General features: G+C 42.7%; 1 protein-coding gene across 2 annotated transcripts; it reads left to right on the forward strand.

Moving 5' to 3' along the window:
• Positions 1 to 5,662: 5,662 nt before the first annotated feature.
• LOC137657582 (alpha-aspartyl dipeptidase-like) lies at positions 5,663 to 59,054 on the forward strand. Of its 2 annotated transcripts, none has more exons than XM_068391928.1 (7): positions 5,663 to 5,801; positions 28,696 to 28,794; positions 30,497 to 30,588; positions 41,710 to 41,864; positions 45,613 to 45,786; positions 56,862 to 57,004; positions 57,225 to 59,053. In XM_068391928.1, the coding sequence occupies exons 2-7, from the start codon at positions 28,697 to 28,699 to the stop codon at positions 57,277 to 57,279; spliced, it is 717 nt and encodes a 238-aa protein (XP_068248029.1). In that variant the 5' UTR covers positions 5,663 to 5,801; position 28,696; the 3' UTR covers positions 57,280 to 59,053. The 2 variants fall into 2 exon arrangements, with proteins under 2 accessions (XP_068248029.1, XP_068248030.1); XM_068391929.1 differs by having other exon boundaries at positions 5,759 to 5,801; positions 28,676 to 28,794; positions 57,225 to 59,054.
• The last annotated feature ends 13,035 nt before the right edge of the window (positions 59,055 to 72,089 follow it).

Below are 72,089 nucleotides of genomic sequence, written 5' to 3' on the forward strand. Positions count from 1 at the left end.
CTTATAATTTGTTTTAATGTCATGTCTTATAAAAGAGATACATTCTAGTTAACTAATAATAATTTTCTATAAAAAATAATGCGTCTTTATGACGTCACAAGGAGTAGGATGAGCTTTAAAGCTTGTCCAAAGGACTGATAAATTATGTTTGCTGTTTTGAGTAAGGTACCATATTGAGTAACACGTGTAGCGCTAGTATGTTATCTTTAAATAGATACTATCATTTTTTCGAGCTTACACTGGACTACAGTATATGACTGTAATTTTTATTTTGTTATATTTCAAGGATAATGTAAATCATTTGAAGGAATAATTGACTATTTTGGTCACGATGTTAGATGTCTGTATGTGTATGTAGGCTACAGGATGACCCCAGATTTTGAAAATTGAAATAAAGGACACCCAAATCAGTGGGTAGGAACATTTATCTATGGGGGAAAGGGGGGGGGGGGATTGCTAAGATTTGAAATGGCACTGACGGCAATTTCCTTGCATTTCACAGCAGACTGTAGCAGAAAACAATTTGGACGATTTTATGTGACCAGTTATAATTTGTACATAGTGAAACATAAGATACCGATAGGCCAACTTGGTTGATTTACCAAAAACATAGTGACGATGTTGATCTCTGCTATAAACTCATCTGCACTATCAATCAAGTCAAGTCAAGACCATCGGTTTTTTAAGCCTAGGCCTATTACCTTTTTACTTACGATTTAGTATATCTATAATTTGCTCTTCAGTTCCAGTTTCATCTTTATATTTTAACGGCTTTTATATTTTCAATTTCGTTTAATTTATAGTTTCCAGAAGACGATTATCTAATGTTTTAATTGATACTTGGTAATACCGAATTGGTTACTTACTTTTACTTACTTTTACTTTTAGGGGTTTATTTCTCGCCCTCCACCAAACACTAAAGGTCTGTTCAGGCGGGCCTTGGTGTGTGAAAAAATAATTTCTTTCCAGTTAATATTTTGCTCTGTATCGTTATCAGTTATTTCGCTAGCATTTGTATTCAGGCTTAATAGTTTTCAGGTCACTATTATAACACTTTCTAAAAAGATAAGTCTTCAGGTTTTTCTTGAAAGCTGCCACATTATTGCTATTCTTGACATCGAGTGGAAGGTCGTTAAAGAGTCTCGGTGCAGCATAACTGAACGTTCTTCCTCCTATTGCATGATTCACACTAATTTCGAATAGTCTATGTGGGTCATCAGCATTTCTAACTCTTACAGCGGCGCTGGTAGCTTCAGGGTAGGGGACCAAGCAATCACGAAGATATTTAGGCTTATCACTTGTAAGTGCTTTGTGAGTCAACAAGCAAATTTTAAATTCAATTCTAGCCTTAACAGGTAACCAATGTAGATCGATCAATGCAGGAGTTATTCTCTCCCTTAGTTTAATCCCTTTTATCAGTCTAGCCGCCCGGTTTTGCACATTTTGAAGCTTTCTTAGTAGTGTATTGGGCAATTTGTAGTACAGAGAATTGCAATAATCAAGCCTTGATATTACATGACTCATCACTAAAATGTTTGTACTGCCCTCTGTTAAATATTTTCTAATAAATGCTATGTTCCTTAGGTGATAGTTACACACTTTCACTGTGTTCACAATTTGGTCCCTCATTGACAAATTACAGTCTATCAGTACACCCAAATTTTTCACAACAGGCACAATCCCAACATCAGCATCACCAATTTTTATACTTTGAATTAACTTCAAAGCCACCTTTGTGCCAAAGAACATACATTCTGTTTTATCATCATTTAATTTGAGCTTTTTCCTCTGCATCCATGTTTTTATTTCAGTCATTATCTCATCAATTTTCTTCTCTGTATCTTGTGTTGTTGAAATTGAGAGGTAAAACTGAGTATCATCTGCATATAGTTTAAAACCCACTTTTTGTTTTTTCAAGATGTGTGATAGCTCGATAGTATATATGTTAAACAAGATAGGGCCCAGAACACTACCCTGTGGTACACCCTTCACAAGAATTCTCTCATTGGATCGGTTTCCAGAAACTTCTACAATAGTCTTCCTGTTCACTAAGTAACTTCGCAAAAATTTTAGTGCTTCCTCAGTCAATCCAATAGACTTTAAGTCGTCAAGTAAGTACTCGTGCACAACAGTGTCAAAAGCAGCACTAAGATCTAACATAATCAAAATTCCACACTTTCTCCCATCAAGAAGACCTATCATATCATTCATTATTGAGCACAAAGTAGTTTCTGTAGAATGATTACTGTAGCTCTGTAGGCCGATTGATTTTCCGGGAATACCTCTAACTCGTCAATATGCGCCCATAATTGCTCACTTATGACTTTTTCAATAAGCTTTGACATGTAGGATAAATTTGAAATGGGCCTATATGAAATTAGCTCGTTTACATCACCTTTCCCTTTGTAAATTGGCTTGATCAACGCAGTTTTTTCACAGCTAGGAAAACAGGATTGTGATATACTTAGGTTAATTATGTTCAGGTAAATATTATATACAACTTGCTTGTTTGGAGCTTCACTTATTGAACTGTTTGGGAAAGGGTCGTTTCCACAATATGTATTCTTCATCTCTCTCATAACCTTTAACAAGTCGCACATATTTATTTCCTTAAATTTTATTAACTTCTTTCCCTCCTTCACTGGCATAGCTGACTGTCCTTCCAAGTGATTTTGGGGGAAACCTCTATAGATTTTATCAATTTATTCATTAAAGAATATAGCAAAGCTCTCTGCACAAATATTGTCAGGCAAGACATATTTTTTCTTTAATCCCATCAAATCATCAAGATTTTTGTGAAAGTCCTTCATGTTATTGGTTTTTCTTTTTGTTTTTTCTAACAGGATGTTATAGTCATTTCTGGCTTTATTATATAGATTTCTGGCTTGTAAGGATTTGGCTCTTTTGCATCTACCTTCCATCTTACGTCTGTGTCTTTTTGCCTTTAATAGCTCACTATTATACCATCTAACATTTTCGCGTACCACTATTTGTTTGTTCTTTATGGGACACATGGTATCGTACATTTTTCCAAAATTGTCGTTGTATTTCTTGGTATAGCACCCAACACATTCTATGTCTACCATATGTTCACATTGTGTGTTCACACAAGACGTTTGCGCTACACTAGCTTCAATAAAATTCTCAGCATCAAAATTTTCCCGTTCCCTATATGTGATCCGTTTTTTCAATACTCTGGTGCAATTTATATTAACATTAAAGGTGATGAGTTTATGTGTTTTTGAGATCTCAAAGTCTGGTTCCACTTCAAGGTTTTTTATTAGGTCTGAGTCTTTTCCACATATGACCAAGTCGAGTGTATGACCACCTACTGACGTTGATACCGAAACACTGTTTATTAAATTAAACATCTCAAATACTTCCTTGAGTTCTTTAGCCTTATTATCATTTTCATCATCTACCCAACAGTTGAAGTCTACACCAATTAATGTATTTTTAATATCGTCCACCACACCCACAAGAATACTAAATTCTTCAATGAATTTCGTCATATTACTCGCTGGTGGTCTATATAATGATATTATATTCAATACCTTATTGTTTCTTTTCAGTTTTAAAAAGATATATTCAAAAGTTTCAAATACTATTTCATTCATGATAGAAACCCTAGAGAAGGTTTTCGACACAAAGACACCCACTCCTCCAGTTTTGCCCTTTCTTGGTACATGGTAGAAATCGTGAGTACACGGCGTCATCTCCTGAATCTTTGAGTTATCACTAATATTTCCCTGCAACCAAGTTTCCGTTAATAAGCATAAATCTAATTCCATTTCGTTAATAAGATTTCTAATCTTTATGGTTTTGTTCCCCACCGATTGAATATTTTTCAGACCGCACTTAACCAATGGGCTAGACTCCACGATCGGTTCTATTTTTTATCCTGGTAAGCTCCTCCTTGTATACTTTACAGTTATCGTCATATGTCTTATGATTCGTATCATTGTAATTCCTCACTGTGCAGTTATGACACTTTAACGTATTTACAGTACAATCCGTGGTTCGATGATCCTGGCTACACTTGGCACATACCTGAGTCTTGCTACAATTTTCGCCAGTATGACCAAATTCCTGGCATTTATAACACTGAAATACATTGTAGGAATCATGTATTTTACAGCATCCTCCAAGCGTGGTATATACTCTATCATCCCTTTTACGGAAGACTTTCCTGATAGTTGGACTATACTTTATAATCACGTGTAATTTACCGATTTGTCTTGATTTAAACTTCCTGATCAATTTAAAGTCTTCTTCATTTTCACATATATCAGTCAACCATTCATTCTTCTCCATTATACTGGCAATTATATCATCTTCATTTTCATCAATATTGCAGACCTTGATCTTCGGTTTAAGTAGATCCTTTTTATCTACTTCTACCTTAATGTCATTCTTGACCTCTTCTAAGTCATTTTTAGCCTTTTCTAACCCAGTTTTATCCGCAAAATTAACTACCAAGTGGCCTTGTTTAGAGGTTTTGACCTGTTCGACATTCGTGGTTATCTTCTTCATGATAGTTTTCTTGATATCTGAAGCCTTCTTATTTTCCTCCGTAGATTTTATAACCAAAGTGTTTCTTGATTTCAAATTACTTGCATATGTAGTCTTGGTCACATTCTCTTGTTCGTATTCCATAAGTTTCTCTTTCAGCTCAACAATTTCTTGACGCATATCAGTGTATTGAGCAGTTATCATATCCATAAAACCAGACATCTGTTGTTGTACATTTACCTTCATCTCTTCTATGTTGATGCTTAGTCTCATCATGTCATCCCTTGATTGCCTGGCTCATGAACCATTGGGATTTGCAGTCTCGACACATCTTGGACATTTATAAATGATGTTCCTGCTTTTTAAAAGAGTACTTGTACCATCCCTTAAATTAGAGCAAGCTTCTTCATCATGGTACCATCTTCGGCATTCATCGCATTGTATCCCATCAGCGACATAGGACTCGCAGTGCCCACACATGCCATGATTGCCTAAGTCATCACATTCTTCATAAGCTGCTGCCATTATATTTTCCTCTTTTCCTTGGAGTACCGTGTTGATTTCAGTCACAAATAGATCGAAATCATTCACGGGATTAAGTTTTACTTTTCGTTTTCTAGAGAAGGGCATATTAAGTCGTTTTTCAATGACTTTTCAAGTAGCCCCGCCCCAACACAAGAATACTGGGTCAGGCCTTTCGCTACAGACCTCACATACAAGGAAACCACTGGTTTTTAGCACTATATTTCACTAATATCAATACTAGCAAACACCCACAAAGGGATTTTTCATAGTATAAACAACGAGATACACAATGATTCCGTTTAAAGCCAGATTCGATACAGAGCATTGAAACACACGTTTGGCTTTATACCAAGAAGGTTTCTAATTTTCTGTCGATTATTAAAACGAATATATATATATATATATATATATATATATATATATATATATATATATATATATATATATATATATATTTAAATGTGTGTGTGTGTGGTTAGCATGTATTCATCAATAACGTGGAACAATTGAATAAATTAGGTTATAATGTATTTATATGGAATTATCCTTTATCATAATCGTTATCATCGTGAGATAAGGTGTTAGGTTAACTAATAAATAACCACATATCAGGAAGATTGGCATTGATAGTGTATCTATGCGGACCCTGACTTCAGATTTGTCTGAACCACCTGATGATCCTTGGTCCGGCTCACCCTCTCTGACGAGTGACGGAAGACAGCTGGTAAGAGACAGGTTGAACTGTGACAGCTGAGCTAAGAAAGGTACATTTTCAAGGTTTAAGGTTGTTTGATTTTCATATTTTGATACATTGTATTGAAACGTAATAACTTGGTTATAGTTTGTGACATTTGCATCAGATAAAGCATTACTCTTGGTAGGCCTAAAGTAAGTGATGGTGGAGGCGGAGCATGGTTACCGTATCTCAGCCGCTCAACCCTGAACCATAAGTTATGGTTTGTCTACATTAGTTCAGTTACCGTGACATCTTATGAAATTTTGATTCAAGCTCATTAGGATATGTTAGGAAAGGTGGTCTTAGGCTGCAACAGTTTTGGTTATGATTTATAGTGGCAAACAAGAAATTGGTATGTGATCGCGAAAACCCACCTCGCCACCTTGTTGAAGGACCTATATAATTTCATCAAGGCTGGGAGGGCATGTAGAATGTTAATTCAGCTTTTCGACCTAAAATTTAGGCTAATCATCATAATTTTTTAGGGGATTAAGTACCTAGTCTTCATGAGGTTAGGTCGACGCAATTGATACCCAGACGAGAAAGGATGGCCATTGATGGGATTTGGTAAATTTTAAAACTATGTCTGTAACTACTTTAACAACAGGAATAATGTGTAAATATAGATAGATTTCTGAAACTATTCATTTGCGACGGGAAAGAGTGTCATTTTCGAAGAGAGCGTAATTTTTCTATAAGAAAAAGAAGTTTTTTTACTAGGTTACATTGCCCTGTAATACACTCCAATAATACCAATTAATGGGGAAAATTACCCATTCATGAGTTATTGGACCCCCTTATATAAAGACAATTATTGGGGACCCCAGTGGGAAACCTGGGATTTTTTGGGTGGGGAAATGTCCCAAATGAGTGATATGCAGCAATAATGATGGTCAGAAATGCAAAATAACCAGTTGGGAAAATATATGGTTCATGTAAGGTTGAAAACAGGGCAAAACATGATTATTAATCACTTTTGAGATTTGTAAAAAGGTACAGAACCTAACAAATTCACCTAACCTAACCTAGTAGTTCCCAGATCTCAACTCCTAGCCAGGACCAAGCCCCCGGATCCCCCTTCCCAGGTCACAACCCCTAGGTGAGGGGGAAGCCCCCTGGACTCCCCTTCCCAGGTCACAACCGCTAGCCATATCTCCCTTTCCAGGTCACAACCACTAGTTGTACCCCCTTCCCAGGTCACAACCGCTAGCCGGACCACCCTTCCCAGGTCACAACCGCTAGCCAGACCCCCCTTCCCAGGTCACAAACTAAAAGTAAATCACTATCAAATCTATACATTATGATAAAGTAAATTACAAATAAATCCCAACATTATGAAAAAGTAAATCACAAATAATAGTAAATATATGATACTGTACTTTAACTACTAGCTAAACTGGAATTCGCAAAAGGAAATGGGAGAGTTCTGGCTAGTTTGGTATTTTTCTCCATGTTTGATAGGGGCTAGGGCATAATAACTTACTTATCAGTCTATTTAAATGTGAAGTATGTTTTTCACTCTGTCCGTTGTTTACATCTGAGACACTGAAGGGGACTTAATGCGCATGCGCTGTTTCTCATCGGTTTGGGGAGCTTTCCATGTCTTTACAATGATGTATTTGTCAGGTGTTTTTTTAAAACAATTAACAGCTTACAAGTTCTTCCTCATAAGTTCCCGGATGTTCTACAACAGCCATTTTTTTTTCTACTTTCCCCCTCAGTTTCAACTTAACTATCACATAAAGACTTCTCCAAGAGGAAACTTAAGGGAAGTACATCAATCTATTTCAAAATTCAGTGTAATTTCATTCATGTCTGTAGTTTATTATGATGGTCTGCACTCCTACCCCTGATGAACATCCTTCGGAGGGGGGGGGGGGGAGAGCAAAGTCTGAGGCTCGTCTCTCCAATGAGTGTTTCCCTTTCCAGTAAACGGTCTCACATAGAGACTCCTCTTCGGAGGCATCCAGTCGATCAGCCTGCTGATCCCATGCTCGTTCATCATTGTGTCGGCGGCAAGAAACCCCGGCGTGTCTGTCCTCCGTTTCGTCTTCAGGGTGCTCCTGCTCCCTCGGCCAAGACACATCTCCTCACATCTTCACCTCCTCAGTCTTCTTCGGAAGAAACTGTCCTTCCTATCTCATCTGGTTACTGACCTTCGCCTCCATATATGACCTTGTCTCAATATTCTGTCACTCTAGGCTCTTATCGCCTGACCATCATCAATGAGCAACTTCTCATGTACCATCTAAGCATATGGTTAGACGTGAATCGCCTGACCATCGTCGACGATCGACGACTCGTGTACCACCTAAGTGGTCGGTTACACGTGAATCGCTTACTCGTTTGACTACTCGTCAAGCCTCTGCTATGCGAGAATACAAGAATCGCCTGCTCTTCCACCACCTGTCAAATCGCCTGCCCGTCGTTGATCATCGCCTGCCCGTCAGTGATCATTGCCGGCCCGTTAGCGATCGCCCGCCCGTCAGCGATTGCCTCGGCAACCTCACGCGTTGCCAGGAATCACTCATCCATCACTCGGTGAACCAGCATTCGTCTGTATCTGTGTTCCCAAACCATTACGTCGCTCTTCTTTGGGACGCGTTCGCTCACCTGTTCATAATTCATTTCAACGTGAATCATCTCTCATTGGGCAGCTTTGACGCCCAGCGACACGGTAACGATCGATCCTGCGTTACTGCGGTATCACTCGTCAACGCGGAGGCACTCTCCCTCTTATTGATTGAGTCATCGATTTTCACATTGGCAATTTCCATCTCGTCTTGAGCAGGAGATATCTCGACGCTTTCCAATGTGTCAGCAGCCGTCACATCCTCGTGCATGAGAGGATCACCAACTGTAACCATCAAAGGCGGTGGTTGTGGCCGCCAAGAAAAGTAGGGGATTAAAGATCGTTCACTGTTGCTCTATTCCCCTCCTCGCAAACGTGTAACGTCGCAACAGCCGGGGAAGGAGGAAGGGGGTAAGTTTCAGGATTTTAGGATTCCGAAACTTTCAATGCAAAGAAGGGAATCTACATCTACAGCTCCTAAGCCTTCAGCGTCGGGAATGGCAACCTTGCGACAGGACCATTCATCCTATTTTGCTTCAGGGCATCTTTCAGAGAGTGCTTCGATGAGTAAGCAGCCGTGGTTCAGCGCCATGGTTAGGGCTGTAACACAGGCCTTCGCCCCGATGCTTCCTTCGCGATCAACAGAAGCCACCGGGACCAACTTGGTTTTTTCCTCGGTTTTGACCGATCCAGGACTACGGACCACAACTGCTTCTTCCCCTCCTGAAGAGGAAGAAGTGATCTCCTGATTAGACCCCTTCATCAAGGTCAAACTGTCTTTAGTCAGGACTCAAAGGGTAGAGACCTCCCCTAAGGTTCCATCGTCGCCTCGGCCCTCCAATGCCTCGTCTATTGTATCGAGAGGCTATCAGAGGGAAGAGTCAGTTTCGGACTCCCCTCCCGTCACCGACGGAAATATCCCAGGCAAAGAATGCCGTCTTGCTTCCAGCTTCTCGTTCTCTTCCTTCTGAGAAGGTTACTACTTCTAGATCTTCTGCCTTGGAACCTCTGTTTCCTCCTAGAAGGTACCTAAAGACTCCAAGACGATCCCAAAGTCCTCCTCCAGGATTCAGAAATCCCGTTGGGGGTCTAGGAGCTGAATCAGCCTTCCCGTGGATGACCACGACCCACCCCGGGGTATGACCTTGACAGTGGCTGAGGATCGTCTCGCTGCCAGCCCGGATTGAGACGAAGACCAGAGAGAGTCGGAGCATGCTTTTTGGCAGGTTCCCACCATCATAATGGCCATTAACAGGTTACCGGATTCAGAAACGTCCCCACAAGAAGGCAAAGACACAATCCTAGACAGTGTCTTAGGCATCCAAAAGCCTCCGTAGACCAGTGCAGCCTTGTCCTGGTCCCTAGGAATAAAAGGTATTTGGCATAAGATCACCTCCCAGCTTTCTACCCTCTCTCCACTAAAGTCATCCCACCTTTGGGTGTCAACCAGAGGAGGTATTATGACATCATGGACGAAACTTTCTGGATGGTGTGTCTCCATCACTCCCCTGAAGAACTGACCAACGGAGTCTCTCTAGAGAGGCTCTTTGTATTAGGTCTCGTTCTCGGCGTTGAAGATCTTGAACCAAGAGAAGGTCGCAAAGCACGCCATGCAGGCCACTTCATGGCTGGATCATTGGTTGGGATCTGTGGGAATCCTAGTGCGAAGCGAGGATTTCTTTAAGGATCGTACCTGGAAGGCTTTGGAGACCTTCCGTCTCTCTGGCACCTGCACCATTGAGTTTCTGGCCCACCAGGTAGTGACCTTGTGGGCTAACACCATTCTGAAACTAAGAGATGCGGTGGCCAAGAGATTTCACCAGTAGGTCCCTAACGCTGAGATCACTAGGCTCGGAAACTCCTCCATGGACGGGTTCTTCCCCTTCGAGCCAAGGGATGTTGATCAGGCTGTGAAGAGGTGGAGGAAGTCCAACATGGACTCCCTCTTTCATAGGGCCATAACAGCTCAGCCCTACAGACCTCCACCCATCCAAAGACCAGCCATACAAAACCATCACTTGATAAAACAGCAGCGGTTTAAAAAACGAAGGTGTCTAAGAAGCCCTTTCCTGTCAAGGACAGGAAAGGCAACAAGTCCAATCATGGAGGAAAACATCAGAGAGGTGGCGGTAAAAACAGCAAACGCTAGGATAGGTCATCCCCCTACTTGTCCACCAGTAGGGGGATGCCTACAAAGCTGCTGGACCAGGTGGATGCAGCTCGGGGCCGAACCTTGGATAATCTCCGTGATTTGTTCAGGGTATTGCATACATATGGTTCATTTCGTCTCTCCCTCCACTGACCAAGAACCCAGTACTTTTGAGCTCCTTTTCAGTGGGATCAGCAAAGGGGCCGGCCGGGCAGGCGCCGAAGTCCAGACCTTGTTGGAGAAGGGCGCTCTCCAGGAGAGCCTCGACAGTTCCCCAGGTTTCTTCAGTTGCCTTTTTTTGTGAAAAAGGTGTCTGGAGGCTGGAGACCAGTCATCGATCTCTCGGCTCTGAACAAGTTTGTCGAACAGACCTCGTTCAGCATGGAGACGGCAGACACGGTCAGACTAGCGATAAGACCACAGGACTTCATGTGTATACTGGATCTAAAGGACTCAAACTTCCAGATCCCAATACATCCTTCTTCAAGGAAGTATCTGAGGTTCAACATCGACAACAAGACATACTAGTTCAAGGTGCCGTGTTTCGGCCTTTCCACAGCACCTTGGGTATTCACAAGAGTGTTTGCCCTGGTGTCATCCTGGGCTCACAGATTTGGCATCCATCTCCTTCGTTACCTGGACGACTGGCTGATCCTGGCAGACTCTGTGGCAACCCTTCTTCAGCACAGAGACAAACTTCTTAGGCTTTGCCAAGATCTGGTGATCATGGTAAACCTTGAAGTCTTCCCTGCTTTCCACTCAAAGACTGGTATACCTGGGCATGGTATTAGATACCAAACAACATAAAGCCTTACCATCAGTCGACAGGATAGCAAAGCTGAGGAAAGTCGCAAGGCTTTTCCTCAGACAGGAAGAACTCCCAGCCCAGAAGTGGCTATGACTCCTCGGACACCTATAATCCTTGGCCCGTCTAGTTCCCAACGGTCGCCTCAGGATTCAATCTCTCCAGTGGCGTCTGAAGTCAAATTGGAATCAGGCGTCCGATTCTCCAGAGACTGATCCCCATGGAATCAGAGAAAAAGACAGACCTCGGATGGTGTTGGCAGACAAGAATCTGCTGAAGGGTGTCAATCTTCTCGTCCCCCCTCCCGATTTGATGCTGTTCTTGCACGTATTAAAAGAAGGCTGGGGGCCCCATATGCTGCACCACACAGCCCCAGGCCTTTGGTCAGAGTCAGAAAAGTACCTTCACTTAAATCTCTTGGAGATGAAGGCTGTTTTTCTGTCCCTTCAAGAGTTCCACCAGTTCCTGGCCAGTCACTCAATGTGGGTGATGAGCGACAACACCACTGTAGTGGTACATCAAGAAGCAAGAAGGTACTTTTTCGGAACCCCTATTCCTATCTAGCAGTAGAGATACTAAGATGGACAGAAGTTCACTCAGTCTCGCTATCAGCTCGCTTTATTCTAGGCAAGAGGAATGTGCTTGCCTCTTGCTTGCCGACAATCTGAGTAGAGCATCACAGATAGTGGGTTCCGAATGATCTTTTGATGATCTAGTAGCCAACAAAGTCCTGACTTTGTGGGGTTCTCTGACTGTGGACCTGTTCGCAACGGCCATAAACTTCAGGCTCCTGCTGTACTGCTCCCCAATCCCCATATCCCCACCATTTTGTTTGATGAGAAGAGTACTTGACAAGACCGGAACATCGGTCAATCTCTCAATGATGCTCAGAGCTCCGATATGGCATCACGCAGAATGATTCCCGGACCTTCTGCTGTTCCTGATGCAGCCCCTAAGAGAACTTCTTTCACGACACAATCTACTTGGACAACCCCATGTCAACATCTACCACAAGGCAGTAGCTTCGCTATGTCTTCACACCTGGAAATTATCCACCATCTCCTCACTCAGGGAGGATTTTCGCAAATAAGGATGTCTGGATACCTGCGTAAATCATCAGCCTCAGTTTACCAGGCGAAGGGGAACGTCTACTGTGGTTGGTGTCGTGGAAGGGATCTCGATCCATTCGATGCCACTATTTCAACAATAGCGGAGTTTCTCGTGTATTTGTGGGAAGATGTGCGACTTTCAGTTTCAGCGGTCAAAGGCTATCACTCAGCCTTGAGTCTCGCCTTTAAAACTGAAAGGAATGTACATGTCCTCATCGCTGGAACTTTACCTTCTCATACGAAGTTACGAACTTACCTTCCTCAGTCGTAAGTGAGACCTCCTCCATGGAACGTGGTTCAAGTTCTTTGGTCCCTAAAAAGACCTCCATGCAAACCATTACGTCAGGCAACAGATCGCCACCTGACTTGGAAGACTGTGTTCCTATTTGCCTTGGCCTCAACCAAACGAGTTGGTGAACTTCATGGTCTCCCTTATGACGTTGCCATTCAAGGGGATGGGGAGAGGTAAGCTTCAGCTTCGTCCCCGAGTTTGTTACAAAGACTCAGAATCCAGGGATTTCAACCCTAGATTCGAATCTTTCCGGATAGCTAGTCTCCACTCCGTGACTGACGACCCAGATCATCTGTTATTATGCCCAGTAAGAGGTTTGAGGCGCTACCTCAAGAGAACAGCAGCAGCTTGGCCCAGAGTACCCTCACTCTTTGTCAGTACAGGCAGAATCAAGAGGAGGGTCACGGAGAACGCAATTTCTGCATGGATTCGCAAGGTCATTGACTTTGCCCTGAATCCTGACCCTCCTTCAACATGTCATCGCAGAGCTCATGATGTCAGCTGTGTTGCTACATCCCTGGCCTTCATAAAGAACTACAGTTCTCGGTGATGCAGGTATTGCAAGCGGATGTGTGGAGACGCCAAACTACGTTCACCTCCCACTACCTGCAAGACGCAACCCACAGGAACCTCCATACATTTTCTATCGGTCCAGTGGTGGCTACTCAACAGCTGTTTAGTACCTCAAGCTCCTTATTGGACAAATAGCGGAAGGTTGGGGGCATTGGTTACCCGGGTTTTAGTCTTTGAGTGAATGAAAAGGAATGTCTGGCTCTTTTCCTTTCTTTATTCTCTCCTCTCTAGGGGAAATCAGCATCCTGGAACCTCTGCACAAGCTGGCTTCAAACCTCTGCAGATAAACTATTGCTCCCTTGTGTAACCTTATATTGTCCCAATACTGTTGTGTCCCCATATCCTGGCGAGATGGTATTGGGAATGTCTCTCTCTTCAGTTATTGCCTACAAGACTCGGAATAACTTCTACCTGGACAGTCATATTGCTAGTATATTGCCATACACAGCTTGTGTAGGCCATAGACCATGCTCAGCAGGTTTAGCGAGGTGTTAGGGTCTCCTTATTGTCGCACAAAACTCTGCACAATAGGGAGTACCCCGGGTAAGCCATAAAGCCAAACTGGCAAGTATGTCTAACCTCCTAATGGGTAAGTCACTCCTATAAATAGCATTGTTTTTATTCCAGCTATGGAACAAATGACAAATTTGGAGGTAATTTGTATTTTTCCTAATGATACAAACCTTGGCTATTTATACATACTTGCCCGCCAACCCTGTCCCCTTGAAGCCCTAACTCCAAGAAAAATGAGCTCAATCACAGGTGTGCGAGTGGGAGTGGTAGCAAGCTATCCCCCTACTTACCGCTAACTAGCGGGACGGGTAGTTAACCCTCGCTGAATTTTAATGGCTCGTCTTTTCAGCTTCGCCGAAAGTACTACCTTTATAAATAGCTAAGGTTTGTATAGTTAGGAAAAATACAATTGTTCCGTAACCGAAATACAAACCACGCTATTTACAAAGGGTTATTACTTTTAGCGTAGCTGAAATGGCGAGCCATTAGAATTTAACGAGGGTGTATTACCCCCCGCGCTAGTTAGCGGGGGGGTAGGGGAGTGGTAGCTAGCTACCCCTCCTCCCCCTCACACACACGTGAATACTCACTTTCACTTTTGGCTCGGACTGTGACAGACGTCTCTGTCTTGGTCCTCGCTTGGCAGCCATTGTCTGTTTTGTCTTTACTTAATCGCTTACTTTTCTTTTACTCAATATATATGTAAACATGTTTTCACGTTTGTATATATATTTGAGTATAGAAATAAGTAAGTTTCCTTTTCAGATGTGTGTGTGTAGTGTACGATATCTACGTGGAGGCCTCGGCAGTTAGGCCACCACGGCGTATTTTATGGGTGGCGATCGAGTTTGACTTATGTCTTTCTCTCTCTCTCTCTCTCTTGAGGTCGTTCACCCTTTTACTACGTGTTACTACCCCCTTGTAGCCTAGCTTCCTTTCCGTGTGGGGGGTTGCTACGCGTACGTTTGTATCAATTAGTTATGAATCTAATTGTAGTTGTTTTTTTTCAGCTTGTAGAACGATTCCTTTCGGGGTTTTCGTTCTTTCTTTAGTGTTCATTCATTTTTTAATTACATAATTACATAGTTACATAATTATAATTGTTATAATTCTGTTTTGGTTACAGCTCTCCTTCCGCGAGTGTAAGTGGTTGTGAGGGCACGTGCCTGTTGTGTAATTCTTGTTCCTTTCCCTCGGGATTCCTCTTCGGAGCCTTCCCGGGGGAATGAATGTGTACTAATATTATTTGTTTTATTTTTTTACAGTTACCGATCTAGTTCGTTTCTGTAATATAGCAACGGTGTGAGCTGTCTGGTTGAGTCCTGGGGATTCGGCTGTTGCTGCCTCCCCACTTGTATTTTCGTCAGGGGCGTGTCTCCTTCTACTGGTAGTACTCCCGTGTCGACGGACAGCTCTCCAGTTCATTTTAGAACAGTCAGGAGGCTTGCCTCCTTGGGCGGATAACTTTCCTTCCGAGGGAAGTTTTTCCTGTCCAGGCTTGAGTTTTTCTCCTTTTGGGGGGTTCTTCTCTTGCCTTTTTTTCGTGCGACTATGCTCTTGGTGCTGAGCGGTCGCACCTGCAGTTTCGCTCAAGGGGCTGGGCAACTGCAGGAGCTCCTCTTCAGAGGATTGCTCCTTTTAGGTCACTGGCTGACCAGTCTCTTCCTCGAAGTGTTTCTCTTTCGTTCGCGAGAGAGTACACTCATAGAGACTCCTCTTCGGAGGTTTCTTCTGTTGCTGTTGCTGTTGGCCTCCCTCGCCGTAAGGCCCTCCTTCCGCCTCGTCGTAAGGGCCTCTCATCTCCCTATAAGGGTGCTTGAGGCGCCCTTTTGGATCTCCGTTTGCAGCCTACACTCCTTTTTTTCTCGATCTTCCGCCTTGGTGCAGATGGACAGCAGTCTGATCTCGTCTTCCGACGGGCAACGGTCTTCCCGACGGACAACGGTCTGCCCGACGGACAGCGGTCTTCCGACGGACATCAGTCTCCCGGCGGACAACGATTCCTTCGGGGCAAAGGGTTGCCCCCACGGGGGTTCTTCCCTTGCGTGTCAGGGTTTCCCTGCGCGCCCTTCTGCTCATCAGCGCTCTCCTGTTCGTCAGCGCTTTCAAGATGATCTTCCCTGCGGTTCCTGTTACGTGCCCTGTGCGCCCACGTTCGCCCTCGCGATCTAGAACTTCGGTTCAGGTCGGGGTCAAGGACTTCTTTGCGCAGGCTTCCACGCGTAGCCTTCTGCTCGTCAGCGATCATCAGCTCGCCAGCGATCATCAGCTCGCCAGCGATCATCAGCTCGCCAGCGATCATCAGCTCGTCAGCGATCATCAGCTCGCCAGCGATCTCCGGATCGCCCACGTGTGTTACAGCTGGCACGCCAACGTTCTCCAACACTTCTGAAGGAACATGGTTCGCCAGCTACTAGCTCACCTGCGCATGCTGATCGCCATCGCGCGACCCTCAACTGCGGATGCTGATCGCCATCGCGCGACCCTCAACTGCGGATGCTGATCGCCATCGCGCGACCCTCAACTGCGGATGCTGATCGCCATCGCGCGACCCTCAACTGCGGATGCTGATCGCCATCGCGCGACCCTCAACTGCGGATGCTGATCGCCATCGCGCGACCCTCAACTGCGGATGCTGATCGCCATCGCGCGACCCTCAACTGCGGATGCTGATCGCCATCGCGCGACCCTCAACTGCGGATGCTGATCGCCATCGCGCGACCCTCAACTGCGGATGCTGATCGCCATCGCGCGACCCTCAACTGCGGATGCTGATCGCCATCGCGCGACCCTCAACTGCGGATGCTGATCGCCATCGCGCGACCCTCAACTGCGGATGCTGATCGCCATCGCGCGACCCTCAACTGCGGATGCTGATCGCCATCGCGCGACCCTCAACTGCGGATGCTGATCGCCATCGCGCGACCCTCAACTGCGGATGCTGATCGCCATCGCGCGACCCTCAACTGCGGATGCTGATCGCCATCGCGCGACCCTCAACTGCGGATGCTGATCGCCATCGCGCGACCCTCAACTGCGGATGCTGATCGCCATCGCGCGACCCTCAACTGCGGATGCTGATCGCCATCGCGCGACCCTCAACTGCGGATGCTGATCGCCATCGCGCGACCCTCAACTGCGGATGCTGATCGCCATCGCGCGACCCTCAACTGCGGATGCTGATCGCCATCGCGCGACCCTCAACTGCGGATGCTGATCGCCATCGCGCGACCCTCAACTGCGGATGCTGATCGCCATCGCGCGACCCTCAACTGCGGATGCTGATCGCCATCGCGCGACCCTCAACTGCGGATGCTGATCGCCATCGCGCGACCCTCAACTGCGGATGCTGATCGCCATCGCGCGACCCTCAACTGCGGATGCTGATCGCCATCGCGCGACCCTCAACTGCGGATGCTGATCGCCATCGCGCGACCCTCAACTGCGGATGCTGATCGCCATCGCGCGACCCTCAACTGCGGATGCTGATCGCCATCGCGCGACCCTCAACTGCGGATGCTGATCGCCATCGCGCGACCCTCAACTGCGGATGCTGATCGCCATCGCGCGACCCTCAACTGCGGATGCTGATCGCCATCGCGCGACCCTCAACTGCGGATGCTGATCGCCATCGCGCGACCCTCAACTGCGGATGCTGATCGCCATCGCGCGACCCTCAACTGCGGATGCTGATCGCCATCGCGCGACCCTCAACTGCGGATGCTGATCGCCATCGCGCGACCCTCAACTGCGGATGCTGATCGCCATCGCGCGACCCTCAACTGCGGATGCTGATCGCCATCGCGCGACCCTCAACTGCGGATGCTGATTACGCATGCTGCTCCTCATCGCACAACCCTGAACGATCGCCCTCCTGCGGATGCTGATCACCATCGCACCCTTTCACGCGATCATTCACCTGCGCATGCTGCTCGCCATCGCACAACCCTGCACGATTGCCCGCTTACGCATGCTGCTCCTCATCGCACAACCCTGAACGATCGCCCTCCTGCGGATGCTGATCACCATCGCACCCTTTCACGCGATCATTCACCTGCGCATGCTGCTCGCCATCGCACAACCCTGCACGATCGCCCGCTTACGCATGCTGCTCCTCATCGCACAACCCTGAACGATCGCCCTCCTGCGGATGCTGATCACCATCGCACCCTTTCACGCGATCATTCATCTACACATGCTGCTCGCCATCGCTTACCATCACGCGGTCATTATCGCCAGCGATCTTCTTCACCTACGCGGCAGCACGATCCCTCGCCGTCACGCCATCGCTTGCGTTCGTCGCCTCGGACACGTATTCATTTACCTGCCCACTCGCCTGCGCGCCCGCGCGATCGCTCGCCTGCGCGCCCGCGCGATCTCTCGCCTGCGCGCCCGCGCGATCTCTCGCCTGCGCGCCCGCGCGATCTCTCGCCTGCGCGCCCGCGCGATCGCTCGCCCGCTCGCCTGCGCGCCCGCGCGACCGCTCGCCTGCGCGCCCGCGCGACCATTCGCCTTTGCGCAACCGTTCGCCCTCGCGCGACCATAGTTCGCGGCGAATTCCACAGCCGGTGGTAGCAGCAGGGACGCGTGCTCCTAGACGGCACTCGGGATCACCTCCATCCAAGCACAGGTTGGTAGTGCAGGACGAAGACAGGTCAGTACAGCATTCTTCCCCACCTTCTTTCCAGGCAGGTACCGTCGGGTCCACTCCAAAGGATCGCCCGATCCCTTTCACCTTAGCGAGGATTTCGGACTCTGTGTCCTTGGAGCAGCAGACATGGTTTGGTCCGCTGGCACGGGCGTTAATGAGGGTTATGAAACCAGTACTCGCCGGCCAGGGTAACAAACCAGCGGCTGTCTCTCCTACGCTGAAGAGAAAGAGAGGAGTGGACTTCGTGGTGACTTCCCCCAGGGCGAAGTTGGTTCCCAAGAGGTCGGTCTCGAGGGTCCCCTCTCCTGTACGAGTACTCTCTCCTTCTCCTGCCCTGGAAGGATTTTTGGCGGGGGGGCTTTCCGTTCAAGATTTCTCCATCGGACAAGGGGTGACTGCTTACCTCTTCCTCTGGGAGCTTACCAGGTTCTTTCCCTCCTCGGTTACGGCCCGAGGTTTGGTTCAAGGAAGCTACAGGAAGATCAAGGGTACTTTCCTCCTCTCGAGCTCAGACACCTTGGCCTTTCGTCGTTAAGTATCTACTTGCGGACAAGCTCGATGTTGTACCATCTGGACGCGCTGACTGAAGGCTTCCTTCGGGTGTCTCATCTGTGGAGGTCGACGACCTCAGACACCCTTCCATCCTTGAGAAGAGTTTTGTCTGTGCCCAAGGACAGAGACTTAGACAGCTGCTGTGCGGAGTAAATCGACTTCCGGTTTCACTCCTCCAAGGCGCTTTCTTCCAGACTCTGCAGGGCTCCAGCGCCCTTTTCTTTCAACCACGTCGGCCTAAGTTATCGGCTACGACAACTGGGACAAGGTGTCCAATTGCAGTTTCCTCCTGTCAGGAACAGATGGCACGGGAGATTCCCCCGGGGGGGCATAGGCCTAAAAGGAGTTCACGAACTCTAGGATTGCAGGTTTTTTCGCTGGGAGGATGCTTAAGGTTACTCATCCGAATGACAGCTTCCCGATGCCCATTCCCGCACAATCTCTGAGTAGCCAAGGATATCGCGCCTGCTGTCTCTGTCAGCGAATTCAGTGTCTCTGAACCTCTATGCCATAGCGTCAGCAGAGTTGCCCGGTTGGGCAGAATGATCCATACCTTAGGCGAAGGTCTTCCTTAGGATCATCGACGGCTTCACCCCCGGTCCCCTCAGTCGATCCTTTCTTGTAAGGAAGGATCTGAGAGGGGATGTCCATAGTCGACCTCTCAGTCCTGATCAAGTTTGTCGAACAAACTTCGGCCAGCGTACACCAGCAGAATCGATCAGACTGGTAACGAGGCGACAGGACTCCTTTAACCCTGGATCGGAAGGACGGGTACTTTCAGTTTCCATTCCATCCATCTTCCAGGGTGCTCGTCGAATTCAGCCTAGACTGCAAGTATTCCTGCTTATGATGCAGTGTGGCTATCCCGCCGTGGCATAGCAGGTTTGTTTCCCCAGAGAACTCTCCCTGCCTTCCTCTTGGCCGCTCAGGTGCAGGCTTCCGCCTCCTCTGCTGTTTGGAGGGCTGGTCAACTCCGGTAGGCTCGGGTTTCGACCTTCTTCAGCGCCGGGACTAGCTTCCGGAATGTGACCATGAGTGTGGGCTCATGGTATTTTGCTTGGAGCCTTCTCTTCCTCTGCCTCAACATCTGGAGTATCTGGCCATGATTTTGAGTCAACCGCCTTACCACATTGGAAACCCCGCTTCTCGTCCGTCCAGCGAGGTTAAGCAACGTCGGTACTTGGATGGGTGACCACCTGGGGACGCCAGATTCTGTTACCGCATCCTCCGAGCCTTCCTTTCGGTTGACTGTGGCAAGACTGAGGAGAGTCGCAGTACCTGTTCTCAGTCAAGCAGAGCTTTCAGCCCTACCTTGGAACGTTTCCTAGTTCTTCTTTCCTCATTGACCCGTCTATAGTCCGAACGGTCGCCTCAGGATAAGTTCCATGTGGGGCGATCCAAGTCCCGGTGGCTTCAGGCAATGTTTAACCGGACTCCCTGGCCCTATGGGACCAGCGGAACTATTAAACCTGCAATGGGTGTTGACCTATGGAGCCTCTTGATGGTAGTGGATATTCACGTCCTTTCCCCACATTCTTGATGCGGTTCTCGGACTCGTCAAAGGAAAGGGGGGGGGGGGCATGTTCCGGTCCAGGCCTATGGTCAAGACCTGAAGAATACCTCTCCATCATTCAGGCAGGCTTAAGGGTTAGTCTGGCCCCTCTTCAGATCCTACAGCTCCTGCCAAGTCGCCCCGTTGCGCGTCGACTTCATTCTAACCAGCAGGGGACGCATTTTCACACCTTCACATCTTGTAGTAGAGATACCGGGATGATTGAGATTCTCTCAATTCAACCATCGGCTCTCTCATTCCAGGCAGGGGAATGTCTCTCTCAGACTATCCGAGCAGAGCCTCATAGAGAGAGTGTACCTAGGGGTCTTTGACCTTGGGTAACCAGCAAGTGCTGGTCTGGGGGACCTGATCGCAACACCTTGGAACCTCAAGCTTCCACTAGTCTTACCCCCAGTCTCAGACCCCGAGACTCTGGCAAGATGCATTCCGGTGATGGTGGGACAAATTCGACGCCTGCGTCTTCCCTCCTTTTTGTCTGCGGACAATGGGTCTCAACAAAACCAGGTTGTCTGTCAACCTTTCAATGGGAGAGCTCCACTGGGACTATGCGCAGAACGGTTTCTGGACCCTCTGCTTCCCCTGACGGAACTCCCGGGAGAGCTTCTCCCACGGCGCAGACTACTCAAGCAACCACACTGCGACATCTCTCCCGAACCGGGGCATCGCTTCGGCTTCATGCCTGGAGACACTACGCTTCCTCCTCTAGAAGAGACAACCCGCTACAGTCGCGGTACGGAGGTCGCGTCATCTGCGATAGTCATCCACAGGGGTCTCCCAGGCAAAGTGAAGAGTCTAAGATGGTGGGTGCCGTGGGAGATATACCTCTTCCCGTGAGGCCTCTTCTCCAGCAATAACGGTCTTATTGCCTTTCGGCGGGAGGAAGCTCCTTTCCGCTCTCAGCAATGAAGCCTATCGCTCAGCCTTTCCCTGACCTTCAGGCTTAAAGGAATAACTTTTTCCTGCCCGCTAGATCTATCCTCGCTCATGCGAAGCTACGATCGTCCCTGCCCTAGTCGGAGGAAGACCTCCAACTTGGAGCATGGCTCGGACTTTTAGTCCTTTAAGAGATCTTCTCAAGACCCTTTTACGACAGGCCTCGGATTGTATTCCGCCTTGGGTCTTCTGCTCACTCTGGCCACGGCCAGTGTGTAAGCAATCTTCTTGGTCTCTTACTACTCCCCCCTTTCTAAGGAAGAGGGGAAGGCAACATTCAGGCTCGCTCCTGAGTTGTTGGCTAGACTCAGAATCTGAGGGTCCCGACCCTTCGGTCCGATTCATTCAAGATTTCGAGTCTCCATTCTGTGTGTTATGTCCCAAGACCTTCTCTTTCTTGCCAGTAAGGAATCGAGAGGTTAGCGCTGGGAACAGCTGCAGTTTGGCCTCAGTTGCAGCCGATTTGGGAACACATGGAGGACATGGGGGGAGAGTCACCAGTATACCTCTTCAGCCCGGACTCGAGTACATTCATCTCGACCTGTCTTCAAACCCTCCCCCGTCACGTCGCCCTACAGCACGATGTTGGATACATCGCAACGTCCTCGCCTTCGAGTAATACTACTCTGTGACGCAGGTGCTACAAGCTGGAGTCTGGAAGCGTCTGATGACCTTCGCAGCCCGCTTCCTGCAGGGCGTGACCCACAGGAGTCTCGATACGTTTTCTATCGCTCTGTGGTGGCTACACAACAGCTGGTCTAACCTCAGGCTCCTTTTTGGACAGGTAGCAGAAGGTTGAGGGCATTGTTATCAGGTTTTAGTCTGCATGAACGAAAGAAGTATGTCTGGCCCTTACTTCTTTCTTCATCATCCCCTCTACGGGGAAGCAGCATCCTGGTCTCTGCATAGCTGACCTCGAACCTCTGCAGGTAAACCATGCTTCCTTGTGTTCTGAGTATTGAGTCAATACTGTCGCGTCCCCCATACCCTGACGAGGTGGTATTGGGAACGTCCTAACCTAGAGTTCCTTCTGGAACTCCAGGTCAACTGCCTAAGACGGGTCACACTTCTTCCTTCACACACAAGCTTACGTAGGCCACATGGTTCCTTGCGGAGCAAGGAACTTGTGAGGTGCAGGGACTCCTTTTCTCGAGTGCGACTCACTCGGATTCTGAGTCCCCGGGTAAAGCCAAAGCCAGTATGGCTGGGGACTTTCCACCCTTCCTAAGGGATAAGTCACCCTTTGTAAATAGCGTGGTTTGTATTTCGGTTACGGAACAAATGACAAATTCGAAGATAATTTGTATTTTTCCTAACCATACAAACCTTAGCTATTTACACATATTTGCCCGCCAGCCCTGTCCCCCAAGACAAGTCCTACCTCTAAGTGAAAGTGAGTATTCACGTGTGTGTGAGGGGGAGGAGGGGTAGCTAGCTACCACTCCCCTACCCCCCCGCTAACTAGCGCGGGGGGTAATACACCCTCGTTAAATTCTAATGGCTCGCCATTTCAGCTACGCTAAAAGTAATAACCCTTTGTAAATAGCTAAGGTTTGTATGGTTAGGAAAAATACAAATTATCTTCGAATTTGTCATATTACCTCCGAATTTGACATTTTTATGAGAAATATTCAGCAGACTGACTTGTCACTTCCATGCACCAATGCACATGGAAAAAACATTATTTAGCATAATTGCTAAAAGTTTGTCTTCATTTTCGTTTGACGAAGATGGACGAGCAATGATTGGTTAATAATGAGGCATTTTAGTTGAGGGATCAGGGCGTGTGGTATTAAAGGTATTGGTTTTGTTAGAACTTATTGTTACATGTCTTTTTGTTGTTGTAATTGCAGGGAGGAACATTGTAAATTTTACTTGGGATATACTATACTGTAGCTTGTTTTAGCTCGTTAAACATTTTGTGATTTTTTTGTCAAGATTTGCAGTAGGTGTGACCTAGAGACTAAAACTTAAAGATGGAGTGCCTTAGGAGGAGCCGGAATTAAACAAGGTATCAGGAAGAGGATGTAATCACTTGGCTAGAAACTAGATAGACATCTCAAAGGAGGAGATGATTTCAAACTTGTAATGAGAGTGAGAATTGGAGGAAAAAGTCAGTCAGAGAAATGATAAATATGAAAATGGTAGATCATCACCTTGTGGAAAACCCCTCAAGATAATAGTGAAAGGATATAGACAAAGACTTTTATCAAATGAAAATTTGGGCTAAGAATGGAGAGAACTCACATGATGCCTAATCCTTAAAAGAGATGATATAATGTAAAATTTTAAAGAAGGTCAATGATAAAGAATGTGATAATTAAATGAATGAATTAGATCAGTTAAAACTTGAGAAATGCTGAAAGTACTGTATTCTCCCAATAATTATTATTAATACTGTAAACACACAACACAATAAGTTATCTTTCAAATCTGTGGACATTTACTGCTCAGTGTATAATTGGGATATACAGTATACTGTACTGTACATACAGAACTGTTTTATACTGGTGTATAACTGCTTTTACTTGAGGGTTGTCATTTATTTATTATAAATTTGATTAACCAGACCACCCACTACAAATCTTAATCTTTTGATTATGGCCACTTTGATCTACTACATAGAACTACTTTATACTATTTAAGGTTTTTGAGACTTTCATTTGTTGAGGTATGAATCTGACTTCATAATCCTATTGTCAAAGATGTTAATCTTAAAGTGCTGCATGTACAGTAATGTAAATGGTAAAGTGTTTTTAAGAAATTGTGCAAGTACATTTAAGAAATTGTGCAAGTACAATACATAATTATGATCTTCATAAATTTTAGTCCTCAATTTCATTCTTGTTAGTAGTTTAATCAACTTGCTGAATTATACACTCAACTGATTTGAAAAAATTACCTATGGGCTAAATAAGTTTGTATTGAAACACAATGTTTTTTGGTACCCATCAAGGTCACATGTGCCCCCATTGATTAAGTATATCAAATGAGATACAGTACTGTAATTTGCAATGTATCATTATCATGAGACCTTGAAATACATTGTTATAACTTGTCAGAAATATATATGAAACACTTAGTTTATGTTTTACACAATTGTTATGTGGTGGACAAAGCTGTGTCAGTTATTCATCAAGAACTTTTTGGTTATTCATGCCCATCATCATTTATCATCTTTAGGTTAATTGGTAGCAAACAGACCATCTTCAAAGTTAGGTTATATATGTATATGGTTGATTATGCATTTAGAAATTGTGGTAAGTTATTGTATACTTCTTATATTGTACCCATTATATACTGTGCCCTCACACTTGCAATCAGTTACACCTCCAGTGGACTACGATTACCCAAGTATCTATGAATTGCAATTCGTCTGTAGTATGCTCTACCTATTTTTAACTTATACCAGCAGTATTGATATACTGTATATATATACAGTGAACCTTCGCTACTTCGCGGTTCGACCATCGCGGATTCACCACTTCGCGGATTTTCTCCATAACCCATATATATACAGTATATATATATATATATATATATATATATATATATATATATATATATATATATATATATATATATATATATATATATGTATGCATGTATTTATGTATATTTGTATGTATGTATATATGTACAGTAGGTATGTATATATGTAGGTATATATATATATATATATATATATATATATATATATATATATATATATATATATATATATATATATACACACACACATACACATATATATATATATATATATATATATATATATATATATATATATATATATATACACACACACATACACATATATATATATATATATATATATATATATATATATATATATATACATATATATATATATATATATATATATATATATATACATATATATATACAGTATATATATATATATATACACAGTATATATATATATATATATATATATATATATATATATATATATATATATATATATATATATATATATACAGTGATACCTCGGTACTCGACCATAATCCGTTCGAGATCCGTGTTCGACCTCCGATTTGTTCGAGTACCGAATTTTTTTTCCCCATAAGAAATAATGGTATATATTCTATTCCGTTCCCAAGCACTCGAACAGGCCCAAAATATTAATAAAACGTGTACCTAAACAACAATAATTATCTAAATGTGTATGAAATTGGTCAGAAAATCCTATAAAACAATTTTAAACCATTTACTGTACTAAAATAAAACAATTTTAAACCATTTTCTGTACTGTAGTGAACATACCTTTGAGCAGCGGTTCGATGGCATACAGGGATGGATGTGGAGAGGATGGAAGGGGGAGGTTACTGCTTGGAAGGAGAGTCCCCTTCCATGATGTGGCGGGGTAGTTCTCCTTCAGGAGTTGTTTCTCTCTCCAATGAAAGGGTGGGCAGATCTATTTCAGGGGTTTCTTCTCTTCTTTGTCTCTTCTTTGGAGGAGAAACAGGCTTTGATGTAGCAGCTTTCTTTTCTTTTGTGAAAAACTGGTCTATTGTTAATTGTTTCTTCCTCCTCTGCAGTATTCTTCGAAAATGATACATGACACTATCATTAAACATATGCACTGCCCGGTTTGCTACTGCAATTTCTGGGTGGTATTTTTCAGCAAAAGCCTGCACATCTGCCCACTTGGAACAAATTTCATTGATGAGAGAACTTGGAACATCCTCCCTTACCTCATCCTCTTCTGAAGATTCCTGCTCCACAATCAGATCCTGCTGCTGTTGTTGTTGCAGGTGCAACAATTCCTCCACAGTCAACTCGGTAGAATGGCTTTCTACAAGCTCATCAATATCATCCTTGTCGACCTCAAGCCCCAAACTCCTGCCCATGACAACAATTTCCTCAACGACATCAGTGTCATCAGAAATTACAGGGGTAGCAGTGCTTGGACCCGCCTCTGGTTGGAAACCTTCAAACTCCCTCTCTGTGACACATGATGGCCACAGCTTACGCCAGGCAGAGTTCAATGTCCTATAGGTCACACCTCGCCAAGCTTGGTCAATCATGTTAACAGAGTTGAGGATGCTGAAGTGTTCCTTCCAGAATTCCTTTAGGGTCAACTTCGTGTCACTGGTCACTTCAAAACACTTTCTGAAAAGGGCCTTGGTATAGAGTTTTTTGAAGTTTGAAATGACCTGTTGGTCCATGGGCTGGAGTATGGGAGTAGTATTGGGGGGCAAGAATTTGATTTTGATAAAGCTGTATTCTTCTTTCAAGTCATCCTCGAGACCTGGAGGATGTGCAGGAGCATTGTCCATAACCAGAAGACATTTCATTGGCAAGCTCTTTTCAATGAGGTAAGCCTTAACCTGGGGGGCAAACACTTCGTTTATCCACTCAGTAAAGAATTGTCTTGTGACCCAAGATTTAGTGTTCGAGCGCCACATAACTGGTAGTGCACTTTTACAAATATTATTTCGTTTGAACACCCGGGGGTTGTCCGAGTGGTACACTAACAAGGGTTTGATCTTGCAATCGCCACTTGCATTTGCACACAGCAACAATGTTAGCCTATCTTTCATTGGCTTGTGACCTGGCATCTTCGTCTCGTCCTTGGTAATGTACGTATTGGCTGGCATTTTCTTCCAAAATAACCCAGTCTCATCACAATTAAAGACTTGTTGTGCGATCAAATTTTGTTCATTTATGTACCGATCGAATTCCCCCACGTATTTATCGGCTGCAATTTGATCCGAACTAGCTGCCTCCCCATGCCTAGTAACACGATGAATACCTGTTCTATTACGAAACTTTTCAAACCAACCCCTGCTCGCTTTAAATGTAAATGAATCACTTTCACTGGTACTCGGACTTTTCTTCACTAATTCTTCATAGATATGCAACGCTTTTTCACAAATGAACGCTTCACTAACACTTTCCCCGGCCAACTGTTTTTCTTTAATAAATATTAAAAGCAACTTTTCCATCTCCTCAATCACTTGTGGCCTTTGCTTAGTTACCGCCGTAACTCCCGTTGCAACATTCGCCTTCTTAATCATTTCTTTATGCTTTAAAAACGTAGAAATGGTCGACTTCGCCATTCCGTATTCTACCGCTAAATCGGACACTCGTACACCATTCTCATATTTCGCTATAATTTCCTTCTTCAACTCGATCGTTGTTCGCACTGTTTTCCTCTTCTCCTTCCCCTTAACACTCATTACTTTCTTGGGACTCATTATGAAAGCTAAAAAAGCAATTAAAAGCACTGAAAATCACTAAATCACAACGAATGCTGATCGCGCGTTGTCTGAGTGACGCTCTCGAGAGAACTGATGCTTCCCGAACAAGCGAGAGTGGCCGAGATGGCGCGATCATCACAAAGCCCATGCGGTCGTCACGTGTTCGGCTGGTCGAGTACCGAATTTTTGGTCGAGCACCGCAGCAAAAATTTCTCGAAAATTTTGGTCGAACTCCGAATTGTTCGAGTATAGAGTCGTTCGACTACCGAGGTATCACTGTATATATATATATATATCTAAAGTAGGAAGATGTGATGTAGTTCTAAGGGAAAAGTATGGGAAATATGTCTGGGTAATAAGCAAAGCTCTACCTCCAGTTTGTTTCTTCATTATGATCAGAGATAAATGTAAACAAAACATTGGTTGCCATTTTTTATCGTGCTTTTTAGCGTGTTTAGGAAACGCATGATATAAAATCACCTTTAATATTTGTGCCTGTTTTAGTTTAGGGTACTGAAGTATATGCATTAAGTGTTCTGTACATTAATGGGTAGTTTGTTAACAGTACTATGTACAAGGGAAGATGTTAAAAGTCTGAATATACATGTTGAATAAATAGGTAAATATTGTGTCACTACTTCGCGGATTTTCACCTATCGCGGCCGCGTCTGGAACCTATCTACCGCAATAAACGAGGGTTCACTGTACTATTAAATTATGACTCTTAAACACCTGTGGTATATTTAGTATTGTATTTAAAGGAGAGATATTAATATTGTAATGCTCTGGCTATAAAAACCACAAACCATCAAAATTAATTAAAAAAAATATTGTACAGTACTGTACAATTTTTTATTTTGCGTCTGATGTGGTGTTCATTAGCTTTCCATGGTACTTTTGTTAATGTATTTTTTCTAACCTGTCTAACTTATTAGTTTGTTTTATCCATACAGATCTGGTTCATTTGTTTCAGGATGGCATCTAGAAATCTGCTTCTCTTGTCAAATTCAACTATCCATGGAACAGGGTATTTAGAATGGGCGGCCAAGGAAATCAAAGACTTCTTGAATAGGTAAACTTAACTTGTTAAAGGAATTCTATATGAGAATAAGATTTTTTTCATATATGATTATTATACAGTTTATAAGAATAGAAAAATCTTCAATGCAATATTTTGGGGGACTGATTTTGACATATAGTAGTACTGTTACCTTGTTGGTCTAAATGGAACAAGTGGTAAAGGTGGAAAAGAAGTGATGCTGATAGAACTTGAGGAGCTTCAACTTTCTATAAATCTGTTTGAAAAAGAAAGATTTAGTAAAAACTAGAACAAAAAATATTGAAAAATTTCTTAAGCTTGTTAGGTATGGACCTTTGTAAATCCTCAGTGTAGTTTCTTTTAAGTGAGATTTATGTACAGTATTGCAATATGCATTAACACATTTATGACAAGGAGATAAGCTTTTGCTGTGTAAAAGCAATTTCAAATAACACTATAAACTGCTGAGTGAAGGGTTACAAGGCCAGAATATTTCTCTCCCGTTAGCGGTGGAATTATCTTATAAGTATAAACGGTTTAATCAATGAATGAAATTATTAATCAAATTGCACTGCTCCGATGATTAATTAAGTAGCACAAATATATCCTAGATCCTATTCTGTTATGATTGCATACCATTAAATACTCAATGATGATGAATAGAATGGTAACTGAAAAGATTGAGAGCAATTATCTGCTGAATAGACAGTCTGAAAACATTTATTAATGGTATACAAACTATGCAGTTCACTTGTAGTAACTGCTATCCAAATTTCATTAGCAGTTTATTCAAGCTTCTGGTCTGTGACCAAAATTCTTGAACAGAATAAAGATTTCAAAGTTCAGATCAAAGTCTTTGTATTATGAAAAGTCTCACCAACTTTAGTGTATTAAGGAAGAGGTAAAACTTGAGTTTTGTTTCTTAAGCAATAGGATAGCCATATTTTTGTTTCATAAATCACTTGCTCATTATTGATGCTTTTAAAATGTTGAGGATTTTTTCCAAGTTCCTTTGCATTTTTGTGATAAGCTGTGATTCTTTCAAAGGCAATCACAACCCTTATGTTGCTATACAGGGGATAACTTTATTCTCATATGTTGCCACAGTATATTGACTGACATTGCTTTGGCTCTTAGTTCTCTCCTCTTCTTGTTTGTCTACATCTTTTCCCACTTCTATGTGGGGTCGATGTTTCTGGTCAGCTTTCTCCATCTGCTCTTAGTTCTCTGCATACTTTGAATTCCATTGACATCCTGTACCTTTTTGGTACTTGAAACCTATGCTTACTTACACATAATCTTTAACGGTACCTAGTACTATAGAGTACTGTAAAACAAAATGGATATCTGTAGTGAACCTTTCATGTTTAAGAATTCCTTTCTTGAGCCCTTAGCTTACTATTACTGCTGTGCTAGATTGCTTCTTGAACTGTCACTCCACTTTAAATGTTATGGAAATAATTTGTATTAGTATGAAGGTCATATGTAACAGTGGTTTGTATTGAATGGACTGAAAGAATTTTAGATCTTGGATTACTTCCCTCTTGACATGTTCTTTGAATGATGTTTAGATGTATGAAAAGAATAACTTTAGGCCATTTCAGGTTATTGTTTGGAATTTCAATGTACAGTAATCTAAAAATAATGATTAATATGTTTTAAATTTTTTTAATTCAGTAATTAAATGGTATGTATTAATATCCTTGATACTAATTACCTGTAATTTTCATTTCAGTAAAAATGTGAAAAAAGTTTTATTTGTACCATATGCCTTGCGAACAATGGATAAATATACAGAAACTGCCAAGAAGAAATTTACCTCCTGGGGTAAGATTACTTTTTGCATGTCTTGAGTCTTTTGCCTCAGGGTATGTGTTTACCCATTTATGATAGTAGGTACAATTAAATACATAAGAAGGGAAAAAATGAGTATGAGAACTGACAAAGTACAAAAGAAAAAAGTTATGAGAATACTGCATGGGAAGATATCTACACATAGGAACCAAGTAATCCAATAACAAAGAATATTATTTCAGGTAGTAAATGATTATATAGAACCATACTTTTAATATTGTAGTTTCAAGTATATGGGAATAGTATAAGAAGTTTTTAAAAGGCAGGATTAGACAATGGAAAGGCTAACCTTAGAACCATCTCTTTACTCTAGTGAAAAGAAAGAAAGAAAAAAAAACCAGAAGCAGCGACAAAAAGTGCTTTACGTTGCTTTCAGGTAAAGGATGATCATTGAATTTCAAGGTATAGATGTCATGCTACTACAGTAGTGTTTAATGTTTATCACAGTTCTGTATCCAGCTATTTTGATTGTCTTTACACCTAAGATAGTCTTTAGAGATAGCATTGACTCTTGTCAAGAGGAGAGTGTGAACTTTACAGTCTATTACTGCTGATACTGTATATGGAAGCTCAATTAATTAATATTGTCAAGCTTTAACTTAATATCAAAGTAAACTGTTGCAAGAGTGTGAGTATTCTTTGTAAATGCTAGAGTCAGTGTACCTGTAGTAGAAACTATCTTCTTGTGTCATTTATGATAGTCTGTAAAAGAAAGACTTTTTTTCATATTTAGTTGCTCCCTCTTTTTAATTGATTTTTTTAAAGTTGGTGAAAGTGGTAATTTGATAAGCATGTCTCTTACATATCTTATACTAACATTACCGTAGAGTAAACAAATTGTTTGTCGAAATTTGAATTGTATGTAAAATATATGGCAGTGTATGCTACAAAAAACAGATTTTGAGCGAGGAGAAAAATCTATTTTTGGGTTAGATAGCCATGTCGTCCTGATGGAAGGTTCCTATAGGTAGCTTTCTAAGGGATATTTGGCTACAGTGATATTCCCAAAGAATTAACCTTTAGGTCTCCAGAATTCTAACTCCTGGCGCGAATATCCTTAAATTTTCTCTTAAGGATATCGCATAAATCAGGGGACGTATACTGTATCTTGATACGAGACATAGCAATCTTCACCCCGAATAGCGTTTTTGTTTCGAGGGGGAAGAGTGGCAAAAATAGAAGGGGAGCCGTTATCAAGATTACCCTTCCTCCCGTACTACTATCGAGTATCTAGATGGCACTGTATCCAAGATGGTGTTCATTCCTTGTAGCATTGAGCATGGTGCTACAGTTATAGTAATTTCGGGAGGGATCCTGCCAAGGCCTTTTCTATAGAAAAGGAGGGCGGGTCCATCAGGACGACATGGCTATCTCACCCAAAAATAGATTTTTCGCTTCGCTCAAAATCCGTTTTTTGGGCTCAAGTCATGTCGTCCTGATGGAAGTTTACCAGAGAATTACTAGAAAGTACTGTATCTGGGGATTTTCATAGGTGCCTTAACCTTGGGACAATTTTTCTATGGTCATCCGGACCATTAAGACAAATGACGTTACCGTTATCCGTCATTACCAATAATCATGGACAATGTTAGTGCTTCCTTCCCCCTGCAGGAAAGAGTCATACTAGACAGTAGAAAAGGGGTCTCAAGGTTTGCATATATTGTATGAACAAACATAAGTATCCACTAGATATACAAAAGGTCTCACTGTTTGTATATGTTGTTGGAACAACTAAGTGTCAACTGTACCCATTGTTTGTAATTTACAATAATATGAGGTTTACTTGAATAAATAAGTAAGAGAACTCTGGCATATTTATTGTGCTAATTGCAGGGCGAAATCAGACGCAATTACACTCTGTGGCGGGATGTTAACAAAAACAAACCCCTACACCCTTGATCACTCTGACTTACAAATTATCCCACAACACAAACTTTCCCCTTACTTTACGTCAAACTGGACTATTGCATGAAGGAAACAAAAAACAAAACGTAACCTTATAACTATATTAAACGCAACCAAAAAAAATCACATCATCAAACAGACTTAACACTAAAACAGACAAAAAATAATAGACATTAATTTCGAATAAATGACCAAATGGAATAACGAGTGTAACGTGTTAGGGAATTATACGAACAACGTACTGTATACAGAAAATATTTTTCTCCCTGAAAGGGAAGAAATGATGAGTGCCACTAAATTTGAATATTTTTGGTAGATTTTCCTAATATAATTTCTGTAAAATGTTGTATACTATCAACACTGTGTATTATGTACACATGGCACAAGTGTTATCTGTATAATTCCACACCTCAGATTTTGAACAGTTTTAGTGTCACCATGGTGACACTCGCTTAAAAGGTATCGCACTGGAAGTGTCAACACCTTTTCACCCTAATTGATAGTCCCAATCAATTAACTGTTCATCGCAGCACTAGAAGACAGGTTTTAATACACTATCTGCCGCCACCACATAATGCTTCGGCTCGTGGACTTGCTTCGCGTAGTGTTTGTAGAACACTCTGGATGACTTCCATCGAGTATATGAGCGAAGACGCTCATAGTCCATATACTGAAAAAAGTTAAGTGATGAAGCAACTTTTCTCGGATCATGACCTGCGGGTGTACTGTCAGGATCCGCTCTGCGAATGAAGTAGGTGAGCTTCGCCCTCAGTTGTTTTAGGGATAAGTTTGATCCTGAAGTTTCTCCTTTGAAGAGCTCTCCTCCCCTGAAATCTGAAGTTCTACGAAGATAGACCTTTAGACACTCTACTGGACACAGAGAGACATCTTCCTTCAGAGGGCAGATTCTCCAGGGACCCCATCTCTTAGTGGGTAGCTCGTTCTTGGCGAGAAGGGCTGGATCAGGAAAGAGATTCAGTTCTCCCACTTCTGTGATCTGAATGTGGCCCTTATTTCTTGATAGGGCTACTATTTCACTAACTCTAGCCCCTGAGGCTATAGCGAACAGGAAAATAACCTTCTGGGTTGGATCCTTGAGGGAACAATCTTTATTGTTCACAGATGAAGCATAATGTAAGACCTTGTCCAAAGACCATGAAATGGGCTTCAGAGGAGCTGCAGGCCTAAGTCTAGCACATGCCTTCCGGATCTTGTTAAAGATTTCGTTCGTCAGGTCCACTTGAAAGGCGAATAGAAGAGGTCTAGTCAGGGCTGACTTGCACGTAGTTATCGTGTTGGCTGCCAGACCTTGTTCATGAAGGTGGATAAAGGAGGACAGACAGAAGTCTATTGAAATTTCTTTCGGTCCTTTTGCTTTAACAAAGGCAACCCACTTTTTCTAAGACGATTCATATTGTCTTCTAGTTGACTTAGACTTGTATTCTTCTATGAAGTCTATACTGCCTTTTGAGATCCAAAATCTTTTCTTAACCGCTAAGGCGAGAAAATCATGAAATGAAGGTTTTGGGTTCTCTGTGATGAAGCGAAGACAGTCGACTTCTGAACCCGTTGAGATAGTGCTGGGTTCGGTACAAGGACCAGCCTCAGCCTCAGTACCATCACTAGAGGGAACCAGTTGCTCTTGGGCCACTTGGCGGCCACTAGAGCTGCCGTTCCCTGGAAGGATCTCAGCTTGTTGAGGACCTTCAGCAGGAGATTGAATGGAAGGAACAGGAAACTCCGGGTCCATTCATTCCAAACTAGGGACATGGCGTCCGTTATCTCTTCTAGAGGGTCCTCGTATGGGGCTACATATCAAGGTAGTTTCTTGATGTTACTCGTCGTGAAGAGGTCGATCTACAGTTCCGGGACTTGTTTCAAGATGGAGGAGAATGAGTCTGCGTCTTGGGACCATTCTGGCTCTATCGGCTTCAGCCTGAGTAGAGCATCTGCTGTCACATTGCGGAACCTTTATAAGTGAAATGCTGATAGGTGCCATCTCTCTAGACAAAGAATGGCTAATATCACATGGTTGATATGGGATGATCTCGAGGCTTGTCGGTTCAGAGATCTCCGTATCACTTCGCTGTCCACGATCAGCCTGATGTGGACTGATCTGCGAGAAGAGAATTTTCCCAACGTCAAGAGGACTGCCATGGCTTCCAAAATGGTGATGAGAAAGGCCTCGAACAGAGATGACCAAGTCCCTTAGACTTCCCTTTGATGGGAGTGAACTCCCCATTCCTCCGTCGAGGCATCCCTTTGGATGGTCATCGACGGCAGAGGTGGTTGCAAGGGCACGGTCCTCATTAGGCTCTTGGCCTTCGACCATGGGTTGAAAATTGATCGTAGTAAGGCCGGTATCAGTCATTTTAGATCTCTTCGAGCATTTGATGCGTATCTTCTCCAGACTCCTAACGCATCTTTCAGCTGTGCTCTTAGCACTGGGTCTGGTACTGCTGCGAACTGGAGAGAGCCCAGTACTCTTTCCTGTTGGCATCTTGAAATCGTGTCGGATTACAGTAGTCTCTTGACAGACCCTGCGATCTCCCTCCTCTTCCCTGAGGGAATGGAGAGACGATGTGACCTCAGGTTCCAATGGCTTTCCAGCCATTGAAACCCTTGAGGTGGAGAGAGTCGAGACTTCTTGAAGTTGATCTTGCCTCCCGGATGTTCCAGGAACTGGATCACTTCTTTGGATGCTTGCAGACAAGCCGTTTCGGATGCTGCCTGCACCAGCCCGTCGTCCAGGTACGCTGCTACCTGAACACCTTCTAGGTGTAGTAGTTGCGCGACTGGGTCTGCAAGTTTTATGAAGATGCTTGGGACTATGTTTAGTCCGAAGGGCATGGCTCCTAGAACATACTTTATCTTCTGTTACTTGAATCCTAGGTAGGAGGAGAGGGGCGACTGACTAGAAGGTGCCAATAGGCATCTGTCAGGTCCATAGAGACTGTGAACGCCCCTTTTTGTAACAGGGCCTTATGTGTTGAAGGATTAACATCCTGAACTTGCTGTTTTTTATGAACTTCTTGAGTGGCGTCAAGTCCAGAATGACTCTTGAGTTTTCCTGAGTCCTTCTTGGGAACACAAAACAGCCTGTATGCTCAAGAGCTATAGGGTATATTCTTCTAATGCAGGGGTGAAGTGTTGGAAGAATTGAGGAAATGATGGTAGAGACTTGTTCCGTTTCCATCCTAGTCCAATCTTGATTAGGCCGTGGGCCCAAGGATCGAAGGTCCAACGATCCTGAAATTGTTGGAGCCTCCCTCCTACCGGAAGCATCTCCTTGCTTCGATTGATCGGAGGGTTTACCTCCTCGACCGCATCCTCCCCTACCTCTTGAGGGATGTCTAGAGGAGCCCCGTCTGGATCCTTTACCTTTCAACTGAAAGGTAGTGGTCTGCCTCTCAAACCTGGGGCTGAATGCTTGTGACTGGGCAACCAGCTGTGGAAGGTGGTCTGTGTTTGGGCCACCACTTGGGGCACCGCAGTCATAGTAACTGTGGGATGCTGTTGAACAAGCCGAGGGGGAAGTCTAGACTTCTTTGTCTTCCTTCTAGGTTGGGGACCCGCATCCGAGGAAGACTTTCTCTTTGAAGAGATGCCCCACTTCTGGAGAAGGTTCCTATTCTTCGTGATGACTTTCTCAACTACCTCTTTGACTACATTGTTCGGGAAGAGGTCTTTACCCCAGATGTTGTGAAAAAAATTAATAATAGTTGGGGAAAATACAAACCATTTCCACATATAACAAGCTTGGGTTATATATGTTTTAAAGTAACTCTCATTATCAATTCCTTTTTATCCTAATGTCTGATATTCTGCCCCAGTACTGTACTATAATGATTTTCCTTATATTCACTGTAAAGATTTCAATTTTTCTTAAATAGGTTTACATATTTTGCCAGCAACAAATTCATTTATTTTTATAACAGAAAGTCATGAATAGAAGCATTATTTATATTTTTAAGGGGTATTGTAATATTTTTTGGTCCTACCAGTTGTCTAACCACATTTGTTTTTGCAGCATGCCCTACTCTCTGTAGGGTTTTTTAGAGAGGCAACTGAACTCAATTTTCAATGCTCAGCTAGAAGATGTTGTCATTAAAGGAGTTTTGACATCAGGCACGGCCCTTCTTCAGTATTCTCAGTTCAGTTGAAAAAGAGCTTCGACAGTTGAAAACCTTGCGAATCCAAGATTTCATCAACAAGGATCAAGATATTGCTACTCCACATCACCAGATCACAAAAGGTGATTCCATACTGGATCTTAGTGGTGGACAGTTTTTTTAAATGTTTGCCCCAGAACCAAGTGAACGTAAGGGAGCCTAAAACCGTCTTTTTGTGGAGACAGTCAAACGTTTAGGTGTCATAAACATTAATAGTTAACTGGAACTATTGAGATGGCATACTGGTACTTGCCCAAATAGATACACGGTTAGAAGTGCCCCTGGTTATACTTGAACTATATAGGAACACTTATGAGTGCCCCACCTGTGGAAATCTTGTTTGATTAATTTGTTTATCTTATTACCCGGATGCTGAAGTTTGACGTAAAGGAATGCTAATTTTGCCTTTAATTTTCTATTTTGATTGATGGGTCCATGCTAACATAACCTTAACAGTTGTTTCAAAAATAAATATTATTTTCTTGTGTTTTATGTATACAGCATTTCATTTCAGAAACCTCCCACCACGGCTTCTTTTCCCCAGCCACTGTTTTTTACGATCTCTTAAGTACAGTAATTTATCATAATTCTTTCCTCCCACAGTGTGTTCATTTATTAATTATAATATTCCATTTCACCTAATGTTCTTATACCTTTACTTATAATCAGCAAGCCAAAGGCAAGAGAAGGAAAGGTATGATAAATAACAAGGTTCAAGCTGGGTCCCCTTGCCCAGTATAAATCAAGGGGTGGTGCCCAGAGCTCCGTTCTCTTGACCTGTTACTTAGGTTTTTTGGGTATTCCTCCATTGTATATTTGTTGTGTAGTGAACGTCGGGTTGTGGTCGGCATTCGGACACTAGGCAGTTCCGGTGCTACCTCTGGCCACAGTCCGCAAACCACTAAAATGTTAGAAGATATCAGCTTCCTGGGTTCATGTTTCACTGTTGCAACAGCGAACACGAACTCTTTACAGGCTCTCTTAGCTTTCATAAAAGCATACAGGTCCTTTACTAGGGTGGCCATATGCATTTTGGCCAGTACCATGAGCATGTCTGGGGTACTTCGTTGGCCTACACACATCTCTATGCAGTTTTGTAGGGATAACGATGCCGCAAGTCTCTCCTTCGTCTCGTTCCTTGCACAAGAGAAAGTCACAAAGTTTAGGGAGGTTCTCGCTAAACTGTCGTCTAGCGATGTCTGCGTCTAGTTTCCCTACTGAGAAGGTTAGGTGGACTTCCTTCCATTCCTTCTCTTGGATGGGCCAGGCTAATGATAGAGGCCTGCACTCTTCTAGTGCAGGGCATGGTTTGCCTGCCTCCACTGCCTTGGCAACAGATTTAAATACCTTCAACGTAAAGGGGAAGGCCATTGAAGCAGGAGCAAGAAAGGTAGGGTGTTTCCTGCTCAAGGCGGACACTTTCGAAACCGAATAACCCGGCTTTCTCAGGGTACTTGACAAGAGAGCCTGTGCTTTATTGTGGTAAAAAATTATGACCTCCTTCAGTTCCGTCTCCTCTTTTGGCATTGGTTCATGCTTCAGTCAAATGAAGCAATCAGGGTAAGCGTTAAAGCTTGGCCAAAACTGGATGTCGTCTAAGGGGACAGCTCCCATCTTCTCTGAGATGTAGAGTTTGCTGTTCGTAATCGGCATAAACTCTGCATACCTCCAGGGATTGGTTTTGGAGCAGGTCGGGAGGTCTTGGACTTTGGGTCGCTTGTATGACCCTCAGGAGGCGATAAGTGGAGTTTTATAGAGCTCTCTCTCGAATTTCGTTTCCCTTGCTTCGCCTCGTTTGCGAATGTTCTCCATTAAATCCGTAAGATGGGCCAGTGCCTGGCTCAAGTTGTCCAATGGAGGGGTAGAAGCTGAAGATGTCGAGGGTAATGGCTCCGGTGCCGGAACAGAAGGAAGGAACTCTGACTCAACATCATCATCATCTTCCGGAGGTAGAGTAGACTCCTCCTTGGAAATCTGGACGCAGGGAGGTCCGAGTCGTGCTTGGGGCACAACCATTTCACTACCCGCTTTCGGGAACAGCAAGCTACGCATCCTAACGTTAGGTAGGTATGGTCCCAGAGAGTTCTTCTGGAACCCTCTTAGCCACTTGCGTAGCTTTTCACGTGCCGCATCCCTCGACTCCGTTGACTTGGAGTCGTCGAAACCTTTGGTCACCAAGGTCCGGCAGATATTGCAGACTTGGGGGTCCCAATATTGCAGGGATTCGGTAATGATGGTGCAGGGGCCATGAGACCTGCATATTTTGTGACCGCAGAAATGCGATGCGATCTTCTACAACCTTTTGTAGAAGATCGCATCGCATTTCATCTGGGGTTCCTCCTGTAAAGAAAGGAAAATAAAATGAGTATGCGATTGTTTATCTCTCATGATTAACAGATATGCAAATATTTTAATCATTATAGCTTAGGATAGTAAGCTAGAAAGAAATTGGGAAAGACATACTTGTGTTTCCCTTCCAGCCAATTGGTGTGACCTCCCCCCAATATTAAAGATATAAGATTTCCTTTATTAGGGCAACTCAAAAGAGAAGGGTTCTAACCTCAAGGGATAGAAAAAGTGTACACTGCCACTGACCCTTCTTAATATTTAATATTGTGGGGTAAGTATTAACTGGTTTCCAATCAGAGTATTGAAGGAATTCTATTCTTTCATTATAGGATTGGTCTCGGCAAAAGTCTGTGCAAGGATACACAAAATATGTTGGAAAATAACTACTGTATAATATATACAATAGTTTTCTATCTGCAGTATGTACTCTACTGCAAATATACTGACTACTGTATAATATACTGTAGTTCAGCCGGCATGTTGCCAGCAGGGCTAGCACCTGACAGCACAGTCCGGCCGGCGACATCCGGCTGGGTAGTACCTGACGGTGCTGGTCTAGCCGACATGCTGTTGGCTGGGTTAGTACCTACCGGCACTAGCTGACAGAGAGAGAAAAGCATGGAGTGAAGGGCTGCCTTATTAAAATGTATGTTTACAATAAATAAGGGTGTAAGTATATAACCTTACTGCCTTCCTCTAGAATGAGGGTTCAAATGGAAGGGGAGAATGCATCATTCAGGCTTCCATCCAGCCCCAAGATCTGTTCCTAGCATTGCCGGTTTCAGGAATGCGGATGGCAGTCCAAGGGAGGACTGAAGAACCTTCAGCAGCAGAAGGGTCTCCCACTGGCAGCCGTCATAGCCGGCACAACCTTCTTGGAGCCGTGTCCATAAGGGAAAGACTGAGTGACTAAACAGCTGCTTATGTAGGAGCCTGGCCGGCACCGCAACCCACCCGGCAAGCGGTGAGATTGCAGGACAACGGCCACAGAATTACGATGGCTAAGTCATCGCTAAAGGACAGAGAGAGGAAGGGAAAAGGGTCCTCTATCAAGTGTAGAAGGCGGCGGCAGGACCCACTTCCACACAAGAGTGAAACAATGTTTCAGTATCGGCGCCATCCTAGGCGGCAGAAGGATAACTATTCTTCAGCCTAGGGTCTGCCGAATCTATCGAGTGTAGAAGAAGGTGGCAAAATTGCCACCGCCTCCACACAAGAAAGAAACGTTGTCTCGGTATCGGTGACATCCTAGGCGGCAGAAGAATACTATTCTTCAGCCTAGGGTCTGCCGACACAGGACTAGTCTTCTAGACCGCAGGGAAGAAGGTGGCGGCAACATACTACCACTTCAGGTGCGGCCTAGGGAGGCTTAGCTGTAAGCTGGCAGGGGAGTGACTACTCGCCCTGCTGCTCTGCCGCCGGCAGAAAGACTGAATACTCTGAAGTTCTGTCGAAAACCAAAGCCGGGATCTCGCCGGCAAAAGTGGGAGACAGAAAACCCTAGCCTAGTCAAGCCGGAGTGGACTACTCTATGGCAAGACCAGATATGGTTGACGCCTACGGCGGCACTCGGAGGGAAGGAGGGATTACCCTTAAATCTCCGCAGGAGACAAGTATCGAGTTATATAATTTTAGGAGATGTACTATCTCCCGTTGAATCAATAAAACGATACAGAAGGGTAACCGGGGATAATGTCTGAAAGTATACCACAGTGCCTAGGCCAGGAAGCCTAGCACGAGACGACTCGGTTACCTAAATCACCGAAACTCTAATGTATACGATCGACAAAAGGAAGAGGAAATTATGCATAAAATATATATCTTTACTAGTATAATTGTGCCTAAATAGCTTTCATAATTTATTAATGCTATTACAACCGGGAAAGTCGTTCTGCTAACTAAATAATACGTGCATAACGAACGACAGAGCCCATGGCGCCTCCGGTAACAGGCCTAGCTCCTTAACACAAAGATTTACTCTAATTTCACTGTGAAGCAGTAGCTAAAAATTATACACTGCAAAAAATAGATACTCAACTTTCCAGAGGAAAAAGAAGCTGGAGATTGCATAATAAATCCTCACAAAAGTGATCAAAACCTTAAATCAACAGGGAACACCACCGTGCGAAATCACTACCAAAATAGGAATGAGTGCCATCTTGGATACAGCGCCATCTAAATACTCAATAGTAGTACGGGAGGAAGGGTAACCTTGATAACGGCTCCCCTTTTATTTTTGCCACTCTTCCCCCTCGAAACGAAAACGCTATTCGGGGTGAAGATTGCTATGTGTCGTATCAAGATATTCGTCCCCTGATTTATGCACTATCCTTAAGAGAAAATTTAAGGATATTCGCGCTAGGAGTTAGAATTCTGGAGACCTAAAGGTTAATTCTTTGGGAATATCACTGTAGCCAAATATCCCTTTGAAAGCTACGTATAGGAACCTTCCATCAGGACGACATGGCTTGAGCCCAAAAAAACTAAATCTTTATAGTGTTAGAAATATTTAGTCTAATAAGATAATCTTGGGTTAAAGTCAATGTTGAAGAAGACAACTTATGTGCTTTGGGAATGTAATGATACATTTTCCTGGATCTTCATAATATAATTGTCTTAAAATTTCATTATTACAAGATTTGGTGCACATTTTTATTATTATTTACAGGATACAAGCTTGAAGGGATTCATACTGCAGAAGACAAAGTAGCAGCTGTAAATGCAGCAGAGGCAATATTCATTGGAGGAGGAAATTCCTTTCAGTTGTTAAAAAGTTTATATGACAACAATTTAATTGAACCTATTCGCAAGAGAGTTCTTGAGGTAAAGTATTGTAAATTTGAATGATCAATATTAATGTAACTTAACTTTAATTTGACAGCTTTTTTTGAGATTTTAATGTTACTTTCCTTGAGTATTTTATCTTAATTGTTCATTTCTTCTTTTGTAGTTTGTTTATTTCCCCATTTCCTTTCCTCACTGGGCTATTTTTCCATGTTGGAGCCCTTGGTCTGATAGCGTCCTCTTTTCCACCTAGGGTTGTAGCTTAGCTAATAATAATAATAATAATAATAATAATAGATACATACATACATAATACATATACCAAGGCACTTCCCCCAATTTTGGGGGGTAGCCGACATCAAACAAATGAAACAAAAAAAGGGGACCTCTCCTCTCTACGTTCCTCCCAGCCTGACAAGGGACTCAACCGAGTTTGGCTGGTACTGCTAGGGTGCCACAGCCCACCCTTCCCCGTTATCCACCACATATGAAGCATCATAACGCCGAATCCCCTACTGCTGCTACTTCGCGGTCATCTAAGGCACCGGAGGAAGCAGCAGGGCCTACCGGAACTGCGTCACAATCGCTCGCCATTCATTCCTATTTCTAGCACGCTCTCTTGCCTCTCTCACATCTATCCTCCTATCACCCAGAACTTTCTTCACTCCATCCATCCACCCAAACCTTGGCCTTCCTCTTGTACTTCTCTCATCAACTCTTGCATTCATCACCTTCTTTGGCAGACAGCCTTTTCCATTCTCTCAACATGGCCAAACCACCTCAACATTCATATTCACTCTAGCTGCTAACTCATTTCTTACACCAGGTCTCACCCTCACCACTTCGTTCCTAACCCTATCTACTCGATATACACCAGCCATACTCCTTAGACACTCCATCTCAAACACATTCAATTTCTGTCTCTGTCGCTCTCATTCCCCACAACTCCGATCCATACATCACAGTTGGTACAATCACTTTCTCATAAAGAACTCTCTTTACATTCATGTCCAACCCTCTATTTTTTACTACTCCCTTAACTGCCCCCAACACTTTGCACCCTTCATTCACTCTCTGACGTACATCTGCTTCCACTCCACTATTTGCTGCAACAACAGACCCCAAGTACTTAAAGTGATCCACCTCCTCAAGTAACTCTCCATTCAACATGACATTCAACCTTGCACCGTCTCGTACATCTCATAACCTTACTCTTACCCACATTAACTCAAAACTTCCTTCTCTCGCACACCCTTCCAAATTCTGTCACTAATCGGCCAAGCTTCTCTTCCGTGTCTGCAACCAGTACAGTATCATCCGGAAACAACCACTGATTTATCACTCATTCATGGTCATTCTCGTCTACCAGTTTTAATCCTCGTCCAAGCACTCGAGCATTCACCTCTCTCTTCACTCCATCAACATACAAGTTGAACAACCACGGCGACATCACACATCCCTGTCTCAGCCCCACTGTCACCGGAAACCAATCGCGCACTTAATTTCCTATCCTAACACATGCTTTATTACCTTTGTAGAAACTTTTCACTGCTTGCAACAACCTTCCACCAACTCCATATAACCTCATCACATTCCACATTGCTCCCCTATCAACTCTATCATACGCTTTCTCCAGATCCATAAACGCAACATACACCTCCTTACCTTTTGCTAAATATTTCTCGCATATCTGCCTAAATGTAAAAATCTGATTCATACAACCCCTACCTTTTCTAAAACCACCCTGTACTTCTAAGATTGCATTCTCTGTTTTATCCTTAATCCTATTAATCAGTACTCTACCATACACTTCTCCAACTACACTCATCAAACTAATACCTCTTGAATTACAACACTCGTGCACATCTCCCTTACTCTTATATAGTGGTACAATACATGCACAAACCCAATCTACTGGTACCATTGACAACACAAAACACATATTAAACAATCTCACCAACCCAGCCATTCAAGTACAGTCACACCCCCTTCCTTTAACATCTCAGCTCTCACACCATCCATACCAGATGCTTTTCCTACCCTCGTTTCATCTAGTGCTCTCCTCACTTCCTCTATTGTAATCTCTCTCTCATTCTCATCTCCCATCACCGGCACCTCAATAGATGATAATGATAATTATAATTATAATAATAATGATGATAATAATAATAATATGAAATTTTTTCAAATATAATTACAGTATCTCAAGTTACTTTGGTACACCAGGTTAAACAGGAAATTAATCGTTCCTCACCACATCACTCACAGCTGTAAACTTTTTTTTCATTCTGAGCGTGCAATGAATAGTTAACAAATTACAAGGGACTGCGAAATATGGAGGGACATACAGTATTTTCTGTTCCTACGTTTAAAGATATTTCTTTTATAAAATTAATTTTTTCCAGTAAGAAATAAGAGATACAGAATTTTTTTTTTTTTTATGAAACAAAAATAATAACAACTTTGTACTGTATCTGCTTTAAGGCTAGGTGCCATCGTTATATTACACAGAGAATTTTACTTCTACATATAATTTATACACTCTAGAATGTAGATTTCATTCTATTTATATATTTAAACTAAAATAATTGTATTAATTTATGATGTAGGAAGGAATCAAATACTGTATTATTAAAAGGAAATAATCTGAAAATAGATAAAAATGGTGAAAGGGGGGAAATTAATGAGAGAGTAGTTGTTGTTGTAGTGCATCATATTTTAATGCTAGAGCTTTGTAAATATTAGTGACATTTTACAGTAAATTTTTTGTTATCTTATATTTTTCCCATGCATTTATTGAAAAAGAATTACTAATAGTGTATTTACACGTATGCTGTACTGGATACAAAACCTTAAAACACGACGTTCATTGTCGTCAGTTCAGACAGACTAGTTTAAGCAGAAAATATTGGATTCTAAAAAATCATGACTTTTACAAAGATAATTGTGCTTCATTAAAGCATTTTTTACTTTTGTTTTTAACTTCAGGTGCATTTCAACTATCAAATACTAGTGATGTTACTGCTCTACAGTATCAGTGAATGTTGTTAGATACGAACAAGTATTTTGTTGTTACTTATACATAGCGTGGTGTGTTGATGACTTCCGTCTAACTTTGTACTGAAGCTGTGTTAATAATGTACAATTACCTCTGAAAAATAGTATGAACTGAGATACCATCAAAAAAAGGGCATGAAAAGAGTGCAATACAGTACAGTGTGTTACCTATGGTATTAGTCAACTGCAGGTAGGCAATAAGTTCATAGGTTACGAGTTGACCCACCCTAGTACGGTAAGCATTCGCAGATTCTTGTTCTTCACGCCTATCTCTACTACCTAACTTCCGCGAATGAGGATGGCTGACTGCACTATTATATGCGATGATTATTTGATAAAGATTTTCTTGAATATGAGGATAGAACGAAGAAAGATGTTTGCTCAGCATATGAAAAAGATTAGTGCCAGCAAAAAACACTCTCTCTCTCTCTCTCTCTCTCTCTCTCTCTCTCTCTCTCTCTCTCTCTCTCTCTCTCTCTCTCTCTCTCTCTCTCTCTCTCTCTCTCTCTCTCTTTTTTATTGGGTGATGTCCTAATTACTGCCTAACCATTGCATTGCTTATTTTTGAATTGGGATTTTGGTATAACTTTTTTTGTCAAAATTGGACCACAATAAATAAAGTCTTTTATAAAGTAATGTGTTTGTATCCATGAAATTTAAAATTTTGAGTACAATTTTCTTTATATTATTAAGATGAATTAGCATCAATAATAATGGTATCTGATTACAGGATGGTGTTCCTTACATTGGAAGCAGTGCTGGGACTAATGTTTCGACAGTCAGCATAAATACGACGAATGATATGCCAATAGTGTACCCTCCAAGTTTTAATGCTTTGGGTTTAGTGCCTTTCAACATCAACCCCCATTACATTGATGCAGATCCTGCAAGTAAGCACATGGGGGTAAGTAGCAAAATATATGTGAGGTGGGGTAGGGTGTACTTATATGTCCACGCAGGAGACAAGCCTTTTATTGTACATGTGACTTAATGATAGGTAGACTTTACTTGGAAATAATTCCACCTGATGGGTTAATACATTTCATTTCAATAACCATTGTCATTTACTGTTCTAATTGTATAGTGAGCAGTCATGGCTAGCTTTTATTTAATATATTTTTCCCTGCTTTAAAGCCAGTGTATTTCTTTTCAATTCATCACCTAATTGTGAATCTATGGTCTATGGAAGGGCTGTTCAACCCCATGTCTTCTGGCCAGAAGTAATCTTAGGTCTAGTAGTGGCATGCCTCTAATTCAAATAGAAATAAATGATTTCATAAATGATTTCATAATTATTGAATTCAATAAATAACTGAAAAAAATATCATGTGTGCAATTATGAATAAATATTGTAGGAATGTAGTTTGCATATCAATAAATTTTTGCATAACATTAAAGTACTACTGTAGTTACCTCTGCTTAGAATATTCACCATAGAATATCAAGGTAACTCTGTCTGTCGATTGTAAATTACCGGTATATAAAATTGCCCTCTGAAAAAATAATTGGCATGGCCCTGGTCTATGTAAAATGTTAAGAGGATTTATATGAATGTAAGTGATTTAGTCTGGACTAAAGTTCTGCCGTTCCATTGTTTATGTGGACTCAACCTTTTACCTCTACCACTCTTTTTGAGGAAATTTTTTAGCATATTTTAGTTATCTAGTCACAATTTAAATATTTGTATATTGGTTTTGTACAGTATGTTTTATATGGTGTTTAGTAAGTATCCTTGACCTGTAGATTTCCTTCATTTCCCACAGTATTTTTCTAGTGGGAACAAAGGATAGTACCCATCACTTAACTGCTAGTTTAAACTGGATACTGCTCTAAGGTGTTCATTCAATGTTCACCTTGGTTGTAATTAGGGGCCACCGACATGGGATACGACCGTAGACGTATCTCTTGAGTAGATGATCCTGGCTTCCTTCATATGGCAGTGGCTATAGGATCGAATTCAACTTTCCCATTTCATGATGATCTGGGGGTTGTAATAATCGAGGAAATGTCAAATCTCTTACCCAAGCCTAGGTTGAAGCACTTGGGCACGCTAGTAACAGGGAGATTCTGTCATCAGCAAGCCTAAGGAGGTAATGCGTTGGTTTTGTCAAACAAAATTACCATGGCACCAGCAGAACCTTCTCAGCCACCTTCCCTCATTGGAGAAACTCATTCCTTAAGTGAGTGTCTTCACCAGAGATCTCTTCAAGTATTATTTGAAGAATCTCTAGTTAGTCTCCAGGGATCGCCATCCCTCCTTGTAATAGCGGGAGGGGAGGCTTGGATTGATCATACCTGTTGCCTAATAAGGAACCCTCACTGGGGAGTCCTACTTGACTCTGTCTCCTGACATGCAACTGTGCTCAGATGTGATGAAAGAGGGAAGGAGCACATGCCTGAATGGCAGGGTTGTCTCAGCAGTGTGTTGAGAAAAGCAGCATCTACTCTTTGATGTCTGTGGATGTTTAGCCTTTCCACCAATGCAATCACTCCAAGAACGTTGAGGAGGCATCCGCTTGGTGGTTGTGACAACACCACCGTATTGGCTTACATCTAGCTCTGCTAGCTGATGAAGTGAATGCACTTACAGATGATATTCCATGACTGTTGTCAGTCAAATTCTTTCTGGCCAAGAGGAATGGACCCATAGACACACTCAAGTCTCGCAGAAAAGGCTGTAGCGTCAGAGTAGTCCTTACATTCTGGCATAACAGAGAGCCTTCTGGTTTGGGAGGTTTTGCGGGATTGACCTGTTTGTCATACGATTAAAGATTAAGCGCCCTTGGTTTTTCCCCTGATGCAGTACCATGGTCTGTGTTCAAAATTGCGTTCCAAGGCCCATGAGTTTACATGGATAGTTGAGCCCTTTTTCCATTCAACCCTTTTCCATCAGCTAATCTACCTTGTGGATTATGCCGGGACTGATTAATCTAGGTGGCTCCCAAATGGCCGCATCCCTAGTGAGATCCTGAGGGAACACTCTTGGTCCTCCCTCTCCGGGAAAGTGGGTCATCCTCAACGACTGATATCATAGACAAGATTCTTCCCAGGTCGGATCATATTTAGACCAGATCATGGAGTTCCTCCTCTTCCCAGCTGGGTGAAGCTCCTGACTGTACTGGCTATCAAGGCTACCACTCAGGCTTGAGCATGATCTTTTGACAGAAAGGATAGACCTCTCCTTATAGGAGTTGCCTATATTTGGGAGTAGATTCTAACAGTTTTGCTGTTCTCGGTATCTTATCTGATGCCTGGGAGTAGCTTCTAAGTCTTGCTGTTCTCGGTATCTTGTCCAAGCCTTTGAGAAGGCCTTAGTCAAGGATCCGACTTTCAAGACTGTCTCTGCTGCCTTAATCGGCAAAGTAGGAAAGTGGCATGGTCCCTCTGTAGTCTCCAACTCCGAGAGGTGTACTGTAATTGGAAGGTGCCAGGTTCGAGCCCTTCTCCATCTCATCTACGTGAAGCATACTATGAGTGGCACAGAGAGAAGAGGCTTTTATGCCCCATGAGGATTCTGCGGTGCTATCTGAAGAAAGCTCAACACCTCAGACCTGAGTGTCGGCGACTTACTTAGGACGGGTAGAACCAAGAAAGAGGTGTCTAAAACACTATCTTTGTCTTTGGGAGTCGATCTGTAATGCATACTTTTTGACTGATAAGAGAGTTTAGGTACCAGCTAGGACCAGAACTTACAACGTCAGGGGTTAGGCCTCACCCTTGCCTTCAAAAGTAATCTTGCAATTTGCGGGGAGTTTAAGGTTGGGGTGTGTACGCACCGGACCACCTTAATGGCCTTTATTGTACAGTACCACCAACAAGTCCCTTGATGATTTTGTACTTGTTCTTGTGGTGGCTGTTCAAATAGTGGTGTAGCAAATCCAGGTCCCATACGGAACGGTAAGAATCTTACCTATGGTAACGTATAGATGCAATTCTGGAATTAAGGCAGAATGACTGGCTCTTTGCTCCATTCTCTCTGCACCTTCTCTTAGGGACAAAGTGGTCGAAGCGTTACTCACTGGATCTGACTTGATGCTGGCAACCTACACTTTTAAGGTCCATTCTTTAGAGCCTATAGAGGTTCTCCTCTATCTTCTCTAGATGAGGGGAAGGATGGTTGAATATATACCAACCCATTGGTCATCATATGCCAGGTATATTATTCTAGACTGCTATCCCCTTTGGGGGAAGGGATCCCTCCTTTGACCATGTACCAGTTTTCTTGGACAGGCTAGGTCCTATAAGCCTATTCATCCTAATAATAGACAGATAGGAGGTTGCTAGAGTCATCTTTTCTCCTGTGTTGGAACAGGTAGATTGACATTTCCAGGGACTTCCAACCCTCCAAGCAGCGAGTCTCCCTACCTAATGGACAATAGTTTGTATTTTACATATAAAAAAAATCATAAATTTTTAAAGTAATTTTTATTTTTCCTGCCTCTACAAACAAGAGTCCTTTAGGTTATATTTCCCTCATCCCCCTCAGTCCTTAGACAAAAGGTATAAGTGAGGAGACATGGACTGGTAACGGGGCAAGGTTCGTTGCCCTTGTTCCCACCTGTTATTCAACTGCTTGTTAAAACTATTCAATGGCTGTCCAGCTCCCAGTGAAAACATATTCCCCACCTTAAGGACTCAGATTTGTATTGCTAGGAAAATTAAATTACTGTACTTAAAGAAAATTTTTACCGTTAGGTATTGAAATTAATAATTTCAATTTAGATATTAAGTTATTGGAGAAAGGGTTCCTTGCCCTTGTTCCCACCTGATATTTAACTGCTTGTTAAAACAATGCAATGGCTGTCCAGCTCGCACTGAAAACATATTCCTTACCTAAAGGACTCGGGTTTGTATAGCTAGGAAAAATTAATTACATAGAAATTTTTTAATATTCCTGCCAAGTATTAAAATAATTAACTTTAGTTTGAAAAAATTAAGTTATTCAAGAAAGGTTTAGTATTTATTCCCTATGGTCTTTAATGTGAAGCAAGTACAGTAGTAGGTATTACCTAGTGTAGAAATGCAGTTCTCAATTTAATACTAATGTTTACAACTTATGATGGATTACACTAAGTAGGATAAGTGTTCAATTCTTTTTATGGTCTTTAATGTTTGAGTAAGTGTTTGCAGACTTCTAGTTTTGGAATATTTTTTCATTCATATTAATGAGCTATATAGTAGGTTTTAGTTACCGCACCGTAAATTTTTTGGTTTTTTATCCAGAATGGGTAGATTATGTTTAAGATGTGCAAATCTTCCCATGCTTCACCTTTGTTTTATTTTCAGACTCATTAATTTGAAAAAAATTAAGATCATGAAGCATAAATGCATGATTTCAAAATGTAAAGGGATATTGAAAATCTAAAATAGTATTTTTAAATATTTAACTTAGCCGGTGAATATATAATAGCTGAGCCTCCGGCGGCTCGACAGAAAAACACAAAAACTCGCGAGCGATCGCTATGAAGGTTGCGGGTGTGCCCACTAGCGCCAACTATCGGCCAGATACCGCATATACATGTAAACAGACTCAATTCTTCTCTGTCGGTCTTTTCGACAAGACGTACCATTACTCGCTGTTAACCTGGAGTTTTTCAACAGTCTTGGTGAAGTACTTCCTTTTGGTTTGAGCTTTCGCAGTGCAGGTGTTTTATCTTCAACTTAAATCTTGAACTCTTTTTTGGATAGATTTAATTGTTGATGACTTTGGATTGGTTTTTGGACTTTCTTTGACTTTTAAAAATGGCCGACCCTTCCCTTAGTACGGAAGTGTGTTTCAGGCTTTTAGCAATTATCTTATCACATTATAAATTGTTGTTGTTAATTATAGATTTTCCTCTATATATTTTATATCTCAACCGCCTTTATTAGGCCTCTTCGATTAGCTTTCCATTTATAATAAACATCAAGATAAATTTTAATGACTTGTTTATATGCGACCTTACCTATTCCTCCCCTAATCCGAGAGTAGGCGGTCCTAACTTGGAAACCGAAGTTAAACAACGTTGAGCCCTTTCAATCGTAAATAACTTTTACAGAGCAAATGATTTAAAACTTATTAAATGAATATTTTTTAGTAGATATCTTATGAAAGATTTTCTTTGAATAGTCTTTGTACTGTTTCAAAGATGAACTAACGTTTGGTTTATTTATGCTACGCAGTTTGCGCTCTATCGTTACGATAGAGAGAGAGAGAATCACGGTTTCACTTTGCAGAAAGAGTAAATCGATTCTGACGTTTTGTTCATTCTTCTTTCAAACTTAAATGTTTTAAATACTAATTTAAAGGAACTTGTTAATTTTCAATTTCTTAGTCCTTTCAGTTTTTTCCTTTGGTCAAATAACCTGTTTATTGACGAAAGGTGAGTGGGCTTTTCTCTTCGGTGTGAAATCAAGAGAGAGAGACGGAGAGAGAGAGAGAGAGGAAGAGAGAACGTTCCGATCTTTATTCTCGTCCCAAGCGAGTAACGTTGTTCTCGAGTCAGTTTTTTACTCTCGTCCCAAGTCTCTGTACGGGGAGAAAGGATAAAACGTTTTTAGTTTTTATTCTCGTCCCAAGGCACTGTACGGTGAGAGATTGAAAACGTAGTTTTGAATGAACTAGTGTTTAGTCTCCTCCCCAGTCACTGATCTTTTTATCTTAATATATGTTTACTGTTTTTTGCTTGTATTAATGTGCTTACATTATACGACTTATTTAGCAATTATAACCTTTTGATGTAGGGTAGAATTGCGTGCTTCAGGTAGAAATCAGTTTTATTCATGCCTAATGTGAATTGTTGAAAAATTTGATTTCAGTGAAGTAAGTGCAAAACAGAAAATCGTAGTGATAAAGTGATAATTGCGCAAAGTGTTATCAGTGTTGCGACCGAGGGTTCGTCTGTTCGTGCCTGTCGTTCGACTAGTCCGGGACCTCTTGCAAGCTCCCAAGCCCCAGGGAGAAGTAATGTCGTACGACTTATGGGTTCGAGAGGCCTTGATCAGCGAACAGACGTTCCCTCTGGTTTCAGGCGTGTCTCATCAAGACCGCCCCTACCATAAGACGAGCGAGACGATTTTCTCCTCGTCATCCGAAGGCTTTTCGCGTAAGAAACCGTGGAGCAAGGTTTCGAGGCCCTTTAAGCGAAAGTCTGTCCCTTCAGGACAGGTCCAGCGTCCTGGTTGTAGCCATTGGGACAGCTCTGACCCTATGCAGTCATCGGAAGACTGCTCGCCGCCTAAACAAAAGCGTAACACAGGCTCCGAGAGTCTTATTGTAGGCAAGGTTTTGCAGTCACAGACGTTACCCTCGTCTCTTACCGCACCCATTCCCGTTGATCCTAAATGGGTTGTACTGCAAGACATGCAGAATAAGCTTGCCTCTCTTATGGAGGACTATTCTGCTGAGCAGGTTCACGATGATCCTCGCCGCTTAGCTGATCGAGATCCTGGCCGTCAGCCGCCCAAACGAGCCTTTGCTCGTCCTGTTGACATTGACGTTACAAAGTCACGTCAATCATGTTTTGTAGAGCCTCACTCGATGCAGTCCCGTGTTGACTCTCAGCCGCTTGTGGACGTTTCAGCCGCTGCCGAATGCTCTTGTTGACGTTCAGGACGTTTGCCAACCAGCATAGTTGACTTGTTTTGACGTTGAGCGTCAAGCACCGCAGTCAAGAGTTGTTTTGACTGCTCAGTCTAGGCAGTCAAGGCAGTCTCGAGTTGACGTCGAGCGTCCTCCCGCACCTGTTGTTGTTGCTGGTCAGTCCTTTAAGCAGTTACATGACATAGCGTCCTTGACTGCTACTGTTGCTCCTTTGCGTGTGGACTCTGCTTGTCAAGCATTGCCACCACGGCAGGTCTCTCCCTTGCTTGAGACTCGGCAATTGTCGGACAAGGTTCCTTCAGATGAGGAAGTTGCTGATCCCCCTCCTACTGATATTCCCTTGAGGACTCTGTCAGACGGAGAGGAGCCTAAAGCTGCTCAGCCCTCTATGGACTTTAAATAAATCATGCTGATTTTTAAGGATCTTTGTCCGGATCTTTTTGTAACTGCTGCTCCTCGTTCGCCTAAACGTCTGAGTTTACACTAGGCCTAGCTACTTCGAAGCCATTGTTTTCTAAGCTAGTGCTCTCTCGCTCTTCTAAGAGAGCTTTACGTTTGCTAGGCGACTGGTTAATCACCAGGAGGAGTTTGGGGGAGACAGCCTTTGCTTTCCCTACTTTTAAGCTGGCTTATAGAGCGAGAGTCTGGTATGACACGGGAGAAGTTCTCGGCTTGGGAGTTCCTGCCTCTGCCCAGATAGACTTCTCAAACCTCATAGACTCTCCCTGGCGCCTGGCCATGAGACGCTCCAAGATTTTATGGTCGGCTTCAGAGCTAGACCATCTCCTGTTAGGAGTTTTTTCGAGCGTTTGAAGTTTTGCTGTACAATTATGTCATGCATAAACAAGGCTATCAGGGATGGCTCCAATAATCTGACAGCCACGTTCTCTGCAGGAACAAGTCTATCAGGGATGGCTCCAATGATCTGGCAGCCACGTTCACTGCAGGAGTACGTAAGAGGCAAGTGCGCTCAATGTGTTCATTGTCGAGACAAACTTCACGATGAAGTCTACCAGGCTGTCTTGACAGCATTAATGGAAGGCGACTGGATGGTCTCTCTCGACCTTCAGGATGCATACTTCCACATTCCCTTACACCCGGATTCCCAACCGTTTCTGAGGTTTGTTTACAGGAATGTGGGGTACCAGTTTCGAGCCCTGTGCTTTGGCCTCAGTCCTGCTCCTCTCGTGTTTACGAGGCTCATGAGGAATGTGGCAAAATTCCTCCATCTATCGGGAATCCGAGCCTCCCTGTACTTGGACGACTGTCTTCTCAGAGCATCGTCCAGTCTTCGCTGTCTGCAGGATCTACATTGGACGTTGAGTCTGGCCAGGGAGTTGGGACTTTTGGTCAACCTAGAAAAGTCCCAACTGATCCCATCCCAGATTATTCTATATTTGGGGATGGAGATTCGCAGTCCAGTTTTTTTCGGGCTTTTCCGTCTGCCACCCGAATAGAACAAGCCCTGCTCAAAGTCCAACTAATGCTGAAAAGAGAACGTTTGTTCAGTCAGGAGTTGGAACAGTCTCGTAGGGACTCTCTCATCCCTGGAGCAGTTTGTCTCGCTAGGGAGACTACACCTTCGGTCTCTCCAGTTCCATCTAGCCTCTCACTGGAACAAGGACAAGACGTTAGAGACGGTATCATTCCCAGTCTCCGAACCAGTAAAGGCATGCCTGAAATGGTGGGACAGCAATATCAGTCTGAGAGAGGGACTATCCCTAGCAGTCGAAGAACCCAAACCACGTGTTGTTCTCAGACGCGTCGGATTTGGGTTGGGGTGCGACCCTGGACGGTCGGGAATGCTCGGGTCTGTGGACCTCAAGTCAGAAGAGCATGCACATCAACGGCAAGGAGCTATTAGCAGTCCACTTGGCCTTGATGAAATTCGAAAGCTTTCTTCGAAACTAAGTGGTAGAGGTCAACTCAGACAACACCACAGCTTTGGCGTACATCTCCAAGCAAGGAGGCACACACTCCCTCACGCTGTACGAGATCGCAAGGAACCTTCTCATATGGTCAAGAAATCGAGGCATCTCCCTGTTGACGAGATTCATCCAGGGGGACTTGAACGTCTTGGCAGACTGTCTCAGTCGGAGGGGTCAGGTGATACCCACGGAATGGACCCTCCACAAGGACGTGGGCAAGAGTCTTTGGGCTACTTGGGGTCAACCCACCATAGACCTCTTTGCCACCTCGTTGATCAAAAGGTTACCAATCTATTGCTCACCAGTCCTAGATCCAGAAGCAATCCACATAGACGCGTTTCTACTGGATTGGTCTCATCTGGTCTTATATGCATTCCCACCATTCAAGATAGTCAACAAGGTACTGCAGAAGTTCGCCTCTCACGAAGGGACAAGGTTGACGTTGGTTGCTACCCTCTGGCCCGCGAGAGAGTGGTTCACCGAGGTACTTCAATGGCTGGTAGACATTCCAAGAAGTCTTCCTCTAAGGGTAGATCTCTTACGTCAGCCCCACGTAAAGAATGTTCATCAAAGCCTCCCCGCGCTTCGTCTGACTGCCTTCAGACTATCGAGAGACTCTCAAGAGCTCGAGGCTTTTCGAAGGAGGCAGCCAGTGCGATTGCGAGAGCTAGGAGAGCTTCTACCATCAGAGTATACCAGTCGAAGTGGGAAGTCTTTCGAGACTGGTGCAAGCCAGCATCTGTGTCCTCTTCCAGTACCTCTGTAGCCCAAATCGGAGATTTTCTTTTACATCTGAGAAATGTTCGCTCCCTCTCAGCTCCCACGATTAAGGGCTACAGGAGCATGTTGGCTTCGGCCTTTCGTCATAGAGGCTTAGATCTTTCCAACTATAAAGATCTCCAAGATCTCCTTAAGTCTTTCGAGACCTCTAAGGAACGTCGTTTGGCAACTCCTGGATGGAACTTAGACGTGGTCCTAAGGTTCCTCATGTCAGACAGGTTTGAGCCATTACATTCAGCCTCCCTGAAGGATCTCACCCTCAAGACGCTTTTCCTAGTGTGCTTGGCTTCGGCTAAAAGGGTCAGTGAAATTCATGCCTTCAGTAAGAACATCGGCTTTTCTACAGAAAAAGCCACATGTTCACTTCAACTTGGTTTCCTGGCCAAAAATGAACTGCCTTCTCGCCCTTGGCCTAAGTCTTTTGATATACCTTGCCTGTCAGAGATCGTAGGCAACGAACTTGAAAGAGTGCTGTGTCCAGTTAGAGCTCTTAAGTTCTACTTAGCTCGTACTAAGTCCTTACGAGGTGGATCTGAGGCATTATGGTGCTCAGTTAAGAAACCATCATTGCCTATGTCAAAGAATGCTTTGTCATATTTTATCAGATTTTCAATACGAGAGGCTCATTCTCTCTTGAATGAAAAAGACCGATGCTTGCTTAAGGTTAAGACGCACGAAGTAAGAGTTATAGCAACTTCCGTGGCCTTTAAGCAAAATAAATCTCTGCAAAGTATTATGGACGCGACCGTTTGGAGAAGCAAGTCGGTATTCGCGTCATTTTACTTAAAAGATGTCCAGACTCTTTACGAGGACTGCTACACACTGGGTCCATTCGTAGCAGCGAATGCAGTAGTGGGTAAGGGTTCTACCACTACATTCCCTTAATTCCAATAGCCTTTTAATCTGCTCTTGAAATGTTTTTTTAATTGGGTTGTACGGAAGGCTAAGAAGCCTTTCGCATCCTTTTTTGATTTGGCGGGTGGTCAAATGTCATTTCTTGAGAGCGCCCAGATTAGGGGTTTGATGAGGTCCTGTTGTATGGGTTGCAGCCCTTGATACTTCAGCTCCTGGGAGTCTTTCAGCATCCTAAGAGGATCGCTGGGCTTCGTGAGGAAGACAGACTAATAAGGCAGAGTAATCGTCTAAGTCAACTTCCTTACCAGGTACCTATATATATTTGGGTTTTGTTATGATATAACTGTCAAAAACTCTAAGCATAGACGCTGTAAACTTAATTAACTCTGGTCTCTACCCACCACCATGGGTGTGAATCAGCTATTATATATTCACCGGCTAAGTTAAATATTTAAAAATGATATTTTAATTATAAAATAAATTTTTGAATATACTTACCCGGTGAATATATAAATTAAAGGCCCCCCCTTCCTCCCCGATAGAGACCCAGCGGGATGAGAAGAACTGGAGCTGTTTACATGTATATGCGGTATCTGGCCGATAGTTGGCGCTAGTGGGCACACCCGCAACCTTCATAGCGATCGCTCGCGAGTTTTTGTGTTTTTCTGTCGAGCCGCCGGAGGCTCAGCTATTATATATTCACCGGGTAAGTATATTCAAAAATTTATTTTATAATTAAAATATCATATTTTTTTAGAATAGACTTTACACACACCATAAAATCAACTTTGTACGGTAATCATCTGTATTCTATATGATCTTTTCAACCTCAAGGAAACAAGAGAGGAGCGCATCAATCAGTACCATGAAATTCCAGGCACACCTCCTGTCCTTGGTCTGAGAGAAGGATCAATGCTTCTTGTCACTTCAAATTCAGCTGTGCTGAAAGGCCTTCACCCTGCCAGACTGTTTATAGCGTAAGTTGGAAATGATGTTTTGTAGTTGTCTTGATATTCATGTCTTACATTGCTTATATTGTATAGGTTGCATTAAGAAAACAATACCTTTGTAGGTAGATTGTAGTATTTCTATGGTTAAAAAGATATATTCATTTTCTTAAGTTTGGTAATTTATTTGTAAGTAGATTTGGTGAATTTGTATGTAGATTTGGTGACTGGTTTAATTTTCATTTTTCAGGGGAAAGCAGCCAGAGGAGTTTCCACTAGATACAAATTTCTCATTTCTTCTGTAGTGTATAAATTAAATTTCTGAATAGCTTTTAATCATTGTTTTAAATTCTATTTCTTATGTTATAATTTTTATAAATTTTAAATACTGTTTTTATGAGAAGCTATGTAAGTTAGTAAAAAATAGTTTAACTAGAGCATTTCTACTTAAGTAAAAGATAGTTTAACAAGGTCACTTTCATTACAACAGTTTTACAGTATAAGTTTATTGATAACTTTTTAATTCTCGTCAACCTTGAAATTATTTTATATTCATAAATTTTATGAAGACTGCAGTGTTCACAAGTTATTTTAAAGTTTAATGTACCTATAATAAAAATATATAAAAGAGGGGAAACACAGAAAGGGAAGGAGAATTAAATTTCTTAAGTAACCAAACATGCCACAATAGGTAAACTTCCATAAGATTATTATCTATTAAAGCATATACACCTTGACTTTGGTCTAGGTTGTAAGTTGAAGCTTTTGTGTCTGTTCAACATTGAACATTCCCATTATATGGTTACAAAAAGTATTAACAAAGTTAACTGATTTTGAAATTAATAAAACTAAGCATAGTACTGTAGTAGTAAAGTAAAAGCAGGACCAATGATGGCTTGCCAGATGTAATCAACAATGGAGGAATGTACCGTATATTCTTCTATGATAAAGTCTCAATTTTATTACCATTACAAGTTTAAGGGTTGCCAGTTTGAAATAAATCTTAAAACCTTACAATTAAATTAAAGACTTAATGTTAGTATTCTTACAATATTTTAATTGTTCATTACATCCCTTGTATTTTACAATATTTTAATTGTTCATTACATCCCTTGTATTTTACAATATTTTAATTGTTCATTACATCCCTTGTATTTTATTTATTTTCTTGTCTCCTTTCCTCTCTAGGCAATTTTTCCCTGTTGGAGCCCTTGGGCTTATAGCATCTTGCATTTCCAACTACAGTGGTAGCTTAGCTAGTAATAAAAATAATAAATGGACAGAAATACTGTAGTTCACCTATTCAGTTACTCCACTATTTGTCAGCATATGGATAAATCACTTGAATAAAGGCTATACAGTATACTGTACAGTAACCCTCCACCAAACTGATACCAAACTTGCGCCAATGTGAATGTTTGCAGAAAAAATAATACTGTGAAATTAAAATAAAAATAAAAAATTGAATTTCAATTCTCGTGTCCAAGTTGTACGTTAGTTCGCTATTCTGGTGCTTGGCTGTGCGTTAGACATTATCCCATGTTTCCAATTTCTAAGCAAGTGTTTGTGATAATTCAACGCTAAACGGGTATTCCTTTGTGTAGAAGGTGTAAACTGTCAATAACGATGATTGATAGCAAGTGTAGAAGTAGTTTTTATAGTATTGTATATCTCTAGTGCTGCTAGGAAATAACATGCAATAATAAAGGAAATAAGAATAAGTGGAATAATAATAATAGAATCAGTAACTCCTCTTATCTCACCCTCAAAGTCAAGCTCCATGTTATTAATGTTTTATAAAATTACCTAATAAAAGTATTTTAGTATTGATATTTTTCTTTAATCTGACTTTTAGATAATTGTAAAAAGATTGTGCATGAAATACAGTGGTACCTCTACATACGAATTTAATTCGTTCCAGAACCAACTTCGGATGTAGAAAATGTTCGGATGTAGAAACGAATTTTCCCATAAGAATACAAGGTAATTCATTTAATTCGTTCCTCAGCCTAAAAACCCATAATAAATCCTTAATAAATGGCTACACATAATTACACATAACAATAACATAACTGCATAATATGAAAGAAGCATGTAAAAAATATAATTATAAAGAAATAATAAATAAAAAATGTGTTTTATTGCCACTTTACCTTAGCGACAGGCCAACGCAGGTGTAGGATTTGCTACGCCAGTAGGAGACGGACGATCGGCGAGAAGGTAGACATTGTGTTAACATGTTCTTTAAATAAATACTCTCTCTCTCTCTCTCTCTCTCTCTCTCTCTCTCTCTCTCTCTCTTGTTCTTCACTGTTAGTTAGAGACGTCTATTAATTTTTTCTGAGAGAGAGAAAGAGAGAGAGAGAGAGAGAGAGAGAGAGAGAGATTAAACAAAAATGAGAGATTAAACAAAAATGTGTTGTGTACATATGATTTTTAACAGCGTTAACGAGTTTAAAGACAGTTAAATGTAACTAAAAAAACAATATCAGCAAATCTGAAATCCTTTATTAACTAAAACAAATATTGATACAAACACACTTGTGTGCGTATGCGCAAACACACACACACGCAGGAGGAGACACGATCGGCGAGGAGGTAGAGATGGTGACTGCGATAACATACCGTAACTTACACTACGGAAATTTTAATCTAACTTAGCTTATTTATTTTTTTTTTTATTTCTATATTTCATAATTTTCAATATTAAACTTACCCGATAATCATGTAGCTGTCAACTCCGTTGCCCGACAGAATTCTATGGAGGGATACGCCAGCTATCACAATACTAGAAGGGGGTGTACTTACCAGCGCCACCTGTGGCCAGGTACTATAGTACTTCTTGTTGACACCTCCTCAATTTTTCCTCTGTCGTGCTTCCGGCAAGACGTTCTGGGATACGCTTATGTTCTTGGAGTATTTTCACGACTTTGGTGAAGTATTTCTCTTTGATTTCGGCTGTCGCTTTACTGGAAACTTCTATATTAGCTTAGTTAGCTTTTGGAATTAATTTGATTAATTATGGTGACGAAGAGAGTATGAACTCTCTTTCACCTTTAAATGGCCGACCCTTCCCTTAGACGGAAGTGTTGGTGTCTAAGAGAGTATAGACTCTCTTTCTTAATTTTGCTTAACAAAAGTTATAGATTTATTTTATATCTCTCCGCCTCTTATAGGCCTCTTCGATTAACTTCCTTTTATTATAAACTTATTAAAATTAATTTTTATATTTGTTTATATTCGACCTTCCTAATAGTAGGCGGTCTTTTCTTGGTACCGAAGTTAATTAACATTGAGCCCGTCATTTTGGTTTTACCTGTTAACATATTATGCTATTTTATTGTCTTTGAAAGAATTTCTTTGATAGTCTCGTACTGTTTTCAAAGTTGAACTAACGTTTTGTTTTGTCTCTGCAGTTGTTGACGTTCAGAACGTTCAACTTGCGCTCTATCGTTACGATAGAGAAAGAATTTTTCACGGTTTCACGTTGCAGTAAGAGTAACCGTGTCTAGCGTTTTGTTCATTCTTTCTTAACTTAATGGTTTTAATCCTAATAAAGGAACTTTTCATTTTGGGAAATATTTCAGTTTTTTCCTTTAACAATAATATGTTTTAACGATATATATGATTGGGCTCTTCTCTCAGGTTCTAAGTCAAGAGAGAGAGAGAGAGAGAGAGATAGAGACGGAGGGAGAAAGAGGAGGATAAACGTTTCATACAAGCGAGTAACGTTGTTATCGTTTTTGCTCTTCTCCCTAGTCTCTTTAGGGGAAGAAGGTGAACGTTTCTAGAGTGATCTAGTGTTTAGTCTCTTTCCAGCCACTGAATTATTTATCTTTCATTAGATTTTTCTGTTACATTGTAATTCTGTTTTCGCAATTACTAACTTTTGAGAAAGGATAGAATTGCGTGTTTCAGGTACAAACCACTTAAAGTTTCGAGTTCAGTGAAATAAGTGCAAACAGAAAATCAAAGTGATTAGTGATTAGTGCGTGAGGGTACTTCTGTGCGCGCCAGTCGTCCTCCCAGTCCGGGACCTCTTGCAAGCTCCCAAGCACAGGGGAGAAGCAATGTCGAAGGACAAAAGGGTTCAGCAGGCCTTGATCGGCGCACAGAAGTATCCTCGGTGGTTGTGGGCGTGTCTTACCGAGACCGTCACTCCCACCCGCAGACGATTGAGCCCTTATTTTGCTCGTCTGCAGAAAACATTTAGGGGAGAAAACGCTGGTCTCAGGTCTCAAGACCTCTTAAACGTAAAGTCCAGACCTATGCCAGACGTACGAAGTTAGAGTTCAACAACCCGGATGCAGTCATTGGGTTAGCTCTGACTCCCCGCAGTCATCAGTTGAATGCACTCCGCCTAAGAGGAGTAAGGTTCTGCCGCAACAGATCTCTGCTGTTAAGGCTTTACCTCAGCAGACCTTAGTGTCTGCCGACCCCAAGTTGACTCTACTGCAGTCCATGCAGTCACAACTTTCGGTCTTGATGCGTGAGTGTCGGGCTGAGAAGGTTGCGCCTCCGCCTGCGCTCGCTCCGCCTGCGCTCGCTCCGCCTGCGCTCCCTCCGCCTGCGCTCGCTCCGCCTGCGCTCGCTCCGCCTGACCGCAGTACCGCCTGCCAGGCGTACGATGTTGAGCCACGTTATGAGTTTACTGATCCCAGTGGTGTGCAGCTCCCTCCGCCTTCCTTAAGGCAACCTCAGCAATGGGAACAGGAGGCTTATACCTCTCTTCCTCCGCTTCCACTTGCTGTTCCACCAGTGAGGCAACACTCGCTTGAGGTACAACAACCTCTCCCATCCATGAGTCAGTCTCCTCAGCTCTCGCTGCAGCGAGCTCAACCCTCCTCAAGGCAAGCACAACACCTTAGCCTTGCGCCTCAGGAGCCTCAACTTGCGAGACTTTTACTGCGTTCTGCGCAGCCACTACCTTTTCGCTCTCAGCTCACACCGCAGGAACCTCAACTCGTTCCTCAGGAACTTGCACCTGCGCATCCGCCAACCACTCAGCAAGCGCAACCCTTGAGTTCAGCCACTCATGCCAGGAGTCAGCCTCCTCCACCCATGAGCCTACCTTCTGCTGATCAGCCTTTGCAGACTGAGCCTCAGGTGTTCCCTCTACAGAGTCTTGAAGAGGAAACCACAACTATTGTTGTTCCAGCTCGTTCTGACTCTGCTGTTCAGCTTACCTTACCTCCATTGTCAAACATTATGATAATGGAGGTTATTTGTATTACTTATAAAAATATATTTGTATTCCTTGCAATATATTTTTAACAATATCGCAAAATATGGCAAAAATATGAATCATGAGTTATGAATGTAAGGTTAATATTATGTTGATATTAAAACCTCATGCAAGCATGCATAAAGCACTCTAGCACTGGTCATGGAATTTCTGAGAAATGTTAAACGCCATGCACACGCTCTGCTTACCTTACAGCATGCTCTACATACAGCATGCTCTGCTTACAGCATGCTCTGCATACAACATGCTCTGCATACAGCATGCTCTGCATTCAGCATGCTCTGCATACAACATGCTCTACATACAGCATGCTCTGCATACAGCATGCTCTGCATACAACATGCTCTGCATACAGCATGCTCTGCATTCAGCATGCTCTGCATACAACATGCTCTGCATACAGCATGCTCTGCATTCAGCATGCTCACCATACAACATGCTCTACATACAGCATGCTCTGCATACAGCATACTCTGCATACAACATGCTCTGCATACCTTACCGCATGCTTCTCAGTCACACATCTTTGGTTGTTGCCAACTCACTAGACTGTCAAGCAGTTTCATAACGTTGCCTTCTAGTCTGCTGCTTTTGCACCAGTGAAACCCTCACTGAGAGAACTTAGCTTTTCTAGGATATGGTCCCTGTAGATGAGAAAGTTCTTTTCTCCCTCCTTCTGATATTCCCTTGAGGACTCTGTCATTTGGAGGGAGCCTTTAGCTGCGTAGCCTCCTATGGACTTTTATTTAAGCATAACATGCTTCCAGGGAAGGTAATGGTTCCACTTCAGTCGCTAATCCCGTCTGTTACCACACCTGCTCCCATAGACCTTGAGCTGTGTTGCAAGACATGCAGTCCAAGCTTAGTCCTTGTTAGAGGATTTTTTGTTTACGGAGTCAATGTGTCACGGGGAAGACGTTCAACAACCAGCAGAAGTGACTTGTTGTGACGCAGTGCGGCAACCTCAGCAACCCGATAAGGAGTTGTCTGTACGACCCAGACAGTCTAGACAGATTCGGGTTGTCACTGTACTTCCTCGCTTGCCCATGGTTGACAGTTCACAGACTGTGCAGCAGTACCATGATCTTGTGTCCGGCTCCGTCAGACGACTGGCTTTTAAGAGCTCCCACAAGTCGTCGCTGTCTGGAGATTTTCAAATGGACTATGGATCTGACCAAGGAACTGGGCCTCCTGGTCAATTTTGAGGAGTCTCAGCTCGTCCCATCCCAGACCATTGTCTCCTTGGGTATGGATCTTCAGAGTCGAGCTTTTCGGGCTTCTCCGTCGGCCCCAAGATCTTCCAAGCCCTAGAATGCATCCAGAGCATGCTGAGAAGGAACCGATGCTCAGTCAGGTAGTGGATGAGTCTAACAGGGACACTTGCATCGCTGGCCCTGTTCATCGTGTTAGGGAGACTCCACCTCTCCCCCCTTCAGTATCATCTAGCTGCTCACTGGATAAAGGACATGACGCTAGAGACGGTCTCGGTTCCTGTTTCCGAAGAGAGGAGGTCTTCTCTCGCGTGGTGTAAGAACAGCTTTCTTCTCAAGGAAGTCTACCTTTGGCTGTTCAGAAACACGACCGCCGTCTCCTCTCAGACGCATCAGACACGGGCTGGGGTGCGACTTTGGACGGACAAGAATGCTCGGGAACATGGAATCAGGAGCAAAGGACACTTCACATCAATTGCAAGGAGTTGTTGGCGGTTATTCTGGCCTTGATAAACTTCAAGTCCCTCCAGCTTTACAAAGTGGTGGAGTTGGACTCTGACAACACCACAGCCCTGGCTTACATCTTCAAGCAGGGAGGGACTCTTTCGTGGAAGTTGTTCTAGATCGCAAGGGACCTACTCATCTGGTCTAAAGATCGAAAGCTAACTGGTAACGAGGTTCATTCAGGGCGGTATGAATGTCATGGCAGATCACCTCAGCCGGAAGGGTCAGGTCATCCCCACAGAGTGGACCCTTCTCAAGAATGTTTGCAGCAGACTTTGGGCCCTGTGGGGTCAGCCAACCATAGATCTGTTCGCTACCTCGATAACCTAGAGACTCCTGTTGTATTGTTCTCCGATTCCAGACCCAGCAGCAGTTCACGTGGATGCTTTTCTACTGGATTGGTTCCATCTCGACCTGTATGCATTCCCGCCGTTCAAGATTGTCAACAGGGTACTTCAGAAGTTCTCCTCTCACAAAGGGACACGGCTGACGTTGGTTGGCTCCGCTCTGGCCCGCGAGAGAATGGTTCTTAGAGGTACTGCAATGGCTGGTCGACATTCCCAGGACTCTTCCTCTAGGAGTGAACCTTCTAAGTCTACCTCACGTAAAGAAGGTACACCCAATCCTCCACGCTCTTCGTCTGACTGCCTTCAGACTTTCGAAAGACTCTCAAGAGCTAGGGGCTTTTCGAAGGAGGCAGCCAGAGCGATTGCCAAAGCAAGGAGAACATCCACTCTCAGAATCTATCAGTCTCAAGGGGAAGTCTTCCGTAGCTGGTACAAGACCAATGCAGTTTCCTCAACCAGTACCACTGTAACCCAGATTGCTGACTTCCTGTTATATCTAAGGAAAGTAAGATCCCTTTCAGCTCCTACGATCAAGGGTTACAGAAGTATGTTGGCAGCGGTTTTCCGCCACAGAGGCTTGGATCTTTCCACCAACAAAGATCTACAGGACCTCCCTAGGTCTTTTGAGACCTCAAAGGAACGTCGGTTGTCCACTCCAGGCTGGAATCTAGACGTGGTCCTAAGGTTCCTTATGTCATCAAGATTTGAACCTCTCCAATCAGCCTCTTTTTAGGACCTCACATTAAAAACTCTTTTCCTCGTGTGCTTGACAACAGCTAAAAGAGTAAGTGAGATCCACGCCTTCAGCAGGATCATTGTTTTCACATCTGAAACGGCTACATGTTCCTTGCAGCTCGGTTTTTGCTAAACGAGCTTCCTTCACGTCCTTGGCCTAAGTCGTTCGAGATCCCAAGCCTGTCCAACTTGGTGGGGAATGATCTGAAGAGAGTACTTTGCCCAGTTAGAGCTCTTAGGTACTATCTAAAAAGGTCTTAACCTTTACAAGGACAATCAGAAGCCTTATAGTGTGCTATCAAGAAACCTTCTTTTCCAAGTTCTAAGAACTCAGTTTCTTACTATTCAGGCTTCTGATTAGAGAAACACATTCTCATCTGAAGGAAGAAGACCTTGCTTTGCTGAAGGTAAGGACACATGAAGTGGGAGCTGTGGCTACTTCAGTGGCCTTCAAACAGAGCCATTCTCTGCAGAGTGTTATGGATGCAACCTATTGGAGAAGCAAGTCAGTGTTCGCATCATTCTATCTCAAAGATGTCCAGTCTCTTTACGAGTACTGCTACACCCTGGGACCATTCGTAGCAACGAATGCAGTAGTAGGCGAGGGCTCAGCCACTACATTCCCATAATCCCATAACCTTTTAACCTTTCTCTTGAATACTTTTTATGGGTTGTACGGTCGGCTAAGAAGCCTTCCACATCCTTGTTGATTTGGCGGGTGGTCAATTCTTTCTTGAGAAGCGCCGAGGTTAAAGGTTGTGATGAGGTCCTTTAGTATGGGTTGCAGCCCTGTATACTTTAGCACCTTTGAGTTGATTCAGCCTCCCAAGAGGAACGCTGCGCTCAGTAAGGAAGACGATCTTATTAAAGGCAGAGTAACGGTTCAAGTCGACTTCCTTACCAGGTACTTATTATTTCATTGTTATTGTGGATAACTGATTATATGAAATACGGGATACTTAGCTATCCTTTAGTCTTGTACACTGGTTTTTCACCCACCCCCCTGGGTGTGAATCAGCTACATGATTATCGGGTAAGTTTAATATTGAAAAATGTTATTTTTATTAGTAAAATAAATTTTTGAATATACTTACCCGATAATCATGATTTAATCGACCCTCCCTTCCTCCCCAGAGAGAACCAGTGGACCGAGGAAAAATTGAGGAGGTGTCAACAAGAAGTACTATAGTACCTGGCCACAGGTGGCGCTGGTAAGTACACCCCCTTCTAGTATTGTGATAGCTGGCGTATCCCTCCATAGAATTCTGTCGGGCAACGGAGTTGACAGCTACATGATTATCGGGTAAGTATATTCAAAAATTTATTTTACTAATAAAAATAACATTTTTAACATTTTTTTTCTTTTGATTTTTTATTTTCATCACTTTCAGTGACGAGTTACGGTATGTTATCGCAGTCACCATCTCTACCTCCTCCCCGACCGTCTCTCTTACTGCTTAGCAATTTTTGCACCTGTGTGTGTGTTTGTGCATACGCACACGAGTGTGTTTGTATCAATATTTGTTTTAGTTAATAAAGGAATTCAGATTAGCTGTTATTACTTTCTTAGTTACATTTAATTGTTTTTCAACTCGTTGATGCTGTTAAAAATCATATATACTTTAAACACATTTTTGTTTAATCTCTCTCTCTCTCTCTCTCTCTCTCTCTCTCTCTCTCTCTCTCGGAAAAAAAATTCTGTAATACTGTAGACGTATCTAACACTATAACAGCGAAGAAGAGAGAGAGAGAGAGAGAGAGAGAGAGAGAGAGAGAGAGAGAGAGAGAGAGAGAGAGAGATTTTATTTAAAGAACATGTTAATGCTATGTTTAGAGAGAAACAGAAAAAGAGAGAAGTCTTATTTAAAAGAGCTTGTTAATGCTATCATGGTTTTCTTTGCTTCACGTTTTTCTTTCTTTCTGTTCATCACGCTAGCCCTTCTCACAAATGATCGTTGCCAACAATCTCTTTGTCCTTTATCCCTATCAACAAAAGGCGTTCTATCTCTTCCAGGGTATTGCTAAGATATCTTGTAATAATGGTGATCCCCTTCGATGGTTATTTGCTTTAATGGCTGCCTTCAGCTTGATGATCCTCGAGATCATAGGCCTATTCCGGCCATATTTTTTAGCCATACAGTATCACTCATATCCACACTGCTCTCATGTTTTTCTATAATTTCTTGCTTCAATTCTAATGAAAGAATTGCCTTCTTCCTGTACTGAAACTTAGCTTCTTAGGCACCATGATTATAGGTAAAATCAAAAAGGAAATGTGAGAAAAGGAAGAAAATAAGCACTGTTAATAACAGCCCAAACAGAGGACAACCACACAATACACACAAGAATAGAGAACTGAGCACTCGACGCTCAATGGCGTAATGTTTACTTCGTGTGTCGAAATAAAATTCGGGTGTAGAGTCAAAAATTTGCTCGAATTTTACTTCGGATGTTGGAAAATTCGGATGTAGATACGTTCGTGTGTAGAGGTTCCACTGTAGTCTGTATTCATTACTGATAGCATATGTTAGTTTGATAGTGTAATTATCAAGAAAACTGTGTTTAGCTTTACAGTCTGCATATAAAGAATATGATGTACACTAGTAACAGAAAACTTTAAAAGTTCAAAGTTGCAGCAAATGTTTTTATGTTGAACAGGCTGACATTAGTCTTTTTATAGTTATACTGTATATGAATTATCTGTTTTAATTTTGATTTATTCCGTAACTGGAATACAAACCACGCTATTTATTAGGGGTTATACTTTTGGCGGAGCTGAAATGACGAGTCATTAAAATTTAGCGAAGGTTAACTACCCACACCGCTAGTTAGCGGGGTTAGGGGGCGGGGTAGCTTGCTACCACTCCCGTTCACACACTTGTGATTTAGTCACTTTACTTTTGTGTTGATAACTAAAAGAATGTTTGGAAGATTGAAAGACGTGCACATGTTTAGTGGTATGGCTAACGGTATGTCTGATCATTTTTTGGTGGAAGGAAAATTAGTTGTAGCAAAAGAGTGGGGGAATAGAGTAGGTGGATGTAAAAGGGAGCTAGTGAGGGTTGAAGAGCTAATAAAACTGGGGGTAAAAAGTAAATATCAGGAAAGGTTGAAAATGACATATGACGAAGTGAAAGTAAGAGAAGCTGGCAGTTTAGAGGAGTGGAAGTTAGTAAAAGAAAATTTTGTTGGGATTGCAAGTGATGTGTGTGGCAAGAAGGTTGTTGGAGGCAGCATGAGGAAGGGCAGTGAATGGTGGAATGAAGGAGTGAAGGTAAAAGTGGAAGAGAAAAAGAGGGCTTTTGAAGAATGGCTGCAGAGTAATAGTATAGAGAAGTATGAAAAATATAAAGAGAAAAATGTGGAAGTAAAGCGCAAGGTACGTGAGGCAAAGAGGGCAGCTGACCTGAGGTGGGGTCAGGGATTGGGTCATTCATATGAAGAGAATAAGAAGAAGTTTTGGAAAGAAGTGAAGAGAGTAAGGAAGGCTGGCTCAAGAATTGAAGAGACAGTGAAAGATGGAAATGGAAGGTTGTTAAAAGGAGAGGAGGCAAGGATAATATTGAGGATAATAGGGAGGCAGATATAATTGCTGTTGCAGGTGTTGAGGTGCCAGTGATGGGAGATGAGAATGAGAGAGATTACAATAGATGAAGTGAAGAGAGCACTAGATGAAACGAGAGTAGGAAAAGCGTCTGGTATGGATGGTGTGAGAGCCGAGATGTTGAAGGAAGGGGGTGTGACTGTACTTGAATGGTTGGTGAGATTGTTTAATATGTGTTTTGTGTTGTCAATGGTACCAGTAGATTGGGTTTGTGCATGTATTATACCACTATATAAGGGTAAGGGAGATGTGCATGAGTGTTGTAATTCAAGAGGTATTAGTTTGTTGAGCGTAGTTGGAAAAGTGTATGGTAGAGTAATGATTAACCTGTTAAGCGTCACCCACGTGATAAACCGTTCACCACGATCTACTCTGTACCGCCTTCAACTGCATATTCCGTTCATGACTTTAACTGCCTTTATCAAGTCGTCAGTCTCGTGATAATACGTTTACTCGTATAGTAAGTATAGGATCACCACTCTCAGTATATGGGGGCTGTAAATAGAAACTTATATGATGTCTGGCAACTTTTTCTGAAGGTAGTTTGATGTTAGAAAACTGGTTTCCTTTCAGTGTGCTTTGGGCATTCATGCAGATAAGGTTATTTGTTGTTCCTTTTACAATGAGCGGTCTAAAGGTGAAGGTAATTTCTTTAGATGAAATAAATGATATTCTTGAGGAATTTGATAATGATAACCCGTTTGATAATGAGAGCACTAGTTCTGAATCCTCCAGTGATGAGGATATTGAAGAAACAAAGTTTTCTTTCGATGCTGAGAGCGAAAATTACTTCTCATTGCCGAATGACTGGACAACGAGATTTCACAAAACTATATAGGAAGTGGATAAATAATGTACAAATGTATGACAAATATATATGAAAAGTATACAGAGAGAGAGAGAGAGAGAGAGAGAGAGAGAGAGAGAGAGAGAGAGAGAGAGAGAGAGACTCTCTTATCCCTTTGCTTTTGTTGCTGATTCTGGCCTAAGATTTACGATTGAAGATAAAAAGAACCCATTAGAATATTCAGTACAGTATTATGTAGCCTTTTGAAATGAAATAATAGTAGTGTTAATTTTTTCTTTTCTTTATTCCACCATTTAATTAATGTCCCTACTTTTAACTATAAATATGAATTATAAGCATAAAGAAATGATATCAACTTTGAAAAATTATCCTTAGTGGATGACCGCTCAGGGCAAAAAAAGCGTGACGGTACGTTAGCGGCAACCTGGTCCAGGGGGGACGCTTAACAGGTTAATAGGATCAAGGATAAAACAGAGAAGGCAATCTTAGAAGTACAGGGTGGTTTTAGAAGAGGTAGGGGTTGTACGAATCAGATTTATACAGTAAGGCAGATATGCGAGAAATATTTAGCATAAGGTAAGGAGGTGTATGTTGCGTTTATGGATCTGGAGAAAGCGTATGATAGAGTTGATAGGGAAGCAATGTGGAATGTGATGAGGTTATATGGAGTTGGTGGAAGGTTGTTGCAAGCAGTAAAAAGTTTCTACAAAGGTAGTAAAGCATGTGTTAGGATAGGAAATGAAGTGAGTGATTGGTTTCCGGTGAGAGAGGGGCTGAGACAGGGATGTGTGATGTCGCCGTGGTTGTTTAACTTGTATGTTGATGGAGTGGTGAGAGAGGTGAATGCTCGAGTGCTTGGACGAGGATTAAAACTGGTAGGCGAGAATGATCATGAATGGGAGGTAAATCAGTTGTTGTTTGCGGATGATACTGTACTGGTTGCAGACACAGAAGAGAAGCTTGGCCGATTAGTGACAGAATTTGGAAGAGTGTGTGAGAGAAGGAAGTTGAGAGTTAATGTGGGTAAGAGTAAGGTTATGAGATGTACGAGAAGGAAAGGTGGTGCAAGGTTGAATGTCATGTTGAATGGAGTTACTTGAGGAGGTGGATCAGTTTTAAGTACTTGGGGTCTGTTGTTGCAGCAAATGGTGGAGTAGAAGCAGATGTACATCAGAGAGTGAATGAAGGTTGCAAAGTGTTGGGGCCAGTTAAGGGAGTAGTAAAAAATAGAGGGTTGGGCATGAATGTAAAGAGAGTTCTATATGAGAAAGTGATTGTACCAACTGTGATGTATGGATCGGAGTTGTGGGGAATGAAAGTGATGGAGAGACAGAAATTGAATGTGTTTGAGATTAAGTGTCTAAGGAGTATGGCTGGTGTATCTCGAGTAGATAGGGTTAGGAACGAAGTGGTGAGAGTGAGAATGGGTGTAAGAAATGAGTTAGCAGCTAGAGTGGATATGAATGTGTTGAGGTGGTTTGGCCATGTTGAGAGAATGGAAAATGGCTGTCTGCTAAAGAAGGTGATGAATGCAAGAGTTGATGGGAGAAGTACAAGAGGAAGGCCAACATTTGGGTGGATGGATGGAGTGAAGGAAGCTCTGGGTGATAGGAGGATAGATGTTAGAGAGGCAAGAGAGCGTGCTAGAAATAGGAATGAATGGCGAGCGATTGTGACGCAGTTCCGGTAGGCCCTGCTGCTTCCTCCGATGCCCTAGATGACCGCGGAGGTAGCAGCAGTAGGGGATTCAGCATTATGAAGCTTGCAGTACCAGCTGAACTCAGTTGAGTCCCTTGTTAGGCTGGGAGGAACGTAGAGAGTAGAGGTCCCCTTTTTTGTTTTTGTTTCATTTGTTGATGTCGGCTACCCCCCAAAAATGGGGGAAGTGCCTTGGTATATGTATGTATGCATGTACTTTTGGCTCGGTTTGAGAGCGGTTGTTTCCTCTCTCCCTCCTCGCCTATTCTGGACTGCCATTAATTTTTGTTTTTTAACTTACTTTTTCTTATACTTGTATATATATGAAACATTCTTAATGTTTATGTATATATATGTGTATAGAAATGTGATAAGTTTCATTTTCAGTGTTTGCTGTGTGTGATACATATACGACAACGACACTTGCATAGATTAGCAAGGCCAGCACAGTTCCACTTCGTGGGGAATGACCACTCCCTCTCTGGTCCAGTGGTCTTCCTGTCGGCATATAACCGTTAACTCGGCCGCTGCAGGGGAATCGTCATCGCCTGGACCCTCTTCATTCAAGTATTGTCTTCGCCTTTTCCTTTTTCCTACGGGAAACATGGATTTCTGACCGAAGGGAATGTGGCCTCTCAAATATTGACTACGGTCTTTCTCTTCTCGAGGTCGTTCACCTTGACAATAACAGTGTACAGTACTATTGGGGAAGCTCCTTTCCCGTGCGCGGTTTAGGTTGCTCTTTCGATTGTTTGTCTCAATTATTTTTAGTGAAATTATAATTGTATTTTAACTTTTCAGCTTTTCTCCGTGGGGAACACTTCCCTTCGGAGGATCAGTGGTTCTCAATATTAGTGAATATTCTTAGCTGATTTAAATAATTGTAATTCCGTTTTTATTACAGTTACTCCGCTCCCCCCCTTACGTGGATGTCGACTGGGGAAGGAAGCGTGCAATACTTAA

Source organism: Palaemon carinicauda, chromosome 18 (genome assembly GCF_036898095.1).
Source record: "Palaemon carinicauda isolate YSFRI2023 chromosome 18, ASM3689809v2, whole genome shotgun sequence".
NCBI classification, from domain to species: Eukaryota; Metazoa; Arthropoda; class Malacostraca; order Decapoda; family Palaemonidae; genus Palaemon; species Palaemon carinicauda.

Coding starts and splice junctions, on each gene's coding strand:
- LOC137657582 (XM_068391928.1), top strand. CDS start 28,697: ATGGCATCTAGAAATCTGCTTCTCTTGTCAAATTCAACTATCCATGGA. Junction 28,795..30,496: donor ATCAAAGACTTCTTGAATAG/GTAAACTTAACT, acceptor TTTTCATTTCAG/TAAAAATGTGAAAAAAGTTT. Junction 30,589..41,709: donor GAAGAAATTTACCTCCTGGG/GTAAGATTACTT, acceptor TATTATTTACAG/GATACAAGCTTGAAGGGATT.